The sequence below is a fragment of the Manis javanica genome, chromosome 11 (genome assembly GCF_040802235.1).
Source record: "Manis javanica isolate MJ-LG chromosome 11, MJ_LKY, whole genome shotgun sequence".
Classification (NCBI taxonomy): domain Eukaryota; kingdom Metazoa; phylum Chordata; class Mammalia; order Pholidota; family Manidae; genus Manis; species Manis javanica.
This window is the reverse complement of record NC_133166.1, coordinates 113,274,593-113,331,079: the sequence shown is the minus strand read 5'-3', so window position 1 is coordinate 113,331,079 and position 56,487 is coordinate 113,274,593. Positions and strand designations below refer to the sequence as shown.

Genomic DNA, 56,487 nt, shown 5'->3' with positions numbered 1-56,487 from the left:
AGAGAGGTAAAGTGCCTTGTCCAGGGTCACACAGCGAGTGCATGGGAGAGCTCAGGCCTGCAGTCCCTTCGTATAACCTTGCAGAAAACGGAACTCTCCTCTCTGAAGGATGCTTGCAGTGTGTGCGTGGGATGCAATGCAAGGAGATGTAACCCAGGCCTCCGAGGGCCAAAAGGATGCTGAAAACTGAGCATGTGGTTTGTGTGAATGGTTCCAATGAGCCCTTTGCGCCCTTGACCACCTGGCTGGCGTGCAGTTGTCTCTCGGCCCTGGCCTTCCTTAGATCCTCAGACTCGCTCAGGCTGTGCACAGGCTGCTCCCTCTGCCTGCAAAGCCGCCCTCCCTTCACGTGCTCTCTCCCTTGTCCCCTGGTTTGGGCACATGCCCCCCAGTCGTAGTTAGGCGCCCTCTGCTCCCTCTAAGCAGCCTGCTGGGCATTTCTCTCCACCATTGTACTGGCTGTGGGTCTCCCCCAAGGTGCAATTTGCCAGGAGGCAGGGGCTGGTTCCCAGGACCCAGGAAACCCCGTAGCAGGTACTCCACAGATGACTGCTGACGATTCAGCCCCTGACGTTTTCTCCAATTTCTTGCCGCCCATAGTCTCTCCAGGGGCTGCCGACCCCTGCCACCCTCATATGGCCTCCACTCAACATATCCCGCCAGATTCCGGTGCCTAGAGCACTCCAAGTTCACAGCTGCTCCCTGCCGAGGAGCACAGCGCCCCCCCGGGGCTAAGCCCGGTTTAAACCGTGAGCAATGCCTGGAATGTTGCCCTGTCCCCTCATCTCCCCCGTGAAGCCTCCCAATGCCCCGTCAGGACCCCCGGCACTGGAGACTGTCTGCTGACCCTTTCTGAGTTAGATGTGCCTCAGAGCAGGGACCGCTGGGTGGCAGCGCAGGATGGCAGAGCGGGGCGGAGGCGGGAGGCGGCGCGGGCGGGCACGGGCGGCGGGCGGCTTGGGAAGAGGGGGCGGCGGCCCCAGGACTGGGGGTGGCAGCCGCGGGCCGTGTCGGTGGGCGGCGGGAGCGGCTGTTGGGAGCGCAGCGTCGTAGGAGGGCGGTGGCGGCCGCCACCGACGACTCCGTGCCCCCAGCAGGTGCCATCAGCGCCGGGCTCCGCGGACCCCCAGTTCGCCCGCCTGCCTCCGCCGCTGGGGCGGCACCTCCGCGGGCTGACACCGCCGGGGCCCTGCGCCGCCGGCCGCCCCCGCCTCCGGCCTCAGACTCCGCGCACCACCCGCAGAGGGCCGCCCTTCCCGGGGACCCCGCTGCCTGCTCCCACGCAGACCTCGCCGCCTCCCAGCAGCAGCAGCTTGAAGTACGGAGCGGCCCGAACACTGGCGTTTTCTCCGGAAGTTTTGGGCCGGTCCAGGGCTCATTAGACTTTGGGAATGTATTCATCTCATTCATTTAACAATATGTGAAATGTGTGTGTGTGTGTGTGTGTGTGTCTCTCTCTCTCTCTCTCTCTCACACACACACACACACACACACACACACACACACACACACACACACACACACACACACACACACACACACACACACACACACACACACACACACACACACACACACACACACACAGATACACTTACCGTCCAGCCACACTGTGCCTGGTGGTATGCGAGATGGGAGGAGATGGGAGGAATTTGGGACGCAGGCCCAGCAATAAACAACATAGGAAAAGGCAGGAAGTGAGGAAGATTCTTAACGTCCTCTTCAGCAGACAAGCACTCAGCCCACCTGGGGGGCTGGGCAGGTGGTCTTGTTTGATAGGCTCTCAGACCCAGAGGCCAGTTATCTCAGGAGAAATCAGAGCAGTAAACTTCCTGTATTAAGTTAATTTTAAATATTCAGGGACCGCTTAACAGGTCTGCACCCTCAGCCCATGATCACATTCCTGAAAAATCCTTAAAAGGGGGAACCCCCAACCTTTCAGGGCACTCCTCTCTCTGAGGTCGCCCACACTTTCTAAGTGTGTAACCTTTTAATCTTAAACTTTCTCCAACCTTTCAAGGCGCCTCTCCTCGCTGAGGTTGCCTGCTGCACTTTTTCTCTCTTTAAGGAACTTTAAATAAAACCTGTGCTCTGCTCCACTACTGTGTCTCTGCCCTTCATGTCTTTGTCGCGCCAGGGACAAGAACCGAGGAAAATACACAACGTCCCCCCAACATTAGTGCGCCAGACAGGTTGTTTGGTTTTCCTTAATGAAAAAATAGTGTATGCTCTTGTAACTTGCATGGCATGTTAATTTGCTAAGGATTTCCACATTTGAAACTGGGGACCCCTAAAGGAGCCTGTTCCGGAAGCCCCTGGGTCTGCCGGCCTCTCCGGGAAGGGTGTTTCCTGTGCAGAGTAAAGGTGCACAGTTTCCTGCGTTAATATGGGCACGAGCCGCATCGTACGTACTTGAGGGTTGGCTATAGCTGCGCAGTGGCCAGGAGGTATTTGCATGACAGTGTAGACATAACCAATCTAAGAAATTCATTTTATTTTCCAAAAGAATTGGTGGCTTTGACCTAATTTTGTACCTGGCAGGGAAAAGGGGATAAATAAAGAGATGAGAGAACTTTCTCCAGGTCACTTGATTCATGCAGAGGCAGACGCAGAAAGAGGAGCCGGGGCTACTGACTGAAGACCGCCTCGCACTCACTTTTGGGTGTTCAACTCTGTAAGAGAACTTGTAGAGTTAAAATTGTCTATAATGTCGTAGGGTTTAGGGCCCTTACAGATGAGATTTTGTAGTTTCTGTTTGTGGTAAGGTGAATGCCTTTAACTGGGGAGTGCCGACCCCCCTTGGGCTGGACAGCGGGTGATCACTGCCAGAATGCACCCGTGTTTCTCTAGGCAGGGCCCATGGAAGCTGCTTCAGTGGTGGTAGAGTGAGTCCAGGTTGGCACAGTCTGTTTTCTTGTTCAGCTGCCATCGGATTTAGTCTTTTTTCATCTGCTATTTTCTGGGTGTCTCGGGAAGTACCAGAGGCCCAAGAGAGCTAGCATTCTCCTTAGGGAAATTGTTTACTGGCCTTAATTTGCTAATCTTTGGATCTGTTATTTGCCAGCTGCCTTTGAAGCGGGTGACCAGGGAATCTGTAAGCCTCAGTAAACATCTTTTATTATGTAAAATCGTCATTTGGGGGTTGTCAGCTCTGCAGTGAGGAACAGGCATTTGTCGCTTCTTACTGCCTTCAGGATGTAGGAAGTTGAGGCGGGAAGAGATCTACTGGCACACGTTTGCGTCTGTCTGGCAGATGAAAAACACTTAAGAGCGATGAGGGCCAAGACTTTATCTTGTTTTTACCTCTTAGGGAAATGATGCTGTCTTAGGCTGTCACCCTGAAACACTGCACAGTTTGTTTAAAAAATTGCTGGTGTAATTGCAGAGGTTCCTTGGCGCATGCATCCGGAGAAACTCCTCATCTGAATTTTGTAGTGAGTTAACTTTTGAACATGTAAAAAGATTTGTGGCGACAAATGACTTGGGACAGGAATCCTTCCAAGATTAATTATGTGCTTTCATGTCCTTTTAAAACCCGTGTAAGGCGTTTAATCTCCTTTAAATGGCTTGATATCACCTCCAGGCACATCCTAGTTAGTTGTGAAAACCCGAGCGCTGCCCTCAACAGCCGTTGAAGCAGTTGAAGCGTGGAGGCTGCCGGCTGCAGTGTGTTGTTTGAGCTTCTGTGTCTGTGTAGTTTTCCTGACTCTTTCCTTCCTGCCCACTACTTACTTTCAGAGCTTCCTTGAGTTTCCCTGGTCTGCTCCCAATTATTTCTAATTCGACTTTTCTCCTCCATTTGTTGCTGGTTTGTAAGTCCTGTAATTTGCAGCCATCTGCACAGCAGTCCGGTACGTTGAAGGACCAAATTAATGTCATTAGTCTCCACTAGTAAGATCGTTCTGAAGGAGACGCTGCTACAAGCCGCCCTGGGGGGCTTTCCCAAGCGCACCTCTCTGCGGGCGTGGGGCAGGGTTTCTCCCGGGATCAGTCCCAGCAGTAGAATTGCTGCAGGCAGGGGACACACAGGTGAACAGTGGGTGCACAGTGTGGGAATTCTCTCCACAAACCTGCGCTGGGCAGCACGTGGTGCCCTAGCCCCCACCTGGCCGCCCCAGGGCAGGCACCTCCCTCTGTGCCCCTGCCAGTCCTGGTGGTCAGCCACCCTTCCTCACCGCCCAGCTCCACCTGGCCTTCCCGGGGAGCCGCCCGCCTTCAGTCCCCTGTCCTTGGAGCCCAGGCAGCCTGGTATGTAACTGTTCTCCCAGAAAGAGTGCCCTCCCTTCCAGAAAGGATCTGTCTCTGTCCTGGGGCGGCAGGTCCCTCTGCGCTCTCAGAGCCGGTGGGCAGCGGGAGTGCAGCGGGGGAAGTACAGCTGCCTGCAAGCCGGCTGTGCTCACTCTTGGGGTCACTTTCTCCTTGGGGTTCTTACTGGTGGAGGCACAGGGTGAGGGCAGATAGCATGTAAAGGGAGCAGCTGTCTGGGCAGAGCACAGTCCTTTACCTCAACATCTCTTCTGCTCAAAACCCGGAAACCATCCTCCTGCCCCCACTTACCTACAATTCCCAGGGTGAACCAGACCCCTGGGAGCTGTAGTTCCTACAAGAGGACAAGCGGTCAAGAGCAGGGCCTGCAGGGCAGCAGGGACGCAAGGCAGGGGACGATGCACGGAGCAGAGGGGCGCTGTGCACCGTTCCCAGGAGTGCCGGCACCTGCCGCGCTCTGGGCTCTCAGCCCTGCCCTCAGCTGCCACACTCCCTGCGTGTCTCAGACATGCGAGTAGAGGCTGTGGCCAAACTTCCCCACGAGGCTCAGGCCAGCCAGGTCCCCTCTAGGGTTTCAGGCTCAGCAGTCACAGCCCCACGCGTTGAAAACAAGAGCCCAGGGCATTCCAGAGGAGCTGCGTGACAGCTGTTCAGCCGGGTCTAGAGCAGAGGTGGCATCCTCTGTGGCCCTGGATTGGGCACGGACAGCAGATCCTGACCCTCTGACTGCCAAGTGTTGGGGGAAGCCACGTACCCTGTTGAAACCCCACATTCTCTTTCCTCAAGCACGGGTCTGGCTTCTCTGGCTTCCATTCTGCCGTAGGCCCCCAGAAAGACGGGGGTGGGGGGAGGGTTAGACAATTGACTCCAGGCGGCAGAAAGTCCCCAGGCCCCCAGGTGTGCGTGTGCAGCTCAGACATGACCCAGGGCTGACTCACCAGGAGGTCTTGGCTCCTCTCTCAGTTATGTCGGGGTTGCCTGGTCCCTGCCTGCACTCATTAGCGGGCACCTTGGGATTTCAGAGCAGAAACCTCTGGCTGGGTTTGCACCTATGGAGGGAAGTAGGCCGGGGGCTGGTTCAGATGCAGGCACATCCCCACAAGTTCCTGGGAGTTCTGTTTTGGGGGCCGCCTGCCATAGTTGTGATCTGAGGAAAACACTTCAGCCCTTCCTCGCACAGACATATGGATGTTACTGTTGCAGTTAACGAGAAATCGAAGGTTATCGGAAAAGGCTTCCAAGATGTAGACAACAGGGAGGAAGTTATTTGTCAATTCAGATTTGGTAACGAGAAATTCCCGGTAAGTAGGCCCTCCTTTCCTCCAGTGACAACCGTCCCGCATCGGGCTGCCTCCCCACAGTGAGCCCAGCCTGGACACCTGCCAGTGACACCCAGGAACTAATCCGTCCCCAGCACCACCGGGCACCAGGGAGTAGCCTTCACTGCAGCCCACGCTGGGATTGGGGCAGGGTGGCCCTCAGAGCTGCGTCCCCCTCTGTGCGCCCCTGCCTGCACCCAGTAGGGGGCACCTGGGCATTTCAGATCAGAAACCCGTGGCTGGTTTTGCCCCTAAGGAGGGAAGCAGGGCGGGTGCCTGATGTTCACTGGTGAGAGTGGTCCAGACAGCAGATTCAAATCCCTCCAAATGTATCTACATATGTAACTTTGTTTTGCTAAAATACTAAGAGAGGTTTAGGAGAGTGGAGAATGTATGATATGATTCCAGAATTTACATGAAAGAGCAAGTGGGTTTTCCATGGAGGAAAGTCAACCCGTGCCCGCTCAGACATCTCTGAATTTCTAATCCACAGAACCTGTGCGCCTATGAAATTTTTCTGCTTTATGTCCCTAGGTCTGCGATGGTTCAATACACAGAGCAGATAACTGGAATGTCCCGCATTCACAAAGGACACTGGCCTGCTTTCACAGCCTTCTTCTAGATCCTTCTATCCCTTGGGTGACTTCAGTGTCCCCACAAATAAACTTAGAGCAATCTTCTCTCCACCTCCCCACACTCAGTGATGTCTGTGTGGAGGCCCCCTCAGCTGCCCTCTGTCAGTTTACCAAAGGGCCGGGTTTCCTTGAAATTGTAGACTCCCTGGGAGGGTTTGGGATAAGGGACAAATGGAGGCCTCATCTTACTGCCCCTTCAAACTCCTGCCTGAGGATGCCCACAGGGAGAGCACCGGGCAGAGCTGCAGTTCACAAGGTCACCAGGGCAACCTATTGTCCATCATAATGGACCTACGTCAGCAGGGCGGGGTGAAGGTGCATAAGTAGCGGGGCCATCACCCCACAGCCCACCACTTGCTACTTGGACCCACAGGGCAGGTATCAGGTGGCTGCTGGCAGGTGCAAGGTATACTGATCAGAGCGTGAGTAGCGCTGAGGTCGGGAGTGCCGAGGACCCTGAGCCCGCGAGGAAGCAGAGGAGGTGTTGGCCTGAGGTGGCCTGCAGTTTACGGGGCCCGCCTGGGCCCCCAGGGACTGGGCGGAGGCAAGAACAGCGGCCCCAGGATGCGGGGCCCCGTGCTGGTGGTCTTCCTGCTGCTGCTGCCGCCATCTCCGCTCCCGACCACCAGGAGCACCCTCCGCCACCCCACCCAGGACCAAGGTCACGACCCCAGCTCCAGGCTCCAGGAGAGCCCAGCAGATGGGGAATCCTGCTGGAGCACTTACGACGTGTACTTCGTCCTAGACTCGTGAGTGGCCCACCTGCTCTAGTCGCTGCCATAGAACAGTGCTGTCCCTGGGGTCAGTAGGGGGCCCCAGGCTCTGAGAGAGGGAAGCAGGGACTGTCCGGTCACATTCAAGGAACAGACTCTCTGCGGACTCCCTGGGGCAGAAAGAATGCCCCAGGCATTTGTTCCCTGGGACTTTCCTCTTGAAAAGGATTGAAGGCCACCATGTGGTTTCTAGAGGACTCAGTCCCTCCAACCACATGGCCCAGATCTGTGGCCTGCATGCCCCTTAATCAGCGGGCGGGGAAATTGCTGTGCTGGGATTGGGGTTCCTGGGGTTCCTGCGTCTCTGTGTCTCCTGCTGCTTTGGGGTTCCATGTGTGCGTGATCTTTCTGTCCCTCTCTGTATAAAAGGTGGTGGTCACTTCAGTCTCCACTCTTCTTCAGGGTGAAAGACTCTGTGTGTAAGTGTAGATCTGGTGGAGAAGGTGACTTCAGGCTCTCTCTACTCCACCATTTACCCAGAATCCTGTTTCACTGGCTCTTGTTACCATTTTTGGCTTGAAGACTATTTTATCTGATATAACTATGGCTGATTTCTTCTGATTTCCACTTGCATGGAATTTCTTCTTCTATCACTTCACTTTTAACCGACATATATCTTTAGAGCTGAATGAGTCTTTTGTAAGCAGCAAATATTTGGGTTTTATTATGTACTCAGCCACCCGGTGCCACACACATTTAGAGTGATGCTTGGTGTGTAAGGCCTGGCTGTATCATCTTATTGTTTGCTTCTGCTTGTCTTGTATGTCCATTCTTTCTTTTTCCCTCGGTTTCTGCCTACCTTTGTTGTTTTCCGTGGAAGTATACTGTTTCCAGTTTAAACCTCTGTTTGGTCAGTGTTTCTTTGTGGAAACTAAGGCTTAGAGCTTCCCAGTCTGTCTTTTTCACACTTCATGCCACTAGTTTGTCTGTAATTTCATTTTTAAATTTATCAAGGAAATGCTTGAACATAAATTTAAGATAGAACACATTACAAATGCACACAACACACACACACACACATACACGCACACACACGCACACACACACACGCACGCACGCACACACACACACACACGCACGCACACACACACACACACGCACGCGCACACACACACACACACGCACACACACACACACACGCACGCACACACACACACACACACGGAGGAGCCTGCTAAGGGCCAGTGGAAGGCAGGGAAGGCAGCAACCGTGCTCACATGATACATGCACCTCCGTCTCTGACTCACGTCTTCTTCTTTTTCAGATCACAAGGTGTACACAACTGGATGTTCACACAGAGCTTTGTGCGGGATTTGGTGAACAGATTTAAAAAGTACGGCTTTTCAGCTCTGTGTTGCAGGGCGATTTCCTCTCTGAGTACTTTGCTGTTTAGATGCAGTGGACCCGGGCCTGCCTCAGGTCGCAAAGCTCAGGTCACTGTTCCGAACAGGAGAGAAGGACAGATCACACTTGTTTCCTAAAATCTCTGCAGCCCTGCTTGGCTCCTTCCTGGGGGTCTGTCCTTGTTTTCAGGGGCACATCTTCCCTGGAGGCCCTCACAGATTAGGAAATATGAATGGCTGAGGAGGGAGCATAATTTCTTTGAGGCGAGGGGGAGGGAGGTGGGGAAGATCGTCCAGGGAGGAGGAGAAGGGAAAGGACCAAGAATCTGTCAGGAGGGGAGAGGGGCGGCCAGCGAGGGAGGCCCTCGTGAAGAGCAGGTAGCTGCCTGTCTCCTGTGCACGCAGCAGCCCTGTGCGCGTGTGTGTGAGTGAGAGAGAGAGAGAGGCAGAGAGGGAAACAGACTTCCGGGCTTTGGGTCCGCAGGGCGCTCTGCCGCACTCTGACAGGAGGGCTGCGCGCCTGCCGGGCCTCATGATCCTTCACTAAAGTGATGAGAACTTGTGGAGTCCAGGAAATGGGCTCCACACTAAGAGACAGAACGGAGAGCAGGGAACTTGGGGGGCGCCCCCTGCCTGTTGCACACCAGCATCACTTTCACCCTGTGTGTATAGTTGCTCACAAGTCCATGTTTCCTCCCAAGCCCTGAACAGCGCATGTCATTCATTACATACTCGACGCAAGGCCACGTCAATATGCAGCTGACCTCGGACAGGTAAGTGTTTCATTGATCCCCTAGAGCAGACCCAGCGATCAGGCCACAGGGAGGGCCAGGGAGCAGAGGGGGTCCCTGAGCCGCACCGAGGAGCACACGGGTGTGCAGGCACGGTGTCCTGGGCCCTCCCCTCTCTGCCCACCCCCACCTACAGCCCTGGCCCCCCGGGCCCCACTGCAGCCTGTGCACTGGCCCTGGCCGGACCCTGTGCTGGTAGGCAGACTCCTCCCCTCCGAGTCCAGCCCTCCATGCTCAACCCTTTCCCTAGAGCAGGCCGACTGCGAAGATTCCCAGATCAGGTGGAGCAGATGTGGGGGCCTCTAGGGACACAGCCTGGCACCTGCGGTTGTGTGTCACTTTCTGCCCCGGGCCACTGGGGAAGAGGGGACAGTCAGAACCAGGGACGAAGGGATGGTATCACCCAAGTGTGGGTGCTGCAGTGGAGGGGAGCGTGTTCCCCCCGAGTCTGGTGAGGGGAGCCCAGGAGTGGGTCCTGAACACCAGGCTGGGGCAGGGTGCTGGAGGAAGGCCCCGTGGGCCTGCATCCCAGGAGGGTCTAGGCGGGAGGCGGGAGGGGATGGAGCTTCTGAGTAGCAGGGAGGTTCAGATTCTCATGGAGGAAAATGGTTGGGAGTGGGAGGAGCAGCAGAAGGCCCGAGGACCCTGCACTGGAGGGGCCCAGGGCCCGTGGACAGGAGGGGCCACGGTGACCTTCCCAACCTAGCCTTAAGGGTGGGAGAAGAGTGCGCCCTCACCAGGGCCCCCGGGGGGCGGGCGTGCTGCCAGTCACACTGTGATGGAATCACACTTGGCATCTCCCCATACTCACCGGGGGCAGTCAGGGTGTATCCCGGGGTGAGGTCCCCAGTTCTGCACGGCTTAGACAGAGCTGAGCGCAGAGAGCCCAGGCCACACCTATGGGGCTAGACAGACGCATGCCCTCCCCACCCCACTCACCGGATACGGGACTGGGACGGTGGGAACCAGGCCAGCCAATGCCAAAGGCACGGGGCAGAGGGCCGGGCCAGGGCTGCTTGACGTGGCCCTCACCCGTCCCGGAAGGGCTGCTCGTGCAGACGGACAAGGACAGCCTGGGGCCGCTTGTAAGAGGCAACCCCTCATTCCATCTCCCACCTGCTCTGATTTTTTTCTTTTCAGAAATAAAATAAACACTGGTCTTGTCGATCTGTTGAATGTCATACCTTCAGGAGCCATAAATATGCAGCACGGATTGAAAAGGGTACGGAATCTGGATTTCTGGGATGTGCCTCTGCTTTATGAGGTTGGCAGAGGGTCATCACTGGGTCGTCTCACTGTCCCCCCCCAACATCTTCCTTCCTTTTGCTGCAGGCGAATGAGCAGATGGAAAGAACACGTGCTGCAGGTAAGGGAGCTGCTTCCTCCTTCCTGGCGGTGGAGTCCCGGGAAAGAGCCAGGCCTGGGCCTTCCTGAGGCCGGGGCGGCCCTGCCCAGGCCGCGTCCTGGCGCTGACGCCGGGACCAGCTGCTTGCCCTCTCTGAGCGGCAGCCTCCCGCTCTGAGGGGTGGGGCTGAAAGCCACCCCGTGATGTTCCGCAGCACAGCCAGGGGTCCCGCGGACGACGCCATGGTTCCTAGGAAGTGGGGGGCGCTGGCCCTGGAGCCGGGCTGCATGAAGGAGAAAGGGGGAGACCCAGAGGGTCCTGGAGCGGCGGGGCCTCAGGGTGAGGAGGGAGCCCGCGCTTCCCCCTGCTGAGCAGGCGCTCCGCCCTGACTCCTTCTCCCTCCAGCTCCCGCCCTTGGGCTGAGGCTCCTGCTCTGGGTCTCCCGCAGTGTGAGCGACTGTGCCTGTCCCAGAAGCATCCTCACCTTGGCTGTAGGGTCTAGGGAAGCTGTGTGGCCCCGGGAGAGGCACTGAGCCTGGGAGGGGGTCTACTGCTCACCTGCCTCTTACTCGAGCCCTGAGCCTGGGTGTGCAGGTGCCCGCGGGAGAGCTGTGGGTGAGGCCCAGAGCTGGAACGGGCCTGCGTGGCCGGGCGGGAGTCGTGCACAGTAGGGGTGCCCCCTCCTGCTTTTGCTCCTCTGGAAGGCTGGTGCTTGTCCTGTGAAATTGCTGGCGTTGCCTTTCAGGGCTAAGGTTGTGCCATCTGGGAGAAGTGACAGTTCTGTAGGAGGAACCCTAAGCTGGGCTCAGTCTCCTCATCTGCAAAGTGGGTCCTGGGCTGGAGGCCCTCCTTGTTGCATGATAAGCTGCAAAGCCTTCCAGGCATGTGGTGGCAGGTGCTCAGGTCGGGGTGGCCTCTCCCCAGGAGGGTGAGGCATGGGGAGCAGTGCTCGGGTCCTGGAAGCCGGTGGCCGTTGCTCTCATTGACCCAGTCACGCCCTGCCTCTCCCGCAGGAGAGAGGGTCCCCAGCCTCATCATCGCGCTGACAGGTGGACCACTCCTACCAGAATCCTTTGCGGAGACAAAAGTTGAAGTGAGTTAAGCCCATTGTTACCAGCCTTTGGGTCCACATATTTGGACCAAATTTATTATACCCAACACTTCCTCTTTCTCAGGCTGAAAAATCCAGGCAGTTGGGGGCAACTCTGTATTTCGTGGGTGTGCAAGATTCCCAGAAATACCAGGTAATTCTGAGCAGCGAAAGAGGGGTCCCTTGGGAGCCTCGCAGGGGAAAGCTTCAAAGACGGCGCTCTCAGGGTCGCCCAGACGATGGGCCTCCACCCCCCAGGAGGTCCCTGGGGAGTAGGAGGGGGGGCTGTCCGCTTAGGCTGGGCCCAGGGAGTTGAAAGATGTGCAAGGTGGCCGTTCAGAATGAGTAGCAAGTGTTGTGTAAGACCTGCACAGCAGAGGTGAGGGTGGAAGGGTTTTCCCTCCCCTGAGGGTGGGCTGCTGGAGGTGCCAGGGTGTAGCCCTCCGTGTCTGTGTCCTGGGATGGGGACCTCTGGGTCATCACCCCTGGCTGTGGGCCCAGGCTGTCTCCTCTCCCTTTCAGCTCCTGGAAATTGCTGGCACAGTGGGTCATGTGCTTGCAGTGGACACCGGATACAGCGGACTGGAAGACATCATTGACCCCGTGAGTGAGGGGGATGGAGGGGGCTGCACGCCGTGCCCCCGCCGTCCACACCCGTGACCCTGCCACTCCTCTCTCTCTCTACTGCAGCTCATAGCCAGGTCTTGTGTAGAGATTACGTCTGTGGACTTCTCCTCTCTCTGCACTAGAGGTGATAACTGGGGTCGCTGTTGTAAACGCAGGAGTGTGTGTGTGTGTGTTTTGTGAATGTGCCATGTGTGTGGTGGGAGTGTTGTATGTGGTTCCAGTCTGTGTGGTGTGTATGAGCGCACCGTGTGCATGTGTGTGTGTGTGTGCGTGTGTGGCACATGTGGTATGAATGTGTATAATCTCAGGGTTGCCTGGTCCCTGCCTGCGCCCATTAGGGGGCACGTCGGGATTTCAGAGCAGAAACCCCTGGCTGGGTTTGCACCTATGGAGGGAACTAGGCTGGGGGCCTTTAATGGATGGACTTCATGGGTCATGGGAAGTGGGGAGAGGCACCTAAGGCTGCACCCAGCCCAGGCTCCCGGGAGTACGCCGTCAATGACCGAAAGGAGAAGATTTGGCCAGGGGGTTGCCCAGATGTGGGTTCAGCTACAGCTGCACGCCCCAAGGGTTCATGGGAATTCTGTTGTGGGGGCGGCCTGCCATAGCTGTGATCTGAGGAAAACACCGCCACGCTTCCCCACACAGATGTCTGGATATTACTCTTGCAGGGAAAAAGACCGTCAAGGTTATTGGAAAAGGTTTTCAGGGCGTCCGCAACGATGACGTTGTCTGTCAGTTTCGCACTGGGAAGGAAATCATCCGTAAGCAGCCCCTCCTGTCCCCCGGTGACAGCTGTCCCCCAGCAAACCAGGGCCCATGCTGGCCATTCACTGTGCACACCCCAAAAACCAGCAGCATGGACAGTGGAAGGGGTCACTGGCTGGGTGCTTGGGCACCTGCCGCTCGTGCCCAGGACTGAATCGATCCCCAGCACCATCATACCCCCGGGAGCAGCCTGTCCTGTAGCCCTGGCGGGGTGTGGGGTGGGGTGCGCCCTAAGAGATGCACGCCCTCCCTTTCCTGGGCTCTCCCTTCCCTTGGGAGGCAAGGACTCGAGTCCATGAGTCTATGGGAGGGAAGTCGACGCAGCCCCAGGGCTCTGAGTCTCTGCCAGGTCTGCCAGGATGGTGTGTTCACTTGAGATTGAAAGATGATGCCATAAAAAACCCTAAAGGCTCCATTCCAAAACTACTGGAACTAATATCTGAATTCAGCCAATTCTCAGGATACAGAATTAGTACACAGAAATCTGTTGCATTCCTATACCCTAATGATGAACTAGCAGAAAGAGAAATCAGGAAAACAATTCCATTCACAAATGCATCAAAAAGAATAAACTACCTAGAAATGAACCTAACCAAGAAAGTGAAGGACACTCTTAAGAGAAATTAGAGAGGACACTAATAAATGGGAGTTCATCCCATGCATGTAATACTGGTTTGAAAACTCCTTTCCAGTCACTCATGCCTGTCCAGGCCCCTCTGCGTGCTGGGCTGCCGTCCCATCCTCCTCCTCTCCGGACTGGGCACATCCAACGGGAAAGTCAGTTTGCACCGCTTTGGGTATTTTTGCCCATTTAATCCTAGCCTTTCCCCACCCAGACACCAATCCTTTCCCCTGACCATACTTAGCATTGAGTTTTCATTCTGAGCTCCAACGAAGGGTAAGAATGTTCAGAAGGTCGCAGCTGAAATGACAGTCGGGTCAGCAGCACGGCACTTGGTGTGAGGCAGGTGCTCCCAGGCAGGCAGAGAACGGAAGCCGACATCCGCCAAGGGGCGAGCTCTGCTTGCCAAGGGCCACAGGAGGGGCGTCGGGGATGTGGGGACATGTCCATTGACATTATTTGCGTGTCACTTTCTTCCAGGAATGAAGGCTTTATCGGTGGAAGACACCTCCGTTACCTGCCCAGGACTGAAGATGAATAATCGGGGCCGGTAAGCGTAAAGCTCAGGGAATGTGGTCAGTTATGGGCACTATGGCGGGACCAGCGTGCGTGATGCGTCCTCTGGAGGAGCTGCTCACACCAGTTCTGGGAGGGCTCAGGGCTTCCTCTGCACCCACCTGTGCGGGTGGTCCCCTGAGGGGCTGTGATCCCCTGTCACCCAGGCTCTCTCAAGGAGGGCAGGATGCAGGAGGTGCCGGGCCCCAGGGACGGTACCTGTGGCCCAGGCACCTTTCAGGGCCAAGCCAGCATGCTCTGTCATGGAAAAGAGTTTGGGAGGTGACACCAAACAGCCCGCCTGGCCACTTGGCCCGTGGCCACGAGGGCATCTGGGCCCTGCAGGGCTCCTCACAGCCTGCTCAGCCTTCATTGCACAGGGGGCCTCATCTGTCCTGGGGTGGGCCCTCCTGCCCCATGCTGCCCCCTACTCAGGGTCCTGAATACCCGCTGATCAGAGCTGTTACAACGAGGACCACGGTCGGGTGCAGGTTGAGCCAAGCGCACGCACGGTGCCGTCTGGGCTGCGGGTCACCGTCTGCCCTTTCTGTGCTCTAGGGCCGTCCTCATCGATATCAGCCTGGATAATGGCCTCACCTTCATCAAGAAGGATTTAGAGATCAGCAGGACGACCTGTGCGACGTCCAGGGTGAGACTACTGCCGCCCCCTGGGACTGTACTCTGTGCATCCCCGGACAGGGAGACACACTGGGAAGCCAAAGGCAGGAACAGTGTCCAGGGCAGGCCCAGCAAGTCGCTTGGGCAGCTGGGCACCTGGGCAGCACCTCACAGCCACGGCAGCCCCTGAACCTTTCCCTGGGGAGCGGTGCCCCCGCTCAGGCTTCAGAAGTGCCCTCGGGGTACCCCTGTGAAGGTGTCTGCGGCCGTGCAGCTCCTCTGCCCTGTTGCAAGCCCAGGGTCCCTGAAGGCACATGGCACCCTGCACTTGGAGCTCCAAGCAGACTCCGGGACAGTGCTGAGAGCGGCCCCTTGACTCCCACCTTGCCGCCTCCCTGGCCTGGGTCTCCTGGTGGGGAGTTCAGAGCTCCCTCTGGGTCTGGCTTAGGTGGGGGGTGGAGGCTGGAGGCTGTGTGCAGGGAGCTAGAGTCCAGGCCCTCAAAACTGGGGTCTCAGACCCAGGAGCCCTGGAGGCTGGGACCCCCTCCGGCCCTGCATAGTGGAGGTGAATTCCACTGCACTGGTGCTCGGGCCCCGCTGCGGGTACAGCCCCTGCTCCCACGCCTGGCTTCCGACAGCACTGACACTCCTGGGCATGTCTGTTTATACTTATCCCTGGATGTCTGCTCCCGGCAGCAGACGGAACTGACCCACTTGCCCATTGGGGTCCCACCTGGTGACAAGCGCCCTTCAACAGGCACATTGGGAGAAGAACTCAGGAGCCAACCGGTGTCTACTCCCAGCACAGTGGCTTCCCCCCCGCCCTGGCCTGGCCTCCCCTCTCCTCGGCCCTGCCTCCTGGGCACGAGTCCACGTCGCCCTGTCCCTCTCCCCCTAACCTGAAGCATCGCACTTGGGTGACCGGTTCAGGCCTTGCAGCCCCTGACTGCACAGATACAGTGGGCTTCTCCGTGACTATGAAGAAGAACAGGACAGGAGCCCCCATTCCTTACGGGCCTGCCCTGTACCAGGATGGGGTTTGAACCCTAAACCTCACAGGTGTCCCCTCACTCGCTCCTCCGGATGTGGAAGTGCAGCTCAGAGGGGCTGAGCAGCTCTGGGTAGGGGCCAGGGAGGGCCAGGCTATGGGGAGATAGACCCAGGGTGCTGCCCTGATGCTGCAGACCCCCTTCATCCCGGCCCCAGGAGCCCCCCTGCACCCCATGTGTGCCTTCACTGGTGGGCACCTCCCCAGGCCCCTGTGCTGTCAGCCCGGGCATGCAGTGGGCACTGCCTGTGGCCCAGCACGGAGGATGCCGGACACCCTGGCAGGGTTCTGGGTCAGAGCCTCTGAGCAGGGTCTGTGGCCCAGGGTGCTTCAGGGCCCTCAGGGCCCAGCCCCTGGCTCCTAGTCCTGCTGTGGCCTCTCAGAGTGGGGTAATCTGAGTGTAAGGGGGAAAGGTGGATTTGGAGGTGTGGGGTGGGATGCCAAGTGATGGGCACCACAGGAAGCTGCCCAGGTGCACGAGGACTTAACACGTGTGCTTTCCTCAGGAGGGGACCCCACCTGCCTTACTGGGTGCCACACCACCGCCTGCCCAACAAAGAGCCCTTCCAGATGGTGGGCCGGAAGACAAAGAGGATACTCAGCCAGATGGAGGGCCTCCCAGAGGGGTGTTCCTCAGTTTACACTCTCTCTACTGGGCTGTGCCCCTCCTGACGCTGCCCTTTTTCCTGGTGCTGTGCTGCTGCTGTATCTGGCGATGGCGCAGTAAAAGTGTGAGTGACCCCTGACTACACAGCCCTGTGGCCCAGGCACTCCCCAGCCGTCCCCCAAAGTATGGGGACTCCTGGCTGCCCCGGGATTCCACCTGTGGGAAGGTTCCCGTCAGTTCTGAGGTCATCACCTGCGCACATGGGGGCTCAGAGCCACCCTCCCATTCCTGGGCACACAGCCTGGCCTCTGAGGGGCTTTGTGCCTCAGGCTTGGCCCAGAGAGGGGACCTGTGAGCGGCCCTACCCCTGAGGAGAAGTGACCCCAGGCCCGACTCAGGCTTCTGAAGGACCCACAGGGACAAAGGCCAGGGAGGGGCCTCTGCTGTGGATTGGAGGAAAGCACACACCCTGCCTGGGCAGCGATGGCCCCAAAGGGAAGGCCAGGTGTCCCCCGATTGCTCTCCTCTGGGGCAGCTGTGCCTTTAAAAACACACATGGCCTCTGCCCATCTCTGGAGCCCTGTCCTTCCTTCCCAGTCACTACTCAGGGCCCAGTCGTCAGGGCTGGGCGCCAGGCTGGGCAGGGGACAGAAGTGAAGTGCCCCCATTCCTGCCATGGCAGCTCCAGGACTGGTGTCTCGATGGGCCTTGGTCCCTGGGGTACTGGGGGAAAATGTCACCTTCATGGCATGTGGCCATTGTGCTGTCTAACCAGGGCAACAGCAGAGGGCAGAGGCGGGCCCCGGGTAGGGCAGGCGCAGAGGCCCGGCTAGCTGGGCTCCCAAGGGCATGCCCGGGAGCACTGTGGGAGGAAGGACCCCGGGGGTGTGTGGGCGCAGCCCCAGCAAGACGCCGGAAGGCCTGAGGTCTGCACACTGGGGGCCTGAGGACAGGAAGCCAGGGTGCCGGGTGGACTTCCCTGAGGGCCGGGCACAGGGGCGGTTCAGGGTGTGCGGAGGAAGGGGGGAGGAGCAGGAAGGGAAGGGGAGGATCTCTTGTCTTCATAAGACGTATAGGGTGCTGATGAAAACCCCCCGTTAGACGCCTGCAGCAGCACCAGGCATCCTAGGCTGAATGTCTCCCCGGGGACCCACGGGGAAGGGTGGGCTCAGCGCAGGCAGGTGGAGCCAGCCGGCCACAGACCCACACACAGCGAGCCCTCAGGTGGACACCCAAGGTCCTGCTCTGTCCCTCTGCTGCAGAGCAGGCCCCCTCCTGTGTACAAGGCTGAGCCAGAGCCTTCCAACCTGTGTTTATCACTCCATCTTTCTATTTCCCAGAAGCCACCACCAGCACCACACAAGGTAGGTCGTGTTTGCTTTGGTTGTGATGGTGTCAGAGCCTGCGGGCACACTGGCCTTCACAGTGAGCCCCCCCGCAGCCTAGGGCAGTCTCCCCCACCCCCAGCCCTCATGACCTGGGCAGGGAGAGCTGGCAGAAGAGGGTGACAGGGCCATGGTGGGCCCCCTATAAGATGTGGGGCTCCCAGTGTCACACAGAGGACACCCTTCTCGTGCTCCCTTCAGAGCCTGACCGAGGGCCTCTGTCACTGAATGAGCAACTCAGGGGCCTGTTTCAGCAACTGCTGTGATTCCCTCTGAGACAAGGGGCTTTTGTTCAAACGCCTGTGTGTAGGAGGGTCTTCCATAGGACGCAGGTGGGTTATGGTAAAGGGGCTCGGTTTCAGACCTGGTCCCCTCCTCTGAGTCCCAGAGTCCCAGGGCCAGGCTTCTCTAAGGAGGGCTGCCCCGGGAACGAAGGCGAGGTGATAGAATTTCTTGCCCTTTTGGGGAGCAGCCTTATTTGCAAACTAAGAGTTTGCCGGGTTTGCACTAGGGCGGCTCTCTCCTAAGGGACACGGTGCTGCCCCTTGGTCCTTGAGTTCTCCCAGCAAACACTGGCGGAGTGGCCAGGAAGTGACAGGTGCAGGGCAACAGCCACAGTGTCCCTACCCCAGGAGCTGCCCGCCAAGAAGCAGACACTGTTTTCTCCTTCTAGAGCCCAGCCGCACTGGCCCAGAAGTGCCCCTCGGTCATTGTATCGTGCTGTAGGAATCCTGATAAAGAGAAGATGAAGGTACCAGAGGTGAGAAGGGCCCTAGACAGGTGCTGATGCCCCAGGCTGGGCCGAGGGCGGCCAGGGACAGGCGACTCCTGCCCCACAGACACGGGCCCAGAAGGCCTGGCTTCTGTGGTGGTGAGGTTATGGGTGCTGGGCTTTGATCACCCGGCATCACAGTAAGGACATCATCTGGGCCCTAGAGGCCTGGGACAGAGAAAAGGCGTGAGGGCCCATATTCCCCACCCCCAGCTGGTCCCCGTCCCCGGGTCTCCCCTTATCACAGGCCCAGGCTTCTGGATGTGGGTGGCTGCCCGACAGGTGCCCCCGTCCGCGGTGCTGGCAGAGCTTGTCGTCCGCTCCAGCCAAGCTCGGGCTTCCTCGGCCCTTGGGTGGATTGGTGAGAACACACGGGATGGCACAGCTCGCCCAGGTCAGGAAAAACCATGGAAGTTCCGTGCCAAGTTCTTCCTGCCATGAACACTCCCCAAAAAGCAGAGTGTCACCTGCTGCTCCTGCAGACGTCCCCTCAGCAGAGTGAGGACTGCAGGGTCCCGGGAACCCACTGAGGAAGGGAGACGGGCGCCTGGAGGAGGGGCCTGAAGTACCCCCCACCCCAGAACCTGGGCCCCACGCAGTGAGGAGAACCCCGTCCTGCAAGGCCCGGAGATGACAGGGGTGGATGGGCTCCCGGTTGCAGGTGTTGAGAAAGAAAGAGCCCTGCGGTGTCTGTCAGGCTCTGCCACTGTCTCCCTGATTCTACATTAGTTTTGACAGATCCATTAAGTCCTCCTAAGTGTCAAGGGGCAGCTGAGAGCCGTCCTGCTCTCCCTGCAGGCAGTGTGGGGCCCCGGGGAGCCCAAAACACACCTGCCAGAGATAGAAGCCCCTTGCTGGGGTTCATTCTGCCACAGTGCCTGCCCCATGCAGGGCAGGGTCACAGGCTTTGCGTGCACGCAGGCCAGGCTGCTGACAAGGGCGGGGCGTGGTGGTGAGGAGTCTAGCAAGCCAGCTGGGCCGCGGGGCTGGAGGCCCGGGCAGAGGGGAAGCACAGCTGAAGGTGGCAGCTGCCAGGAGCTGCTTCTCGGGGAGGGTGGTTGTGTGAGGCCTGGAGTAGGATAGGGCAGAGCCAGGTGCCCAGGGGAGAGGAGACGCTCGAGGAGGCCTGAGCAGGGAGGCCAAGGGCCCGGCCAGGCAGTAGGCACACAGGAAGGTGAGTGTGGACTTCCGGCCAGAGACAGAGGCGCCCAGGACAGGATATGGGCAGACTGCGCTCTGAGGCTGCATGTGGGACAGACAGGTTCTCGGAAGCCTGATGTTAGCATGTTACACGGTGCCGCTAGGCAGACCTGGGTGTGTATCCGTGGAACTCGGGCCATTAGAACAAGGGTGGGCTTGAGAAGACAAGGAACCTGGCCACCCCAGGAGTGAGGGAAACCACAGCCTTCAGCCCCCAATTCCAGTGGCTTGTCAGTGACATTTTCTCTCTCTCCTCTTCTCCCCAGAGGTGTGATTCTGCCGTCCCCCTAATGATGCCCCATTGTGAGTCGTTGTCCTGCGGCACGTGGATCTACCATCCACCCAGCGTCCATTGCTCCCACTTCAGCAAAATCTGCTCATGGTGCCAACGTGCGCAACCCATTCGCTACCAGCGGAATGATGCCATTCATACCTGCTGCAACCTGGAGGCTCTGGAAAGCAGCTGTGAAAGTCTCAGCCCATAACGCGATTTCTACGGCACCCAAATCCCCGTATTGTTTTTTTAATATTTTGGTGTGATTAATATACACTTACATGAGCAACACTGTGGTTACTAGATTGTCCCCATTATCGAGTCCCCCCCACATACCCCATTACAGTCACTGTCCATCAGCATAGTAAGATGCTCTGGAACCACTGCTTGTCTTCTCTGTGATGTGCTGCCCTCCCCGTGCCCCCCCACATTAGTGTGCTAATCATAATGCCCATTTCTCCCCTTATCCCTCCCTTCCCACCCATCCCCCACAGACCCTTTCCCTTTGGTAACTGTTAGTCCATTCATGGGTTCTGTGAACCTGCTGCTGTTTGGTTCCTTCAGTTTTTGCTTTGTTCTTAGACTCCAAAGATGAGTGAAATCATTTGATACTTGTCTTTCTCCACCTGGCTTATTTCACTGAGCATAATACCCTCCAGCTCCATCCATGTTGCTGCAAATGGTAGGATTTGTTACCTGCCACTTGAGGAGTATCAGACCCTTAGTTATCATCCCAGGTTGCTGTGGGGCTTGATGTAAGTCCCTTTTATGTATTTTATTTTTTATTTTTATTAAGGTATTATTGATAGACACTCTTATAACGGTTTCACATGAAAAACTGTGGTTACTACATTCACCCATATTATCGAGCCCCCCCATACCCCACTGCAGTCACTGTCCATCAGTGGAGTAAGATGCCACAGAGTCACTATTTGCTTCTCTGTGCTACACTGTCTTCCCTGTGATCCCCCCCACACCATGTGTGTCAATCATAATACCCCTCAATCCCCTTCTCCCTCCGAACCCACCCGCACTCCCCCACCCCTCCCCTTTGGTGACCGCTAGTCCCTTGGAGTCTGTGAATCTGCTGCTGTTTTGTTCCTTCAGTTTTGCTTTGCTGTTACACTCCGCAAATGAGGGAAATCATTTGGCACTTGTCTTTATCCAGCTGGCTTATTTCACTGAGCACAATACCCTCCAGCTCCATCCATGTTGTTGCAAATGGTAGGATCTGTTTGTTTCTTATGGCTGAATAATATTCCATTGTGCATATGCACCACATAGAAGAAACTTCATTTAAAATAAACTTCGGAGGACTTTCTATACCAGAGATTGAGCGGACAGGCTCTGTGGTTCTGCGTATTGTTCAGGGGCAGTGGAAGAAGTAGTTCCCGCGGGCGGATCGCGAGGGGCCAGTGGGGGTCAGGCTGAAGCTGTTACCTGAGTATAATCCGCAAGGCCACAGAGAATGTCTTGCTTCAGAAGTAGCAAAATGACAGATTGTAGAAAGTGATATGAAGGCAATGAACAGTTTGAGAGGGAGTGTAAGTCCCGGGAGAGGAAATCCTGGGGAACAATACCTCACAAACTGCAGTCCAGGGCCGGCTCTCCCCGCAGCTCTGGCAGAAGCAAGCAGGCCAGCGCCTCCCCTTAAACTCTCAGGTTCAGACACGTCCTTGGTTGCCCAGGCAATTACCCGTTGACATGGAGATGCACTTCTCTCCACTCCTGAGGTTATGCAAATGCACTAAAGCCGGCGAGATACTCTGGAAATGCTACAATTTTACCCTCAGGGAGTTAGAGAGATAGTGTTTCTAGTAACAATCAGTTACTAGAAAGAGTGGCGTGGAAAGGCCTCCCTAAGGTGACTTGAAGTGGGAGAATGAACAACCCCAGCATTCCAGGGAGCAGCTAGTTGGAAGTCTCAAGGCAGGAAAGACCTTGGCATATTCTAGGACAATGGCTTTCTTTCTTTTTTAACCACAGTATACGGGATTCAGAAAAACACATTTTACCCTGCATTACACACGCATCTAAAACAAAGGTGTCGTGAAATTCTTCATAAATTGCTGAGATGCACTCTGGTATTTTCGTCAACATCAGATTCATTGAGATATAATTTACACACAGTGAACTGCATTTTTTTGAGGTGCACAGTTTTCTGTTTTTGACAAGTGTATACAATAGGATACATCGCCACGATCAAGTCAGAGAACATTCCATTTCCCTCAATACTCCTCTGCTCCTTTGCAGTGAACTCCCTCCCCAGTGTGAAATTACTGGTCAATAGTGATCTGATTTCTGCCCCTACAGATTTTTAAAATAGTTTTCCTTGATGTGTTTGTCTAGAGGCTTATTGATTTTAATGATCTTTTCAAAGAATGCAATTTGGCTTGATTTTTCTTTATTGTTCTTCTCAATTTAATTGATTCCTGCTCTTTTTTTATTCCCTTCCTTACTCATTTTGGATTTAATTAGCTTTTCTTTTTCTGGTTTCTTAAGGCAGAAGATTAGCTTTCTGATTTGAACCTTCTCTTATTTCTGGTTTAATGTTTAAGTTTCTGTTCAAGCACCACTTTGGCTGCATCCCGTAAATTGTGGAATGTTGTGATTTCATTTTAGTTCAATTCAAAACATTTTCCAATTTCCATTGTGACTTCCTCTTTGATCCATGGGTTACTTAGAAGTGTGTTGTTTAATTTGCAAATATTTGTGAGTTTTTTCAGGTATCATTCTGTTATTGATTTCCAATTTAATTCAGCTGTGGTCAGGGAACATGCCTTCCATGCTTTCAATTATTTTAAATTTGTTAAGGGCTGTGTTATAACCCAGAATATGATCTATCTTGATGAACTCCCGTATACTTTCGAACAGAAAGCTGCTCTTCCATTGTTGAGTGAGATGTTCTCTAGAAGTCAGGTGAAATGCACTGATAGTGTGTTCAGGTGTTTCTGTCTTTGCTGATTTCCTGTCTACTTGCGTTACCCATTCCTGAGACAGGAGTATGAAAGTATCTGACTGTAATCGTGGATGTATCTCTTTTGGCTTTTAGTTCTGTAAGTTGTGTTATATGTATTTTGAGGCTGTGTTCAGCATGAACACTTGGGGCCGTCATGTCTTATTCAAGAATTGATTCCTTTGTTGCTGTGCCCTCTCATCCCGGGTAACACTCCTTATTGTGAAGTCTAGTTTGCTGATGTGAATGGAGTCCCTCTGCTTTCCTTTGATGAGTGTTTGCATAGTAAATCTTTTCGCATTTGCATCCTTTTCTTTTTAACTTAAATATGGCTTTATATTTGTATTTATTGAGAGCATATTTGGGTCTTGCTTTTATTTTTGTATTTTGTAAGTTCAAAAATAAAACAGTTAACCCACAGAATGAGAGAAAATATTCCCAATACATATAGGCAACAAAAGACCAATAAGGAAATAATGAAGAATTTCTACTAATCAACAGAAGACAGAAAACACAACAAAAAATGAGCAAAAAACTTGGAGAGACACTTCATGAAGGATGACATTCAAGTGGCCAATACATCGATGAAAAAGTACTCAGTTTCATTAGTCATCGGAGAGATGTTTACTAAAACCACAATGCAATACCACCACATGTCCCCAGAATGACTGATATGAAAAACATCACCAGCAGCAAGAGTTGGCCAGGATGTGGAGCAACTGGAACTCTTTTACACCGTTGGTGGGAATGCAAATTGGTGAATCACTTTGGAAGATTGTCTGGCAATGTCCAAACTGAGCATACATGAATCCCATGGCCAAGCAATTCCATTCTGAGGTATATATATCCCACAGAAATACATACAAAATGTTTATAGCTGCACCAGTAGAAGCACCGCACTTGCTCCAGACCGGAAACCGTACGGACGCCATTAACAGGAGAACAGGTGAATCGTGGCGTATTCTCACTACGGGGTATCACGGAATGAAACCGGGTGGACCATGACTCTGCAACCGCACACACACCATGGGTGAGTCTCACTGACATGACACTGAATGGAGGAAGTCAGACACGAAGGATGACAGACTGTGTGGCTCTTATTTGTATAAAATACAAAATAGTGGATGTTAATCTATGATGTCAGAGTCAGGAGGGTCCCACCCTTGGGGACAGTGATTGGATGGGGGTCCATGGGGCTGTCTGATAAGAATATACTGTAACTGTCCCCTGATCTGAGTGGTAGTTGCAAAGTTGTGCTCACACTGTGAAAAAAATCAAGTAGTATATTTATGATATGTGCACTTTGGGTATGTATGTTCTACGTCAATCAAAAATGTTAAGGAAGAAGCAAAAACAAAAAAATCCCATTATTTTTTGAGACTTTCACAAAAAACAACAGGTCGCTGATCCCTAGTTTCACCTCCATTCCTGTTTAGAGGTCCCGGTCTTTATTTTACTTGAGCTGTTTGTTTTGTTACTAATTTCATAGTTTTATTTATTGTTATCAAAGCTATTCATGCACACGGTGTAAAGGTCCAAACAGTTCTCTGGGGCTTGTTGTAGAAACCCCCTCCCCCAACCTCATCGGCTCTTGTCTCATCCCATCCGTCCAATACAGCTGTTACGACTGCACAGGCGTGACTCGCTGCATAACCTCTCCGTTCCCCTTGATCTAATAAATGTCCTTTTGTGTACTGTTTGCATGTGCTTACCGTTCATTACTCTATAACCCCCAAATATTCCCCAGTTTGCTCACACACACTCAGTAGCCTGCCACGTACTCTGAATGACATCCCTTCTCTCAGTCCTCACCTGCTCCAGTGGGACCGGCTCCCCTCCAGCCCTGCTGAACAGCTGTGGGCTTCGGCACGCCCCTCACGGCCTTCCTGGGAGACCGCTCCCTCCTCTCCTGTGTTGGATCTCCTGTTTCATACGTACCAAGTCATCTTTATTTCCTTGTCCTGGTGGAGCAGGAAACCTCTTCTAAAAGTTTCCTGAGAAAAGGGGTATGGGAAGCAAAGCTTCGAGGTCTTGCATGTCTGAAAATGTATGTATGCCGTTCTCACACGTAAGTCATTGCTTAGTTGGTTACAGAGTCCTATATTGGAAAAATATTCCCTCAGAAATTTGAAGTCATTGCTTCACTGTGTTCTTTCCTCCAGCGGATGACATTCTAGCTCTTGATCTTGGCATAAAACCTGTTTTTCCTCTTAGTTCGGGTTCCCCAAGAGACCCTGAGACATGTGTGCACATGGAGTCACTCAGTGGAGACACGCGGAGGGGAGCAGGGAAGGGATCAGGGGGGAGAAGGCGGTCACCATGCTGACTGTGACTGAGGGACTGAGCATGTCTAAGGCTTAGCTCCGCATAGAGATTTTGGGGAAATGGTGCAAAACACACACATCAGAGTTCATGTGTGCGAGGGCAAGGAAACTGTGTGTGTGCACGTGACATCCTCACAGTCAGCGGCTGACAGCTGCTCCCAGGGAGGAGGGTAGTAATTCCCCAGCACTTCTGGCCTGCTATGAACCCCACAGAGCAGCCTTCCCTGGCTTTGGAGAGACTATCAGGCAAAAGAGAGCCAGATACTGGCAGTTAGACGTCAGCAGCAGTTCACTGAAGCGGGGCTGCCCAGGCCGTTAGCGGGGGGCGGGCAGTGATGTCTGCTGTGGCGACCTGGCTGGGCTGTTACTTGGGAACTCCCATCTGTATTCTTTTGTTTTTTCCTTTTGTCCATATTTTTCTGGACAATCTCTTGTCTGGAGGGTTCCAGCCTGGCTGCCTGAGTTCTGAGCTCTCTGGTTCAAGGATTACCAGAAGATTAACCAGGGTTCCAGGGGAGGACCGGCTGGGAGTCTTGACATTCAGTGGGAGACTAAACTTTCACTTAATCTTCCTATTTCAGGATGACACCCTTGACTTCTGGGGTCCCCCTGACCAGAGACTCTATAATTGGTGCTTTTCATGGTATAAATTCTCAGACCTGTGCTGGTTCAGGCAGGGAAGTCACACACTTGCTCTCAGAGGAGAGGTATCGGGTTAAGTATACTTTCAACCAAACCTTCTGTTTTTAGCCCCATACTCACCTCCATAGGTGACTAGTGTCACTAATTCCTTTTGCAGCTTCTGTGATGTAAATCTGATTGCTTCTCTGCTTTCCCCAATCGGCTAGTCACAATTTACTTTTCACATTTCCGAGTCCCAAACATGTTGCTGCTGCTGCCACCGCCTCTAGTGTCTCCGCTCCGCCCCGTGTGGTGTCAGTGCGTGCCCTCATGAGGCGCCCTTACCTATACGTAGGGAATGGATGGTGAGGTCAGCAGGCCCAGGGGGCAGGGTTTGGACTCCACCTCTTTCGTGTTTTAGCTGTGGAGCTTTGGATGAGGTATCCAACCTCTTTCGGTCTGTGCTCCTTCATCATTAAAAAATGAGAATGCTGCTACCTGCCTCGGAGGATTGCTCTGAGGATAAAATGAGGACACATACAGGAAAGTACAAAACATATTGTTGAGCATAGAGTTGCGACTCAAAAATATCATGGCTTCATTTTCCTGCATTTGGAGGTTGGGGAACCAGGGTGATGACTCAAGGAAGACATCGAGGTAGACAGCAGGCTGGACGGCTCAGGGGCAGTTTGGTTGGGCCACACCTCCACTGTCCTCTCTTTCATCCCTATTGCCATTGCCTTAGATCCTGCAGATACAAGATTTTAAAAACATGAACTTACGATCCTATATTCTGGTAACCCCTGTCCCTATGCCAGTCACAAAAAAAGGGGGTTCTGGGTTTATTATCTCTAGAAATGAATGACTGTAGAACACCAATTATAAATGAGTCAAATTTTTTTCTTTGGGATGTTAAAAGCCAAAGACTCGAGGCATGAAAAAAAAAAAAAACAGCTTTGGAAGAATAATTCAGGAGTTGATTTTTCTCAACACTATCACATATATACATAAACACTGATACCTGCATGCCCAGACACACACACACACTGACTCACATGTGCATGTACACGTTCAAAGAATGAGATAAAAATTCACTAGACTTTGGAGTAGGTAAGTCGGGTGGAAGCTGGGAGCTGGAACAGGTAATGTATGGAGAAACTACTGATGTCCTTTGATCTCTGCCCTCAGAAACGAAGTGACTTCCCCCTTTTTTGGTTGTGGCATCAAGCTGCTTGTGAGGAGGTTAGGATTGTTTCAGCAGGAATATAAAGAGAAGAAAAGGGCTAATTATGAGTTTATTATGAATCTATTGAAATTCAGAAGGATTTTCTAGCAATGCAATAGGCTTGAAATCTGGACTCTAAGGGAAGAATAATATTCGCTTAGCTCCCGTTTAACATAATCAAGAACCATTTGTAGATTCAACATTCTACTAAAGAAGGAGGTAATTCAATTTCTTATCTAATGTCCGGGAGACATTTGAGTGTCCCCTGTGGACGTGTGGTACTGTGAAGGGTGGAGGACGGGGGTCCACTGCAGGAGAAAGCTGACGGAGAAGACATCACTGTGACGTGCTGTGGCCCAAGAGGAAGCAGCAGGAGAAGGAGCAGCAGCAGGAAGGCCGCCAGGGGCCGTGGGGTAAGAGCTGTAGAGCCGTCAGCCCCAGAAATGGAGGAGCAGAGGTTTGACGAACAGGTGGGGGTGCAGGCCCTGCTGGTGGTGGAGGCATCAGCCCCTCCTCGGTTGCGACCCCACCTGGTTGAAAGCTGGTGGAGAGCCAGAAGAACTCTGTCGGTCCCTCCCTGCTTCTGACCCGCAGGTAAGGGAGGAGACGCAATGAGATGTCGAAGATCGGAAAGGACCAGCCAGGGGACTTGGGGTGTAACAGCACAAGAGTGGTGCTGAGAGGGCACCCTTCGTATTTATTGAGCAAATACATGTTAACAACAATAGAATTCTGTCGGGGGGGCTTAATACACAGCCATTAACTAACTCTAAACTTAATTCTCGGCAGTCTCCGGTCTCCTGGAGTGCGATGTCTTACATGGTATTGAAACAATAGCAAGGGCAATCACGTCACAGGAACTGTTCTGGTCTTGATCTGTTCTTGATCATGCATCAGGAATTACAGGAAAAATAATCAAGTCATATGTGATTGTACATTTGATTTCTAGACTTGATTTATATATTAATCCCACAGGACTTGGCAACCGCAGGCTCCTCCAGGAGGGGGGCATCCCCCTCCTCTGGCTGTGGGGCGCTCCAGGCTCTGCTTCTATCCTCAGGCTCAAGCACGAAAGGAAATAAGGTCTGATTCTCGAAGGAGGAATTTAAAGGGCCCCATGAAGGCCACGAGGACCCAGATGTGAGTTGGTTTGAAAAGGCAGGAGCAGACGGAAAGAAATTGAATGAGTAGAACTGTGGCAATTGAGACCGGAGCAGTGGTTCCGGCTGCTGAGGATGAAGCAGAGGGCAGAGATAAAGCAACAAGATCGGCCTGTGTGTCTGCAAGACTTTTTACTGGAGAGGCTGGAGAAGGTGGGTATTGTAAGGCCCACCCACGGTCCTTTTGTGTAACTCCTTTGAGTAGAACTGGTTTGAATACAGCTAGGATGACTACTTGGTGGCAATGGGTCTCCTCAGGTTTGAGGGTTATTATAATTTGTTGTAATTTTTGTTATTTGTATATTGGCATAGCCTCTGTTGTTATGGAATTTGGTTACAATGCTCCAGCTTTCTCTCACAGGGACCATTGCAGAGGATTGAGGGCACATAGATTGAGAGGAGAGAATCCTGGAGGGGTGGAGTGTGGATAAAATGAAAGTTCCTTTGGCCAGGATTCTCACCTGGCTCTGGTCGGCTAGCTCACTACGCATGTGTGGGCAATACATTGCTATTGACTCTATATAAAGAGCTCTGCCCAGTGGTCTGTGCGATACAGTGGTACAGCTGCAAGGCTGCAGGAGGGCAGATCAGAGTCTGGAGTGGTGGCAGCGCCAAGGACAGAGGCCCAGAGGATGGCTGTGCGGGACGACTGTGCAGGCAGAGAGGCCCAGAGGCAGAGACTGGCTTGCTGTCTACAGACTCACTCTGAGTGAACGGGATTTTAGTGAAATTTGACCTGCCACCATGGAAATAAAGTTGGGTATAACCCTTTCACCCCAAGAACGTTTTACTGTCATTTTCTTTGGTCACATTGAATCCACAGTGAACATGCCTGGGGCTGAAACCACTGGCAAGACACCTCAGTTAGGCTAGAATTGGCCACCCTACCTGGTTCCCTGCCCTGGGGCTTTTGGTGGGCATCTCGGTGGCAAGGAAGGTCAGGGCCTCTGCACCCTTCCCCAGCTGGGGGACCTGCAAGTCCTGCCCCCTGGGGCAATCCAGCAAGTCCCCCGCAGCACTGAACCACGTCCTCAAAGCTGCTCTGTTAACTCCCTTCACTTGCCACCTAGCTTTCTGAGCTGCCCTCACCCTTCCCCTCCTGCATTCCCCAAGTCCTGAGGTGGACTCAACCCGGCCATGTGTGTCTGAGGGGTGAGCAGGGCTGCAGCCAGGGCGAAGGGTGGTGGTTAAGACAGGGACTGGATGAAGGTGAGACCCAGATACTGTGCCGCAGTTACAGAGCTGCAGCTGGAGGGCTCGCTGCAGAAGGAGTTCAGAGGACAGCCTCCAGGCTCCAGATGGGGAATCAGAATTGGGCGCAGGATCAGCAACTCTGCCTCAGTTTTCCGGTCTCTAAACCGAAGATGATCAGAACCTAAGGGGCTTGAGATCACCACACCCTCTGGAAAGAGTTGGGCACGTGGCCACAGCTCGGAGCTATTAACACGTGGTCCTCCTAGGAGAAGGAAGGTCACACACCCTCAAATCCCACCCCTACTAGGGCCATGCCTGGCCCCACCCTGAGGCCCCGCTCCTGGCAAATACCTCGCCCCTCCCCGCCTGGACGCGTCCAGCTCGCTGGGCCCTGAGACAGTACACCCCTCCCGGCCTCTACGCCCCAGGGAGGTGGCGGTGGGCCCGCCCTGCCTCCGGAGGAGGGCTTCCTGCGCAGTTTGAGAGAAACACCCACACCCAGGAAACCCCCCAGCGGGGCCGAGACCGCCGAGAATGGGAGGACGCTGGAAGTGAGATAAATAGAATGACACCTGGAGAGGCCAGTCCAAACCCACATACCAAAGCCTTGTGACTCGGACCACTGGCTCTGTAAGGCTCCAGCACGTCCTGTTTTGAACTGTCCCATGGGGTGCTTCCCGGGCCCCACCCAGTGCGAGGGCCGCCGTGGGGAGCTCCGCCGCAGGAGGGCGGTCAGTGGGAAGCGCGTGAACAAACTGGTTTCGCAGGCCTCAGATTGATAACACAAACAGGGTCCCCCCCTCCCCCCCTCCCTCCCCCGCAAACAGGCAGCCCTGAGGCACTTTGGAAAACAGTCAGTCCTCAAACGTTAAACGTGGTGGACCCCGTAACTCACTCCTGGGTATATGCCCGAGAGAGAGAAGACACGTCCACACGAAATGGGTCAGAGACGTCGGGTTATTCATAAAAGCCAATATTCACAATAGGAAGCTACCTAAATCCATCACTTGACCAAAGGATACACGAGATGTGGTCTGTCCACACAGTGGAAAATCATTTGACCTTCAAGAGGAATGAGGTTCGACACGCACAACAACAGGTGAATCTCCAAAATGCTATGCTAAGTGATAGAAACCAGTCACAAAGGACCACATAGTGTGTGATCCGTTTATACAAATGTCCAGAATAGGCATATCGTTGGAGACAAAGATTAGTGGTCACCAAAGGCCGGAAAGGGGCATGCCGCGTGACTGCTAAAGGGTACTAGTTTCTTTCCAGGCCGTGGAAGTGAGGACGCTCGTACAGCTCTGTGGATATTCCGAAAATCACTCTAGATGGTGAACTGGTGGGATGGGAATGCTCTGCAAAGCCGTTACTCATATAAACGCGCGTTCACACGCTTGCTTCGCAGGGCTCCCGCCTCCCGGCCCGCCCACCGATCGCAAAGGGACTCTGAGTCTCGGCCCCTGACACCACGTGGAGCCCCCCAGAAGGCCGGGGACAACTGCCCCAGCAGGTGCACCCACTCCCACTGCAGGCCATGGCCCCCTCCACTTGGGGTCCGAGGCGGCACTCCTCTTCCCGCGTGGGCCGCCTCCGGTTACTTAGCAACTTCGTGGCATCCCAGCGAGCACTGCTCCGGAACAGAGGCGTCGTGGACTACGAAGCCCAGCATGCCCCGCGACGCAGGCGCGCGGACTACGAGTCCCATAGTGCACCGTCCGCTACCCCCCTCATCGCCCCCGCCCCTGCTCTCCCGAGACCCCGCCGAGCTAGCGCCGCGACCCCTTCCCAGCGCTCCCCGCGAGCGTGGGATCAAGTAGCGGGGCGGAGCGGCCGGGAAGGCGCCATGCGAAGGGGCGATCGCAGGGGCGCTGGGGGGCCGCGGCCGGGGTCTCCGGTGCCCGCGGGCAAAGCTGCGCTGGAGGAGCCGCCAGACGGCGCGCCCGCGGGCCGAGCGGCCGGGCCGGGTGCGGGCCGCCGCAGCACCGAGTCCGAGGTCTACGACGACGGCACCAACACTTTCTTTTGGTGAGGCGGCCGCGGCGGGTGCGCGCAGAGGGGCCGTGGAGGCGCCCCCGACTTCCTGCCCAGGTCCAATCCCCTGGTCCCCGCATGGGCGCCTGACCGCGCGCCGGGGTTGAGTGGGCGTCTGCCGAGTGAAGGCTCCGCTCTGGCCCCTCGCTGGGCAGCTCTTCGACCCCCGCACCGCGCAGTGCGGCCAAGCTTCGGGGCCAACCTGCCCCCGCAGCCTGCCTTAATGGGGTCTGGAGGTAGCGGCCCCAGGAGAGTTCTTGCCCCAGGGCCTCCGTTGCAAGAGCTCGTGCTCTGGCGTGTAGCCCCTGTTTGACGCTTCGGGGCGTGCGGGTTCGGGAACCACCCCGGACCGACAGGCTCCAGGCGCGGCTCCTGCGTCCATGGCTCTGTGCCCTTGGGCTGGCTTTCGCCTTTCCGAGCTTCTCTTCATCTATTAGCGAGACAAACCTGTACGCTGAAAGCAACCTAATGAGAGGGGGGTTGGCTTTGCCTTGCGGGCTGCTCCGTTGCCGCCCAGCTGAACCAACAGTGCCGGCGTCGGAGTCCTGTGGGAGGTCCTGGGGGCACAGGTGAAGTAGAGGGGGCCTCGGTCCCACCAAAGCTCCCGGGAGAGACAGACGTGCGGTGCCAGCTGCCAGGGAAGGGCGACGTGAAAGCCGCCTCTCGTGAATCGAGGTGTGGATCCTCAAAGAAGGTGTGACCCGAACCAGAGAGCCCCATGGGAGTCATCGGGTGTTTCGGGGGAAGGTGGAAGCCTCAGGGGATGGGGCTGCTGGGTGTCCTGGTTTGTACCAGACCCAGGAGGGACGTGGAAGGTGGCCGCGGTTGGGGGAGGCCAGCCGGCATCTAGGCCAAGTCGGGGGTCTTCACTGTGGGTGCTAGTGGCTGGCTGCTTTGGGGGGCTAGTAGCCAGTGGGAGGAGAGGGATGGGGTTCTCATCAGTGGGGTGTGTGTCCAGAGCTAGTGACCCAGGCACTGTGGACCCTGCTGGACATGCTGTGTGGACCATGCTGAGGGACTGGGGGTTTCACACTGCAGTGGGGGTGGGGGTACACTCCCTTTCACACTGCCACAGGAGGGCACCTGCCTTGCCAAGGTTTCAGCCCTGCGCAAGTTCAGTATGGATTCAATGTGACCAAAGAAATGACAGTAGAACGTTCTTGGGGTGAAAGGGTTATACCAACTTTATTTCCATGGTGGCAGGTCAGTCACTAGAATCCTGTTCACTCAGTGAGTCTGCATGCAGCAAGCCTGTCTCTGCCTCTAGGCCTCTCCACCCACACAGCCATCCCAGTCTCTGTCCTCGGCACTGCCACCACTCCAGCCTCTGCTCTCCCGCAGCCTTGCAGCCCTGCCATCATGTTGCCCAAAGCACTGGGAAGAGCTCTTTATACAGAGTCAATAACGATGCATTGCCCACAAGTGTGTAGTGAGCCAGCCAACCAGGGCCAGGTAAGAATTCTGGCCACAGGAACCTTCACTTTATCCCCAGTACTGTCCTCACAGCCCAGCATGACAACTGGAGACTCAGGTCCTGGGCTCACTTTCCTTGTTTCCCATTCATTCAGCACATATTTGGGGGCACCTATTGGGTGCTAGTTCAGTTCTAGGGGACACAGCAGAGAACTAAAACAGGAAGCCTGGGTTCTAGTAGGAGCCTGGAATTTCAGAAGTCACAGATGTGCTGCTTACAGGTGCCGAGTGTGACTGCTCACCTGTGCGATTTCTTCCACAGTGCAGACCTGTGGCCCTCGAGGTCCCTGCCCAGGTGCTTGGTCAGTGGGAATGGGATGCAACACTGCTGCGGCTGAGCTTACCTTTGAGGTGGGCTGACGGGGCCAGGAAGCTTTCCAGGAGGGGAGTGTCATGAGGCCTCCCTTGTGGGCCTCCTGGGTGGGTGTGCAGGTTCCCGCTGCTTCCTGGGCCTCCCCCTCACCTGTGCAGGGGAAGGAGCACTGTGCTTCCTCATGGTAGGTAACATATGCCTGCCTGGCAGGGGTCACGTACTCTACCTGCAGAGCGTGGCTACTTACCTTCTTCTGTGTCTCCCTTCACCGACCTGCTGTGTTGGGATTTAAAAACTCTTATTTTGTGTTGTAGAATTTTAATTATGGCACTGAAAAATTAAGGTAAAGACTGAAGGTGTATGTTTGTTGGAATGACTTTACATTCGAAATTACTCAGAGGAACTTTTCCATGACCCCAAACCTTGTTTTTAGGGTTTTTGTTTCCAAAGGTTGGGCTTCTGTGGGGGCCACTGACTCTGGTATTGGGGGGCCATGTGTGAGGATTCTGAGTTTCTTTGTTACTGTAGGTTGCCCTCCATAGATGATTCTGTTTCTGTGGGAATTGATTGCCTTCCTTGGAATCTGTGGTGCACGTGCAGCTCACTAAATCTAAACCGAGATCTGTTTCTTGTTATCTCTACCCCCTCATTGCCTGGCCCAGGGACACTTGCCCCAGCGACCTGGGGGCAATTACATTCCTGGAGTAAAACATGTTAATCACTGTGTCTAGAAACTTGGTAACTCACTCAAGAATGTGATGCCTGATCAATAAATATGAGAGGTGCCTTTCCAGCACCGCTCTTGAGCTGGTGTGCCTCGAGTCCCCTGGCTGGCCCACTCAGGTCTTCAATATCTCATCGCGTCGCCTCCTTTATCTGCGGGTCGGAGACGGGGAGGAGGCCGACAGTTACAGCTTATCAGCCATAAGGATGGAATTAAGTCAGGTTTTGCCTGAGGCCAAGGAAGGGGGCGTGAGGATGGCTGGGGTCTGTGACGGCAAGGACGTGGTCACTCCTGCCGGTTGTGGTGGTCTGCACTGGGGAATGTCCACAGCCCCAGACTCAAAGGAGCGGCGTGTGGAGGGAAGGTGGCGAATGGCTACTGCAGGTTTCTTGGCCAGCTCCGCAGTCCGAGGAGGAGGAGGATTGTGACTCCTGAGCGTGCTTGCATGCTTGTGTATGATGACACCGAGCCTTTGGCGAGCACCCTTCGGGACTCCTGGATCTGCTGTCAGCACATTTCACAGTAACAGTGAAAGTATGTGGGAGGGCCTAGGTGCCTCAGGCCTTTTTCAGTCATTGTGGGTTAGGGGTTTAACAGCTTTGCCCACATCTGGAAAACGTGACTCTCTGGCTGATGTCCTTTTGGTCAGCAGGCCAGGAGGGTCAGTATCATGGCCCCAGGAGACCCCTGCACACGGCGGGCAGGGCATCTGGTCTTGACCTTTTCCAGCTGAGGCATCGTTGTGTACACCTTCGTGTTCTCTCTGCTTGGCTCAGCAGGCCTGTCTTCCTGCTCACACGCACAATGAGCATGGTCACCTGTAGAGAGGGGCCAACAGTGGGTATTTTCCACTTGCTGTGTCAGGAAGCCCTCCCCCTTGCTGAGTGACTGAAGTCACAGGATTTCTGGCCACTCTTGTCCTGTCTGGATTACAGGATCCATACCTTCCCCAGAGTTACCTGTCAGCCGCTAAACCAAACCATGCATATGTCTTCCTAGACACCAGGGAGGTGGAACAAGGGGCCACTGCCAGCGCTGACATCTGGCGGACAAAGTGATCTGCCCGCAGAGCCTCCCGTGCTGTCCTTGGGGCCCTGCTTCCTTCCAGACGGGCTGAGTTCAAGACAAGGGAGTGTATGTGTTTTCCCCAAACTTTTAAGGTAATATGTTTATTTTCAACACCAAGTTTGCAAGTTACTACTTCTAATTTTAAAGATGGGAAAACCGAAAGATGAAGGTAGTTGCACAAGATCACAAATCTAGCAAGGGGCAAAGCTGGTACTAAGCGCCGTACTTTCTCCACCGCGCCGCCTTGCCTCTCCAGGGAAAACACCAAAGCAGGAAACTTTAACTGAACAATCAGAGGGAAGCACGGGCCACAGACTGAGCACGGGCCTGGGGACGGGGGTTACTGGATTCTGTTTCCAGTGCAGCCCTGGAAACTTTCTTCACCATCATTAGCTCCCAGTGAAAAGTGCCCTGTAAAGGGTGGGGCCCTTCTTGTACACATGCTATTTTATCTTAGTAGTGGCGGTTAGGTCCACATCTGTGTGTCCTTGTAAACAGGGCTGATAATCTCAGTCGGAATGCCCACATAGCATGTTGGAAAGTGCTCAGAGCTACAGGTGACGTGCCTCTTAGACTTACTACTGGTCAACAACGTAAATTTGTAAAGTGACTTTTAAAACATTTCTATCAGAAAGAAAACTATTGTTTTCTTTTTCTTTTTTTTTTAACCTTTTGGCCCCCTTCACCCATTTCTCCTACCCTGACTTCTACAGCCATCAGTCTGTTTTCTGTATCTATATATGTTGTTTCTTTTTATATTCTGCATAAAAGTGAAACCACATAGTATTGTCTTTAACTTATTTCACTTAGCACAGTGCCCTCTAGGTCCATCCCTGTTGCAAATGGCAGGATTTCCTTCTTTTTTATGGCTGAGTAATATTCCACTCTGTACATGTATCTCATCTTTATCTGTTCATCTTTTGATGGCTACTCAGGTTGCGTCCATGTCTTGGCTGTTGAAAATAATGCTGCAGTGAACCCTGGGGGTGCAGATGTCTTTTTTTTCTTCTTTTGATATCATTAATATACAATCACATGAGCAACATTGTGGTTACTAGATACCCGCCATTATCAAATCCCCACCACATACCTCAGTCACTGTCCATCAGCATAGTAAGATGCTATAGAGTCACTTCTTGACTTCTCTGTGTTATACCCCCTTCCCCGTGCCCCCTCTATGTAGGTGTGCTAATCGTAATGCCCCTTGTTCCCGTTCTCCCTCCCTTTCCATCCACCCTCCCCAGTCCCTTCCCTTTGGTAACTACTAGTCCACTCTTGGGTTCTGTGAGTCTGCTGCTATTTTGTTCCTTTAGTTTTTTATTTATTCTTATCATTTGGTACTTGTCTTTCTCTGCCTGGCTTATTTCACTGAGCATAATACCCTCTAGCTCCATCCATGTTGTTGCAAATGGAAGGATTTGTTTTCTTCTTATGACTGAATAATATTCCATTGTGTATATGTACCACCTCTTCTTTATCGATTCACCTACTGATGGACACTTAGGTTGCTTCCATTTCTTGGCTATTGTAAATAGTGCTGCGATAAACATAGGGGTGCGTATGTCTTTTTCAAACTGGTTCACCCCTTTTGTTTTTTATTATGTCTGTGGGGTTCTGAGCGTTGCTCTAGGGGCACCATGAACATTCCTGAGCCTTCACGCCCCAGGGTCACTGCTGTGCCACGTAAGCCCACGCTGCCCCGGCTGGCCTGCCCTCGGCTGGAGTGGTCCCCAGACAGCGTTGCGATGGTGTCAGCAGCTGAATGTGTTTCATGGTGCTTCAGGGCTACAAGGACGAGCTTACTTAACCTGGGTCCTGTCACTCTGTCTTTACTCTGGGCAGCACGCCTTGTGGCTCATTTCCCCTTTGAGCATCTGTTTTAGAGCAGGTCTGCTGGCTGCAAAGCTCCCATTCCTTTGCCCGAGAATGTGTAGTTAACTCTCACGGCTGAAGGATGTTTCTGCTGGATACAACCTGTGGGGCTGGAAGCATCCTCACTGGAGACGCGGAAACAGGCTGAGGGGTTATGCTGCCCCTTCAAGGATCAGTGCTCATCTGTGTCTGGAACGGGGTCTGTGGCCCCCTTTGCAGGCACTTGTTAAAATGAAGGGGGCCAGGTGCCCATCTGACATGAGGCAGCCTGCGTTCTCATCTCAGTGGTGGGGTACGTCCCTGACTGGGGAGCCCCCATCAGGGCTTTAGAGCTATGCCCAAGCCATGGCACCTCGGGGTGCGCACCCTTCCTGCTCGGGGTCCTGCTGCCTCCTCCCCAGTGCTCATCCCCCAGCGGCCATCCTTGCGCATCCCTCAGATGTGGGGTTTCAGCATAGTCCTGCTCAGCAAGCAGTGCCACTCTGCGCAACAGACCTGCTGTGGGTGCCAGCAGAGGGATGCGCCCCCTGTCCCCCAAGCAGCAGCCTGGAGCACTCTGGCCTGCCCAGCCTGAGCCTCAGCTGGCATGTCGGAGTGGCATATGGGCCCGGCTGTCTCCTTTGGCTGTGGGCCACGTGTGTGCTGGCGTGCCCCTGCCCTGACATGGTCTCTGTATCTGGTTTCAGGCGAGCCCACACCTTAACCGTGCTCTTCATTCTCACCTGTGTGCTTGGCTATGTGACTCTGCTGGAGGAGACGCCCCGGGACACGGCCTACAACACCAAGAGGTGACCGGGCCCCAGTAGGTGGCGCGGGTGTGCTTGGGCGCGGGCCATTGCTGTAGGTGGGCTGGCCGGGTCAGGGGTCTGGCATCCCTCAGGCCACTGGGCTCCCGCCTCGCTGTGTGTGTGCCTGGTGCACCTCCCAGGGCTGCCCGGGCAGGAGCACTCAGCCGCTCTCCCGCCTGTCCTCGGGGCCCCCGAGGGTACCGTCCCACTGTGCTTTGCTGCAACCACAATGGGTGAGCCTGAGGAGGGGTCTGGCCGCAGGTTCTGAGGTGGGGACGGTCTCCCCACATCCAGCAAGCTGTGCTCCAGTGCCACCTGAGTGTCCCAAGCTTGACTAATGCACCATCTACCCTGAGGCTGTGTCAGACCCCACAGGGCAAGGGCTTCGTCCCACTGGAGAAGCCAGTCGGGGTTGTCGCTGCGCTTCTGACCAACCAGCTATAAACCTGAGGTTCCCACATCCCTCTCCTTCAGTTTGATTAGAGCGGCTCACAGAATCCAGAGAACATTTCACTCACTAGATCACCAGTTTATTATAAAGGGATACAACTCAGGAACAGCCAGACGGAAGAGACACACAGGGCAGGGTGTGTGGGGAGGCCTGGAGCCCCCATGGCCTCTCTGCCTCCACTGCCCCCAGATCTCCAGGTGTGCACCAACCGGAAGCTCTGATGCCCTCTCCTGGGTCTCTATAGAGGCTTCCTTTTGTGCACGTCACTGAGTCATTGGCCTGCAGCTGATCCAACCACCAGCCCCTCTTCCCTTCCTGGAGGTTATAAGGTGGAGCAGAAAGTTCCGACCCTCTAAGCTCAGGGCTGGTTTTCCTGGCCACCAGCCCCCATCCTTAGGCGGAGTCCAAAAGCCCCCTCACTAACATAACAAAAGACCCCTGCCCACTCTCTCTACTTGGGAGGTTACAGGGCTTTAGGAGCTCTTCTGCAAAGAGGTGGGAGAGCAAACGCATTCTCTTTACTTCCTTCTTCTACACTTTTAACATTTTGTAAAAACTGTAAACTGGCTTTAAGACATCAGATGACTGTCTGGAGGACAAGCCCTTTCTGCAGGTCAGGATGTGGGTGGACTGTTTTCAGGACCGTCTGCAAACAGACTAGCCCACAGGTTTGTGTCCTTTGCCTGACGCGTGGCTTCCGAGGCCAGTGTCAGTGTGTGAGGACGGCCAGCAGCCATTGGAACTCGCCCCTCCTCCAGGCCCTGGACTCCTCTGGCTCCCCCAATCCGCTTTCTCTGTTGGGACAGCTGGAGGAGTCCAGGCAGGGGTCTGGAGGCTGGTACCAGGGCAGGGGCAGAGCAGAGGGAGGCCCTGGAGGTCTGGCTGTGCCAGGGCACGCTGGTCAGCTTCGGTCGGTGGGGCTGGGACTGGGCACCCTTCGTCACTGGAGCCAGTCCTTGTTTTTGCAAAGCAGGTGTCCTGACTTCTGCCTGGGTGTGTGGTGTGAACCCCTTCCTTGCTCCACAAGTGTCAGCAGCCCATTAGGACACCACATGGCTTCTGGCCACCCCCAGCTTGTCTCTGTTGCAGCCAGGACGTTTCTGGCCAGAAATGGCTGCCAGGGGCTCTGGGCTCAGGGCTTTGCCCCCTGGAGGAGCACGTGTTGACCTCACCTGGAATATGCCCTGCCTCCTAGCCCCACGTGCTGAGTTGTCCCCCACCTCTCCAGCCCTGGCTCCCAGTGGGCCTTGTGGGCCCCCCTCTTCGGAGTCCTGGGTGTCAGTTCCAAGTCCAAGACCTGTCCATACGGGCATTGCCCATTGCTTGGTGCCTCCCTGCTGCCCATTTTTGGCCATCCTGTCAGCTCTGCCTGACTGCACTGCAGGCCTGTCACCAGCGGGGTGGGTTGCCGGGGGTGCCTCCAGTGTGAGAGGCTGGGGTGCCAAGCCGCAGAGGTGCCACCTGCCAGCAGCAGAGATGCCTGCCTCCAGCCCCCGTGCAGGCTCACTGTTAGGGGCCTGGGAGTCGGCAGTGGGGTGGGAAGGGGTAGTTTGAGGGCCCCCAGGTGTCCTCTGCTCTCAAGTTCTGTTCTTGGGACTGGACGTCCTCTTTGCTTGCCGTCTCTGCCCCCCCGGCACAGAAGGAGTCCCGTGGTTCTGCCAGAACCTCTCCGTCTCCTCCTGGAAGCCACCACCTCCCCGGGCGCGTGTGTGGCTCTCCTGCTTCCTTGGGGCCGTGCACGTGGGTACACGGGCTCGTCAGTGCTGAGTCCGTTCTTCACCCGCTCGACCTCCGCCACTGTTCCCCCAGGGCCTGGAGGAAGCTTTTATTTTCATTACGTGAGAGCTTTATATGAAACCTAACCCTGGCCTTAGGTTTCATATATAGAAAATGCTTTCTAAAGCTTATTTTCAAAAAATTAATATTTATGTAGGAAATATAAATATAGGAAATTTGTCCTTACACTGTCAATTTTGGCTTGTGTATCGTTGTCATTTTTATGGATCTAACAAGTTCTGTCACTTTGGAGCAGTAGGTTTTGTTGAAGTCTACTGATGTGTCATTTAACATACACTCTACAGTTGACCCTTGAACAATAAGAGCACAGGTTTGAACTGTGTGAGTCTGCTCACACATGGATTTTTTTCAGTAAACATATTGGAAAATATTTTGGAGATTTGCAACAATTTGAAAAGCGTGTTGTTTCCTAGCTTGCTTTGTTGTGAGAATCCCGCATGTGGTAACTGTAATGCACACAATGTCCGGTAGTTGACAGTAGTTTCTGCGGCTTCTGGGCAGCAGGTTACACATGGATGTTGGACTGTGTGAGCGGTCAGCGCCCCGACCCCTGTTCAGGGGCTGTCTGTAACTGGTGTGTACAGCTCTGTGAGTGTCCACAAATGCACGTGTCCAGTGGAGGTGTGTGCTGAGTTCCCTCTGAGCCCTGCCATCAGGCCTCCACCCCACTGGCCCGGGCCTGCTGACCTGTCGCCCTTGCCAGTTGAGCATTCTGTGCACACAGGGTCACCCTCATGCACCCTTGTGTCAGGCCTCTTGCAGCACTTGATGGTTTTGTGGATTCCGTGTTGTGTCTCTGCTGGTAGTGGTTCTGGTCATTACTGGGCAGTGTTCTCCTGTGGACGCCACAGTGCATTGATGCCTTTGTTGGTGACATTTAGGAGATTTAGGACATTTACTGTATATATAAATAAGTACATGCAAATCTATAAACAATACATACAGAACGTAAATATATTATGCTTTTTCTAACACAAAAAACAATACGTTCTCAATACTGAAGCAGAACAAAGCCAGAGGACCGACTGACCTGGCCGCAGGGTAGATGGAGCTCAGTAAACAGACGCACACGTACAGAGCGATCGCACGGAGCAGAGCCCTCTCTTCAGCAGATTGTACCGAGCAGCTGGGCATCTACATGCAGAAGGTGGATCCACCACGGACCCTACGCTTTTCACAGCGATTAATTAAACATGGCTTTTAGACCCAGATGTGAAACACAAAACTGTAAATTCCTTGAAGAAAACATGGAAAACCTGGTGACCTTGGTTTGGGTGATGACTTTTTAAATCCAACAGCAAAAATACAATCCAGGCATGAAAGATAAAAAAACGGCTAAGTTGGACTCAATTAAAATTAAAAACCTCTGCTCCGCAAAGCACACTGTTAAGACAGTGAAAAGATAAGGAAATATTTGCAAAATACACATTTGGTAAAGGACTTGATTCAAAATGCACAAAGAACTCTTAAAGCTCAACAATAAGAAAACAACACAAGCAAAAATTGGCAAAAGATCTGAAACAGACCCCTTAGCAAAGATACTCAGATGACAGATGGACACATGAAAGGCTTGGCACCACTTATCACCAGGAAAATGCAAATTAAAAATGAGATGCCAACGCACAGCTATTGGAACGGCTGAAACACCAGACACTGCCACATGCTGGTGAGGACGTGGCACAGCAGGGGCCCTGTGCCGGTGGGACGGCAGTGTGGGGCGGCCTCTGGACAGCAGCTTGACGTCTTTCAGAACTAGACATGTTGTGGTACAGCAGCCACACACCTGGGTGTTCATCCGAGTGGGTTGAGAACTGTGTCCACACAGAAACCTACACCCAGATGTTTATAACAACTTCATTCATAACTGCTGAAATTTGGAAGCACCCAAGGTGTCCTTCAGTAAATGATGGATAAATGAACTCAGGTACATCCAGAGAGAATATTAAGCAGTAAAACAGAATGCACTATCAGGCTACTACTAAATAACAAAAACTCAGTGGAGGAAATCCAGAGATCAGACTGGTGTTAGTCAGAGACTCATGAGTCAGGCAGCTCCCGTCTAGCACCAGAAAGGAGCTCCCTGAGAGGTTTTCACAGGTAGAGAGGAGTACTAGCCAAGTGCAGAGGTTCAGGCGAGGTCGCCCTCCAAGGGGACGGAAGGCTGTGGGGCAGTCAGCTCACCAGTGCTGACCAGGTGACCCAGGCTGACCGGTTAGAGGTCACGTTCCTGCGTGGATGAGGCTGCAGTGAGGTGAACTAGGAAGTGCTGGTTTGCTGACCGGGAACTAGTGCCGTGGCTCCACTTGGAGCCCGCTGCCTCCTTTTCACACCCTGCAGCCGTGGTGGTGTCCTATGTGCATACCACTGAGAGAAGGCTGCTAGCTGCTCAGTTCTGACTGCCGTCTGGCAAAGGTGCAGCTTTGCACTGGGGAAAGAACCAGTGGTTTCCAGGGCAATGGGGAGGAGGGTATGGGGTTTAAGGGTGCTGAGTGTGAGCTCTCTGTACAACACACGTGGTGTTTGGGGTGAGTGTACAACCCTGTGCATCTGTGAGAACCCATGGAACTCCACAACAGAGTGATCCTAATGTGTGAAGACCAAAGGAGTGTCAGCTGGGAGGTGGGACCCAGGAAGGAGCACAGACGCGGCCAGACTCCCTGCACCACGAATGCAGAGAGCAGAGGCGGGAGCCGGCCTGGTGGCCCTGCAGTGAGCAGGGCCCCTAAGGTTCTGGCACAGCAGCGGCTGTGTGGGCGCTGACCTCGGTGAGCTGCTTCTCGCTGGGTGCTGGCCAGTGCTTCTGATCCCGCTGTGCCCAATCTGGGCCTGAAGTTAAGGATGTAGGTGGGGATGCTGGGAGTCACACTTCTCATGGCTGGGTGGGGGGCCACATACTGACACAGGGAGGGGCTGGAACGGTCCGTGTTGTGGATTAGAGAGTCAGAATCATGTTTAACTTAATGTCCATATTGGTGGATACGCCTAAGTACTCATGAGTTTGTGTATATGTGCACTAAGGACCCACGTGTCTCCATGCTGTGCCGGCTAAAAGCATCTGGCAGCCATGATACCCTGGTGGCAAGGAGCACCCCAGGGCCCAGACTGTGGTTCCTAAGATCGTTCCCCGTAAAGGCACTGGGTCCTTGGAGAAATGGCTGACCCCAAGGCTGCAGCAGGAGGTGCCCAAGGTGGGCCTGGAGCATCTCCTGGCACCAGGAAAGAAGTGCTCAGAATAAACAAAACCCCACATGGTGGTTTTGTGTCAGAGCGACCCAGGAGCCAAAGGACAGCTCACCAAGGGCCACAGAGGGGCATAGTTCAAGCACCACCGGCAGTAAAGTTGTCCTGAGTCCCTTCCAGTAGAGAGAAGTGGGGGAGGAGACTGTCCTCATGCAGGGGAACCCCAGTGAGATGGCAGGGCAGGGCCTTCTCAGCCCTTGGGAAGGGGAGGGGCTGGGGACGCTGTGGTCCTCTGGCATTCCTGCCAGTGCTTTTCACATGTGCACTGACACCGTGTGCCTCCTGCAGCCCAGAGGCTGGGTTGGACCAGAAACACGAGTGTCCCCTGGAGGTGCTGTGCTTGCCCTGCCATGGAGGAGCCTGCACTCTACATGGTGGCAGCATGCTGCCCTGGTGGCCAGATGCTCTTCCCAGCCACACTCAAGGCACCAGGGCCTCAGCCCCACTCCTGGCCGTGGTGCAGGGCTGGGCAGGAGTGCGGAGGGCTGCCGTGTGATGTTCACCCCTTGGCTCTGTGCGGGCATGTGCTCGCTGCTCTGTGTCCTCACGCTGGCTGAGTGGGTGGAGGCCCAGCCTCCTGTCTGTCTCGAGTCAGCGCCCCATGGGAGTGTGACAGTCAGCAATGGGAGAACAGTGGCCCTGCACCCTCAGACCCTGGATAGCTGGGCGAACAGCCACTCTGGGCTGTCACCTTGCTCCTCCTATCCTGGGCAGGCGCATCCGTGTTTCATGCGTGGCATAGTTCCAGTCTTAACGTTGTCTTGACATTTCTGTTGGGATGGGGTGAGCTGGCCTCGGGACAGAAGAGCCTTCTGGAAACACCTGTCGGGGGCCTTGCCTGGTTGGTTCCCCACCCTGCAAGGGTATCATGTGGGCAGCAGGGGTGTTTGGTGGAGGGCAGGTGAGTAACGTGCAGCCCAGTGCAGGGCCTGCTCCCTGCTACCCGGGGTGGCATGGCCTCCGGGCAGTCAGCATGGGGTCAGCCAGCCTCCTCCCAACCTGACCACCAGGTCTGCTGACCGCAGTGGGTGTCCTGGGCCCCTCCCTGCCCACCTCCACTTCGCACACTGAGGGGCTGTTTGTTCTTCATTTGCAGAGGTATTGTGGCCAGTATTTTGGTTTTCTTATGTTTTGGAGTCACACAAGCTAAAGACGGGCCATTTTCCAGACCTCATCCAGGTAACTTCACATTTCTTTCTCCATGTGTGCCCGCGTGGCAGTGCTGTTCCCAGGGGTCGCTCTGGGCCTATGCTGCTGGGTGTGAGTGTCCCACTGCCTGGCCACTGGGTGGCCACCACTGGCTCTTGTCAGCCCGCAGGGCCGGGGCCGGGTTCCAGGATCGCCCTCAAACCCTCTCCCCACGGCTCCTGTCCATCTCGCTGTTCCTTGCTCTGCAGCCCGCAGCCCTTCTCCTGCCTTATCCGCCCCCTCTAGGTCTGGGGTTCTTCCTGTGGGCCAGGGTTCCACGGGGTTAGCATGGACTTGGGCTGGCATCGCCAACTCTCCCACCCCCTGAGTTATGGGGGTCCTAACCACCCCCTGGTGTTGGAGAGCTGAGAGCATCCCTGGCTGCCCGGCCCAGCCCACCTGTGAGTCCCACCCAGGGCCGGGCTTCAGCCTCACCAAGGAGTGGCCTCTGGGCCAGGGATGGGCAGTTTTCCTGAGCATCTCGATGTAGTAACAGGTTTCTTTTTTGTCTCAATAGGGGTGTGTATCTATTGTAGAAAAATCGGGAAATAATAAAATATATTTTTAAATATAAATAAAAACTACTCACAAGGAACAATCCCTCTTCAGTCTGAATGTGCTTGTACACATGAGCTCTGAGCATGGGGCTGCTGCGTGGAGTCATCACGTACATACTGGCACACACAGCCCCACTGTGGGGGGTCTGTCTTGTGCACTCATCACATCAGGGTCCCAGCACATCCCTGGTGATTTATTTGCTGGCAGCTGGGTCTTCCATGGCTGCTGGTCCAGCTGTGGCCCAAGCACACTGCAGTCTAACCCTCCCGTGTCACTGCACGTCAGGGGTTGTGGTGGGGCTTCGCACATTTGTGCACATGCACACCTGGTGCCCATCGAGGAGTCCTGGGGGTGGGAGTAGCACTGAAGGGGGTGAGCATTTAGGGCCTGTGATGGGGACTGCTACCCGGGGCGCAGTGGACTGCCCCCATGTGCCCCCATGGGCAGTGGCGGGCAGACCCCAGCCTGGGCCACAGGACCCTCTGTACCTGTGATCGTCAGGCAGCCCTACCTTGCCTCCAGTGGGCTTGGACTGTTGACCTGAGCAGTGGCTTAAAAGCCTCCAGAATCTCAGCAAAGAACCCGGTACATCCAAGTGCTGCCCAGATTGATCTGGAAGGAATAGGTGGAGAGAAATCCACTGACACTTGTCAGCAGTGGATGGCACAGGAGCCCCTTGGGTGCTAGGCTCAGCTGTGTGCTGCCCATTGGGCTGCCTGGGTCAGACCTGCTGCAGGCAGCTGCTTGCCTGACTCCTGGGACAGCCTGGGCTCCAGTCTTGTGTCACCTGGCCAGATGGGATCTATCTTGCCACTTCCACTGGGCTTGCTCTGAGCGTGAGCATAAGCCCCCCCGGGGTGGTGGTGGGAGGGTGCGCCTGCTGTGCATTCCCTGCTCTTTCCCCTGCCCTATTTTGCATAAACTCCGGTGTCCTTGCCAATCTTTGATTTAAGGAACGAGCACCTTCTTGTGTCTTGTTAACCTAGCAGTTGGCAGGCAGTCCTCAGCCTTCTCGGATCATAGGGCAGCACCCTGAGAGGAACTGCGACAGGGTCTTCTGACTCCAAGTGGAGGTGCTCCAGGGCCCCGCTGCCTCTGTCTCCCTCAGGACAGAAGGAGGCTCAGGGCCCACAGGCCACGCAGTTGCTTCATTTGGCAGCCTGAGTTGTTCGCAGTGGGACTGGCCCGTGGAAAAGGTCTTTCTGTCATGGATTTATTTGGACCTGTGGCTTCCACTGAATGTTACCAGTGTGGTTGAGAGGCAAGATTTGATGTTTAGGAAGAGAATTAGAGTGTTGGGGGCAGGGATTGAGCTGGGGGGCCAGCCGGAGGTGTCTGTGGGGTGGTCCTGGGGAGACGGAGGAAAGGGGGACCTCTGAGCCCTGGGGGGTGCGGGCGAGGTGGCTGCCTTGATGTGGGCAGTGAGGGGCCTCCTCCAAGGGCGCATGGGACGTGGGGAGAGACTGGTTCATTCCAGACATGGTCCCAGTGGCAGGACGTTCCCAAAGGAGTGTGCTCCCAAGGGTGCCTGCGGCCGTGCATGAAATGCCCTGGGATTCTCTGCAGCCCTGCAGCTGCTGTCATGGGAGAGTTTCCCAGGCCCTCCCTCCCCCGTGTTCCTGGACCCCCAAAGTCCAGGTTCTTGAGTTTCAGCATTGGAGAAGTGAATACTGAGCTTGAGAGGAAGCAAGCGGGCTGTGTTCATGAGAGACGGCCCCTGTAGTCGGGAGCCGCGGGAGGCGTCGGTCGCGCGTAAGGCCTGTGAAGGTGTGTCGGGGTGAGGGCTTTGGGAGAGTCCCGGGACCTCATCTGGCCTGGAGAACGGAATGTCCTTATCTGTGGCTTCAAGGGGGCTCCAGGCAAAATTCCTGAAACTCAGAAAGGTCTGGTTAGAGGGCAACATGGAGCTGAGGTTTGACTTACCTTGTTTCAAAATGGAGTTAGACTTACTTAGAGCCTCTAACACCAGGGCACAGAGAACCACTGGTCACCTCGACTGTGTGTGCGCCCTCCCTCCTAAGTAGAGCGGGCCCGCCACCCACCCACTGCCTCTCTGACGCCCACCCGAAGCAGGGTCATGAGCAGGAGGCCCGGCCGAGATGCGCTTGTGAGTCCCTGGAACACCCATGGCCCAGCTGGGGTCTCCCGGGCAAGGTCCCTCAGATGTCTGTGAGCACCACCCTGCTGATGGTGGACTCGGTCTGTGAAGCAGACCGGTGGGTATTACCAGGCATTAACAAAGGGCAAGTAGGTAGGTTAGGCTTTTATTAAACAGGACTGTCAAGACCCTAGAAGGTAAAAGCCATCTTTGCGTCTTAGAATAGCTCTAGACTTAACCTCCTGTCTCTCCCCCGCATCTGTTTTAGATGTAGAAGTGCAGGTGGCAGGACATCCTGGCTAGTGAGAGAAGTTGGAAGGGACAAGTTCCTTCCCTCAGCTTTATGGGCTCCAGCACCCATGACATCAGTGTGTAAGCATGTGAAACACTAAGTCTAGGTCATAGAGTACATGTATGTAGTGTGAAACGATGGCCCCAGTAGGTCAATTAGCACTTAAGTTATGCACGTAATTAAAATTCTTGTTGTGGTGCGAACGTCCAGGGTCTGCTCCTGTAACGGCTGGCAGGGTGGAACACGGTAGGGTAGCCCTAGTCCCCACCGGGACGAGCTCTTTGTAGCCAGATCAGGTTCATCCCAGGACTCGGGTGTTCAGCCTGAGGTGGGCTGCTGTTCCCAGTACGTAACACTGAAGGAAGGAGTTAATTGCCTTAATTGCAGAATAAAACCTTACACTTGTGTAAAAACCTAGCACACTAGAATTAAAAGATTTCCTTACTGTGGTGTGGCCATCAAAAACTTGCCCGCGTATCTGATGATGGTCAGGAGCATTGCTAGTACACGCGGGACAAGGGTGTTTGCTGCTGTCCTGGGCCCCTGGGCCACATCAAGGCCGCCTGGGCCCCCGGGCCTCCTGGGCCTCAGGGCCACATCGGGGTCTCCTGGCCTCCTGGGCTGCGGCTGAGACAAGGGGAAGAAATCAAAAGACTCAAGAGCTGGAATGGAGGGGCGGGGAGGCACTGGGGAGGGGCTGTGTGCCCCAGCCTAGCCGGGCCTTCTTGGGGGGGGGACGCCACGCAGGGCAGGCCCCTGATCCGTGTGCTCTTGTCACTGCAGCCTACTGGAGGTTTTGGCTCTGTGTTAGTGTGGTCTACGAGCTGTTTCTCATCTTCATACTCTTCCAGGTAAGTGGGTTTTCTTGGTTGGATGAGCTGGGAATTCGGGTGGTGATGTGGCCCTGGGCAAGTGAAGGAAGTGAGGCTGGACCCACAGAGATGCGATCAGTTGTGGGAAGACCGTAACCATGGCGCTTCTGCAGTCTGTTCTGAGCGTGGAGCACGGTGTGGGCCCTGCCCTTTGGCCTCCCAGCCGGGCCTGCCAGGGCTGAGTGGACTCCAGGTTGCAGGTGCCCTGAGCTGAGCAGGGGCCAAACCCAGGGGAGAGCAGCATTGCAATCCCACATGGGCACACAAGTGTGTGAGCTGGACTGGGCCAGGCATGCACGGACTCGTTGTGTGGCCACCAGCCGGGCTCCTGTGCTCTTTCCCCTCCTTGCACTGCCCAGCAGCACAGGTGGGGTGGGGGCTGGGAACGCGTCTCTTTAGCAGGTCTGGGCTCAGGATTTGTTCACACTAAGTCTGTTGTGTTGATGCTGCTGTTCTGCTTAATTTAAGGAGCACACATTTTGGTGGTGTTCAGTTTACTGAGTACTCCTGCTCACAGACTCCAACCTGTCATTGTGTGACGGGGCCAGTCACCCTTGCGTGGTGAAACTCCTTCGCCTAGGGAGCTGCACTGTCCCGTCTGTTCACGCCTGAGTGGGCACCTTCGTCAGCTTGCACCCGCCCGCCAACATCACCACAGCTCATACGCCGGCGTGGGTGCTGCAACTCGCCCTCCCTGAGCGGTGGCTCCCGCCATGCCGCTGCTCCATGCTTACCGCCTGCAGGTGCTGGTGGTGTTGGGGTGTTTGCGGTCCAGCTGTCTGAGCAGCTGCCCCGAGTAGCTTGGGACCTGGGCCTCCATCCCTAGGGAGTGCAGGCGGGTGTGCCCACGTTGCATCTGCCTCATGCCGCTGCCAGCACTTGGGCATTTTGGCGCTGGCGCAGGTGTGGAGGGAGGAGTGCCCTGGCTTAGTGTGCTTTCAGAACAGCCAGCGATGCTGACCAGCTCCCCAGCCACGTTGAGGAGCCATGCGACTGTCCTTCCTGGTGAAGTTTCCTTCCTTACCTTTCTTAAAAATCGGTTGGTTTGTTTTCATCGTGTTGAGTGTGACAGCTTTTTAAACAGCCCTGACATGAGGCCCCTGCTGAGTGTGTATTTTCTCCAGGCCTGTAGCTTGTCCGTCACCCTTGAACAGCAGCTTTCATCATTTCTTTTATGTCATGTCTCAGATTTCTTTGTCTCACCCCAGGTTATTAAGATTTTCTCCTAAAATCTCTTGATTTTGTATCTTACATTTAGACATCTCATCTGTCTTGAGTTTTTAACATTTTGACTTAATTATAGACTCACGGGATGTAGAGTCATGGGGGTCCCTGTGCCCCACACCCCACTCTCTGCGGTGGCAGTTTACCTAAGGGGCAGTGACACAGAGCTTATCACGCTCACCAGCTTTGCATGCACACATGCTTGTGTTAGGATTTTGAGTGGTTTTTATTTATTTATTTTTATTATAGTGTATTTAATCAGAATTTTTTGAATTCAGTAAAATACTCATAGCATAAAACTACCTTAGCCACGTCTCAGTGCACACTCAGCGGCATTAGGCACGTTCACGCAGTCTACAGCCATCCCCACCACCTCCAGAGCTTCCCCCCCAAACACCACCCCCTCCCCAGCCTGGGGGCCCCTACCCACTCCCTGTGCCCATGGATCTGGCGGCTCCCAGCCCTCCTGGGAGGGGGTCATGCGGCATCTGTCCCTCGTGTCTGGCTCATTTCACTGAGCACAGCGTCCTCAGGTCCCCAGTGCTGCAGTGGAGCCAGATGGCACTCCCTTGAAGGCTGAGTGACAGCCTGCTCTGGACAGACACATGTGTTCACCTGTTCATGGGTGGACCCCCAGGGCGACCTCACCATTTGCTGCTGTGACTCATGCTGTTGTGCGGTTGCGAAGTGTCTGCACTAAGCTCTGCCCTCAGTGCCCTGGGTGTGTGCCCAGAGGGGCCCTGCCGGGGCAGGCGGCAGCTGTTTTCCAAGGAGCCTTCGTGCTGCTCTCCGCAGCGGCCGTGTCTTGTGTCCCTGCCGGCCGCGCACAGGGGTCTCCAGCGTTTCCACATCCTGCACAAATAACACTTGCTCTTCTGTTTGTTCTGTGTTTTGTTTGGCTCTTAGCCATCCTAATGGCACCACCTGGTGATAAGGTGGCATCCTGTGTGGGTCTGATGTGCCTTCCCTGGTGGCTGGCAAGGTTGAGCACCTTTTCATGTATTTATTGACCATTTGTGTATTTTCTAGGGAGACCAGCTTTTGGTTTGAATGATTTTTATGGTCAATATTTCATTTTATTTATTTGAAATAACTTTTATTTAAAAACAGATTTACAAAATTGGAAGCTAGTACCGAGAGTCCTCAAAGCCTGCCCCACACCTCTGGGACCACCTTACGCTGATGTGGCCCATTCATGACAGAGCCCATCATGAGTCATTCTAGAGTCCACATTTCTCCAGACGCTCTCAGTTTTTCCCTAATGTCCCTTCTCTGCCCTAGGATCCCCTCCAGACCCAACAGGACACTCAGCGGTCACGTGTCCCAGGCAACTCCGGCTGACAGTCCTCAGATGTCCCATTAGGGTGACCTGGGCAGGTGTTGAGTGGAACGTCCCTCACATGGGATTCGAAGCAGGGACAGGGGTCTGTTTGTCCCTCCTTTCCAAGATGGTTTTGACACGTGTGGGTCCCCTGAACGTCGTGTTCCAGGGCCGCCTTCTCTGTCTGCCGTGGAGCTGTCCCCAGTGCCTGGACACAGGTGTCCCTGTTCATTTACATCTTTCTTTTCTCCGAGCAGCACGTAGTCCTCAGGACGCCCGGTCCGTGGTCCCTCTGCTAAGCTTACTCTGAAGGACTTTGTTCTCCATGCTGCTGACCTCCTTTCTGGTCTGCTCGGCTCTACCGTACACAAATGCAACTCCCCTCTGTCTGTCTGTCCTGCAGCCTAGCCGTTGTGCCAGGGGCGCTGTTCTGCCGGCGTCCTGAGGCTTCTGTGTGCGGGTTGTGTCCTCTGCGGTTTGCTGATTCCTTTCCAGCCGGGCCCTGGTTTCCCTTTTCTTGCCTTCCTGCCCCGGCTGGAACCTCCGGCTGAGGGTGGGTGGCCTCACTGTGTCCCTGACCTCACCGGGCTCCCGCCTGTCACTGAGTTTGGCCCCTCATCTAGGAGGAGGTGCCGCTCTTTCTGACTGTTGAGTGTATTTAGGAAGAGGTGTTAGGTTGTGCTAAATGCTTTTTCTGCATAATGATCAGGTGGGTTTTCCCTTCATTAGTATGACATTGATTTGTTTTCTTATTTTGAGTCAACTTTGCGTTCCTGGAGTAAATCCTACTTAGGTGTGCTGTATAGAACCTTTTAAGTACTGCTGGGTTCAGTTTCCTAGTATCTGGCTGAGAATTTTTTGCCTTCATATTCATACGAGGCCTTGGCCTTGGTTTTCCTGTCATGTCCTTTTCTGGCTTTGGCATCAGGGTGACTTGGGACTTGGCAGGTGATTTTCTCATGATTTGACAGGGGTGGGGTCCACTTGGCCTGCGTAGCTCATCCCAGTCGAGGCGTGTCTGGGAGGTTTGGGAGGGCGTCCCTCTGCACAGCCTGCGGGAAGGGTGCAGAGGAAAGCCCCCCTTGGCGGGGGCCTCCCCAAAAACTGCGTGGAAGTCCATACAGGAGGCTTGTCTTGCGTCAGTGAGCACCCATGCGACCCACCCCTCCCACCGCCTGGCTGCTGCTCTCCCAAGGCAGGGCTGTGACTTGGCCTTCACTGCAGTGGGCTCACGGTTGTGGCCCCAGGCTGTCTTTCCTGGGGCCCACCCTGCCCGTGGCCATCGCTCCCAGGGACTGGCCAGGTCCCCTGGCAGCAGCAGTGCCCTTGGGTCTGCTCCTCGGTCCTGCTACCCAGGTGGTCCCAGTTGTTGATGTCACTGAGGGTCCCTTCCGAAGGCCCCAGGCTCCGGGGTGCTCCCTGGGGTGGGTTGCCTTGCGTTGTGTGGTGGCCTTGGTTTTGTGACACGGTACAGGTCTGAGTGTCTGTCACCTGCCCGCTGGCCTGAATGTGTTCTGTCAGCCAGCCTCACCCCTTCCCTGCTTGGCCCATTGGCTGGCACTCAGGGCAGGAGTGTAGGGACAGTGACTGGGAGCTCTTCCCTGTGGACTGGGCTCAGCTGGTGATTGTGGGGGCCGCCGCCTCTGCCAGGGCGCAGTCCCAACACTCCTTCTGCCGAGGCCAGAGCAGCGCAGGGAAGGCCCTACTAATGTTCTGCTCTGAAGGGCCTGGGTGGGCCATGATGCTTGCAGGCAGGGGAGGCGGCCAGGCCTGGGGCTCAATCCCGACCCTGTGCTCAAGTTGCCACCCCTCCTGAGGGAGCCCTGTGACCCCATACTGCACAGCACAGTCCTGTGGCAGATGTGGAGGCTCGCCTCAGACTTGGAGCCCCTGTCTGCCCGGCCCTAAGTTGGGGGCAGCTGTTGAGACAGGGTGCTTGGCCCCAGGGCGGGTGGGGTGTTGTCCACACACCACAGACCCCTATCCACACGTACGGCGCCTTAGCTGGCTTCCTGTGTGGCTGCCCCTGGGGTGTGGCCCACTAACGAGGGCGCTGGCCTTGCAGACCGTCCAGGATGGCCGCCAGTTCCTGAAGTATGTGGACCCCAGGCTGGGGGTCCCACTGCCCGAGAGGGACTACGGGGGAAACTGCCTCATCTATGATGCGGACAACAAGACCGACCCCTTTCACAACATCTGGGTGAGGGTGCCCCCCTGTGGGCACCATGTCACACCCGCAGGGCAGCGTCCCGCAGTGGGGATTGTGAAGGCATGCCCCTGGGCCGTGTCTGTAGACTGGATCCTAGTCCGGCTCAGCCCTCCCTTAGAGCAGGGTTGGGGGTCAAGGATGTACAGCCCACTCGTAGGGAGGCCACAGGGGGACCCCCAGCTCACACAGAGGCGGGCTGTCTAGTTAGATGGGGCACCCTTTCTGCTGGGTGGTTAGGGGTATCATCTCCATGTGCCCACAACATGTGCTTGAGACCCCGCTGCATCCCTGGGGCTGGCAGGCACTGCTGGAGGGGCCCTGGAGCTGGGTGGGGGCTGTCCCAGGGGCAGGTGGGCCCCCCACACCACCTGGACCTGGGTGTCCTGTCTCCCACAGGACAAGCTAGATGGCTTCGTGCCTGCACACTTTCTTGGCTGGTACCTGAAGGTAGGTGGGTGGGCACTTGGTTTCCAGGCATGAGGTGACCTGTAGCAGTGGGTGCCTGGGTTCCCAGCCATCTGTCTCTGGGGCCATTCCCCAGCCACAGGCTGACGTCTAGCACCATCGGAGTGTGGTGGGCAAGGGCCCAGGGGCCACGGCCCGGGGTGCTCCCTGGGGCATCGGGGGCAGGTGGAGGCAGCAGGGCCCCGCCCCCCTGGCCTCAGGCCCCGCCCAGGGGCTGACGGGCTGTGCGGCCCGCAGACCCTGATGATCCGCGAGTGGTGGATGTGCACCATCATCAGCGTCACGTTCGAGTTCCTGGAGTACAGCCTGGAACACCAGCTGCCCAACTTCAGCGAGTGCTGGTGGGACCACGTAGGTGCCGCCCCAGATCTGCCCTGCGGGGGGGCCGCGGACACAGGGCCCCTCAGGCGGGGCCCACGGGCACCTGCCTCCCATCCGCTCCCGCCCCCAGTGGATCATGGACGTGCTCATCTGCAACGGGCTGGGTATCTACTGCGGCATGAAGACCCTCGAGTGGCTGTCCCTGAAGACATACAAGTGGCAGGGCCTCTGGAACATTCCGACCTACAAGTACGTCTTGTAGCCCTGGTTCTGTGGGGTCCTGGATGTCGGTGTGGGGTCTGGAAGAGCCCCTGAGGTCTAGGCCAGGCCTTGCCTTTCGGGAGGCATGCCAGCCAAGGATTCTGCCTCTTGTGGTCTCCCCCCGGGGACTGGGTCCAGGCTGCCCAGGAAGCCTGTCCCCGCCTAACCAGCTCCCCTCGGCCACTGACTAGCCACCTCCCTGTGAGTATTGAGGTACCTTGTCATTATCGCTTGGGGATTCTAAACAAAGAAATGGTTTGGGGAAGGCTTAGGGGTACTGGGATGGGGGTCCTTGGCCACTATGGGGGAGCTCCTTGGGGTGGGAGGAACCCAGGGTTGTGGCACGGGTGCTGCTGGCCAATGGGCTCCCACGTTTCCAGGGGCAAGATGAAGAGGATCGCGTTCCAGTTCACGCCTTACAGCTGGGTCCGCTTCGAGTGGAAGCCTGCCTCCAGCCTGCGCCGCTGGCTGGCCGTGTGTGGCATCATCCTGGTGGTAAGGCCGGCCCCTGCGTGCGGCCCCCCGCAGCCCGGCTCTTGCCCACCCTCCTCTGTCCCTCAGTTTCTGTTGGCAGAGCTGAACACGTTCTACCTGAAGTTTGTGCTGTGGCTGCCCCCCGAGCACTACCTGGTCCTCCTGCGACTGGTCTTCTTTGTGAACGTGGGTGGCGTGGCCATGCGGGAGATCTACGACTTCATGGATGACCCGTGAGGGCTGCGGGCATGTGGGCAGGGACCAGAGCCTGTGCCCTCGTGCACGCCCACGACCCTCCGCGTGTGTCCCCCGCAGGAGGCTGCACAAGAAGCTGGGTCAGCAGGCCTGGCTGGTGGCAGCCATCACAGCCACGGAACTGCTCATCGTGGTGAAGTATGACCCGCACACACTCACGCTGTCCCTGCCCTTCTACATCTCCCAGTGCTGGACCCTCGGCTCTGTGCTGGTGCTCACGTGGACCGTGTGGCGTTTCTTCCTACGGTGAGCCCTGCAGGGCCCTGCTGTCCCCTGGGTGGGCCTGCCTGCTGTCTGCCTTGCCCCCTGGCCTGTGGACCCTCCCTGCGACCTGGAGCTGCCCTATGAGGTCACTGGTGGTGACACAGCCCCTGCTGTCCGCAGGGACATCACCCTGAGGTACAAGGAGACCCGCCGGCAGAAACAGCAGAGCCATTGTGACCAGGGCACAGCTGTGGGCCACATGCACGGGCCCCTTCCTGGGCCAGAAGACCCCGAGGTGACTGGGGCCGTGCCAGGGCAGGAGACGCTGGCTCCGAACTGAGAATGCAGGCCTGCTGCCCCCTCATCCTCCAGGGCACCCCCCAGGAGCCTCGCTCCCCTCACTCCTGCGCATGGGGCAAGGCTTCTGTGGATGGAGTGCACCCTGTGCCCTTGGTTCCCGAGGCTTCTCTCAGGCTGGCAGTCATGCCTTGGGCTCCCCACAGAGGCCCACCCTCCCTTCTGCAGGTGAGCTGGTGCCTGGGCAGAGGCTCACGGTGCTGCCTGCTCCACTCCATGGGCCCCAGGCCACACTGGGCCCTGCCGGCCCCCATCGGCCTCCTAGACCATGTATGAGGGGTGATCGCCCCAGGATACTAGACAGCCAGAAGGAGCCCTCGCCTGACCCAACTGCTGGGGGTTGGAGGTGTCACTGACGGGCCTGAGGGGCATTGAGACAGGAGCTGGAAGGCCTAGTGCTCCAGGTCAAGGAGGGGCTGCAGGAGCTCCATGACCCAAGCTGAGGGTCACGTCCATGAGCAAACAGAACAAATAAAAGCAACCGAGGTCTGCAGCTCTGTGTCCTCGGGGAGCAGGTTCTGGTCGGGGTGGGGGCAGATCCCAGCTGTGGAACAGGTACAACTTACCTTGAAAACTTGCAAACAGACAGTGAGAAAAGCGGCTGGATTTCTCTATACCGACCCTGGCCACCCCATCCCCCAGCCCAGGGCAAAGCCCTAGTGCCACTTTAGGGCCGCTCTGCCCCTGGAGGGCCCTTGGCCTCACAGTGCTTTCATTTCTTAAATTATTTCCTTTTAACTATTTCTTGGGAGAATACCAGCACCCATGGCCCCTCCCAGGAGCACCTCCAGTCCCTGTGGTGGGGGGCTTGAGGGCAAGGTCTCCACTTCCGTGGTCTCTGCAGCATCCTGTCCCTTGAAGTGAAGCAAGCTGCACCCGTGCTTGCGTGCCCGATGCAGTCATACCTGGCCGTGGGTGCTGGTCTCAGCCATGCTGCCTAGAGGCTTCCCCAGTAGCCCTCAGCCCAGTGCCAGAGCCCAGGCCAATAGGCCCCACCTACCTGGGGGTCTTGGGCTGGCCCCACAGTGCATGTGCTGAGCTGGGTAAGGGCTGCTCTTAGTGCCACAGGGCCACACCCACAGGTACGAGCCAGCACCACTGGGCAGG

The 56,487-nt window shown here is 55.5% G+C and overlaps 2 protein-coding genes across 5 annotated transcripts; both read left to right on the top strand.

Moving 5' to 3' along the window:
* The first annotated feature begins 6,784 nt into the window (after positions 1 to 6,784).
* On the top strand, positions 6,785 to 21,370 carry LOC140844702 (anthrax toxin receptor-like). The gene is made up of 15 exons (XM_073217740.1): positions 6,785 to 6,969; positions 8,258 to 8,326; positions 9,038 to 9,109; positions 10,268 to 10,349; positions 10,460 to 10,493; positions 11,486 to 11,565; positions 11,648 to 11,716; positions 12,085 to 12,165; positions 12,253 to 12,313; positions 12,861 to 12,953; positions 14,060 to 14,129; positions 14,693 to 14,783; positions 16,307 to 16,531; positions 18,466 to 18,552; positions 20,031 to 21,370. The coding sequence occupies exons 1-15, from the start codon at positions 6,785 to 6,787 to the stop codon at positions 20,247 to 20,249; spliced, it is 1,518 nt and encodes a 505-aa protein (XP_073073841.1). The 3' UTR covers positions 20,250 to 21,370.
* A 9,879-nt stretch (positions 21,371 to 31,249) lies between these two features.
* On the top strand, positions 31,250 to 55,873 carry PTDSS2 (phosphatidylserine synthase 2). Of its 4 annotated transcripts, none has more exons than XM_037011560.2 (12): positions 31,251 to 31,549; positions 37,692 to 37,793; positions 44,378 to 44,460; positions 48,201 to 48,268; positions 52,900 to 53,034; positions 53,440 to 53,490; positions 53,746 to 53,859; positions 53,960 to 54,078; positions 54,471 to 54,585; positions 54,652 to 54,797; positions 54,880 to 55,065; positions 55,204 to 55,873. In XM_037011560.2, exons 1-12 carry the CDS (start codon positions 31,368 to 31,370, stop codon positions 55,361 to 55,363), a joined length of 1,461 nt encoding a protein of 486 aa, XP_036867455.1. In that variant the 5' UTR covers positions 31,251 to 31,367; the 3' UTR covers positions 55,364 to 55,873. The 4 variants fall into 4 exon arrangements, with proteins under 4 accessions (XP_036867454.1, XP_036867455.1, XP_073073511.1 ...); XM_073217410.1 differs by adding an exon at positions 35,065 to 35,225 and having other exon boundaries at positions 31,414 to 31,549; positions 37,692 to 37,807; positions 54,471 to 54,797; XM_037011559.2 differs by having other exon boundaries at positions 31,250 to 31,549; positions 54,471 to 54,797.
* The last annotated feature ends 614 nt before the right edge of the window (positions 55,874 to 56,487 follow it).

Coding starts and splice junctions, on each gene's coding strand:
- LOC140844702 (XM_073217740.1), top strand. CDS start 6,785: ATGCGGGGCCCCGTGCTGGTGGTCTTCCTGCTGCTGCTGCCGCCATCT. Junction 8,327..9,037: donor TTGGTGAACAGATTTAAAAA/GTACGGCTTTTC, acceptor TTTCCTCCCAAG/CCCTGAACAGCGCATGTCAT. Junction 12,954..14,059: donor CACTGGGAAGGAAATCATCC/GTAAGCAGCCCC, acceptor ACTTTCTTCCAG/GAATGAAGGCTTTATCGGTG.
- PTDSS2 (XM_037011559.2), top strand. CDS start 31,368: ATGCGAAGGGGCGATCGCAGGGGCGCTGGGGGGCCGCGGCCGGGGTCT. Junction 53,491..53,745: donor TTCTTGGCTGGTACCTGAAG/GTAGGTGGGTGG, acceptor TGCGGCCCGCAG/ACCCTGATGATCCGCGAGTG. Junction 53,860..53,959: donor GCGAGTGCTGGTGGGACCAC/GTAGGTGCCGCC, acceptor TCCCGCCCCCAG/TGGATCATGGACGTGCTCAT.